This window comes from Tripterygium wilfordii, chromosome 4 (assembly GCF_013401445.1).
Source record: "Tripterygium wilfordii isolate XIE 37 chromosome 4, ASM1340144v1, whole genome shotgun sequence".
In the NCBI taxonomy this organism is placed as follows: Eukaryota; Viridiplantae; Streptophyta; class Magnoliopsida; order Celastrales; family Celastraceae; genus Tripterygium; species Tripterygium wilfordii.
In genome coordinates, this window is record NC_052235.1 from 12753329 (window position 1) to 12814276 (window position 60948).

General features: G+C 36.1%; 3 protein-coding genes across 7 annotated transcripts; all 3 read right to left on the bottom strand.

The window, feature by feature from the left end:
• Positions 1-1972: 1972 nt before the first annotated feature.
• LOC119995928 (oxysterol-binding protein-related protein 4C-like) lies at positions 1973-5366 on the bottom strand. Of its 3 annotated transcripts, none has more exons than XM_038842402.1 (7): positions 5136-5366; positions 3950-4120; positions 3569-3817; positions 3270-3366; positions 2839-3130; positions 2609-2711; positions 1973-2446 (listed from the first exon to the last, which is right to left on the bottom strand). In XM_038842402.1, exons 1-7 carry the CDS (start codon positions 5349-5351, stop codon positions 2192-2194), a joined length of 1383 nt encoding a protein of 460 aa, XP_038698330.1. In that variant the 5' UTR covers positions 5352-5366; the 3' UTR covers positions 1973-2191. The 3 variants fall into 3 exon arrangements, with proteins under 3 accessions (XP_038698330.1, XP_038698331.1, XP_038698332.1); XM_038842403.1 differs by having other exon boundaries at positions 3950-4190; positions 5136-5274; XM_038842404.1 differs by lacking the exon at positions 3569-3817.
• Positions 5367-33122: 27756 nt separating this feature from the next.
• On the bottom strand, positions 33123-44722 carry LOC119997719 (subtilisin-like protease SBT2.5). The gene is made up of 12 exons (XM_038844895.1): positions 44580-44722; positions 44309-44402; positions 43532-43747; positions 42692-42836; positions 42196-42590; positions 40309-40404; positions 40148-40220; positions 39568-39853; positions 35769-36094; positions 34653-34920; positions 33924-34205; positions 33123-33713 (listed from the first exon to the last, which is right to left on the bottom strand). The coding sequence occupies exons 3-12, from the start codon at positions 43705-43707 to the stop codon at positions 33307-33309; spliced, it is 2454 nt and encodes an 817-aa protein (XP_038700823.1). The 5' UTR covers positions 43708-43747; positions 44309-44402; positions 44580-44722; the 3' UTR covers positions 33123-33306.
• Positions 44723-52253: 7531 nt separating this feature from the next.
• Positions 52254-58680, bottom strand: LOC119995952. Of its 3 annotated transcripts, XM_038842436.1 has the most exons (6): positions 58491-58628; positions 57707-57913; positions 55187-55404; positions 54673-54897; positions 54035-54186; positions 52254-52661 (listed from the first exon to the last, which is right to left on the bottom strand). In XM_038842436.1, the coding sequence occupies exons 3-6, from the start codon at positions 55354-55356 to the stop codon at positions 52465-52467; spliced, it is 744 nt and encodes a 247-aa protein (XP_038698364.1). In that variant the 5' UTR covers positions 55357-55404; positions 57707-57913; positions 58491-58628; the 3' UTR covers positions 52254-52464. The 3 variants fall into 3 exon arrangements, with proteins under 3 accessions (XP_038698364.1, XP_038698363.1, XP_038698362.1); XM_038842435.1 differs by lacking the exon at positions 57707-57913 and having other exon boundaries at positions 54673-54894; positions 58491-58680; XM_038842434.1 differs by lacking the exon at positions 57707-57913 and having other exon boundaries at positions 58491-58680.
• Between the last annotated feature and the right edge of the window lie 2268 nt (positions 58681-60948).

The window sequence follows — 60948 nt, forward strand, 5'->3', positions numbered from 1 at the left end:
AACTTTTTTGGTAATAGTCTATGCCCCGTCAACAAGTCAGTGATGGGATATCAATCGGAGACTTGGCTTTCTTGTTTTCTCGAGTCAAAGTTGAAACCCAAATTGCAAGGCAAAAATATAATTGGACACAACAAGCAGTCAAATAATCAATTTAGTGCCTCATACGTTAAAAATATAAGTGGACACAATTCATTTGTCATATTTATATACATCAAATTTGATCACTACATTAAGTTGTAAGCTAAATTGGATTGTTTTTCTTTGCTTACAACAATTGTCTTGAATAAATAATTAATAATTAATATTCAAAAAGGGAAATTTGAAATCTATTTTATTTTATAACATAAAGGTTGAGTAAGTAAAGGTTGTAAATATTTAATATGCATGTATAACCAACTTAATCTTCTAAAATTAACTTAATTTATAATATGTTATATCTAAGGATAGCTATTGAATCACCGAGTAGATGATCTTGGTATTGAGAAGATACCTCAGTTCTCAAACAAGGACATTGGGTCACATCAACCGAGGAGACACCTTAGTGATAAATCGAGGTTGATCTCGGTGGTCCCAGGTGTTTGTGTATCTTAGGGAAACAAGAATCCCGAAGGAGCCCAACTTCTATTAGGAAAAGAATCCTAGTAGAGAGAGCACACTTCGAACACTCCCTATTAACTGCATTATAGAGATCTCCCGAGAACAACTCCGGGGACCCTCATCGCTGACTTTTCTTTCGTGCAGCTAGGCGAACAATCATCTTTTAACAGCTAGCCTCACCACTTGATACATCGTCAAGGTCGATCCCCTTTTTCACTTCATCAATGTAAATTAGACCGAAATTAAAATTATTTACATATTATAAAATTAGGTAGAATTTTTTTATTGTTGACTAGTATACAGTAAGTTATATTACATCAAGCTGCGTGTAACAAACGAAATATACGCCAAAGAAGGCAGAGTTTGGCCAACAATATATCTCTATACGTATAAAAAACGCAACAAAAGTCTTTGGCTTTCATTTTCCAACTTATAAACGTTATCCTTATATAATCCTCTCATTGATTCCTCTGTTATCTTGTAATTATTGTGGTTCTACTTAACATAATTACACAAACATGGGTTGTTGTTTCTCTTGCAGAACTCCTTCTTCTTCTTCTTCTAAATTCAATAACGTCCGAGTAGTCCACTTGAACGGCTATGTAGAAGAGTTTGAGCTTCCAATTTCAGTAGGCCAAGTCATGAATGGCCAACCACCTAATAAGCATTTCCTGTGTACTGCAGCTCAGCTTATCTCCCCGGTGTCAAAGTCACTAAAGCCCGAAACCCAGCTCGAGCCAGGCCGGATTTACTTCTTGATGCCTTACTCAACATTACAAGGCGATGCTTCCCCTGTCGACTTGGCTGCTACGGCTAGGAAACTAGCTAGAATGGCGAAAACTAGTCGGTGTGAGCCTAAATCTCCTACAAGTAGTCCTACGTGGAGTCCATGTGGTTCCGGCTCGATTGGAAACTCAGGGGCTAGAAGCATCAATGGAATAATGAAGCCGGAGATGGCTTGTCGTGGTGGAGGTGGCCGGTCGTGGAAGCCTATTTTGGACACGATTAGAGAGAGGTCGTTTAATCGGAGGTCTGAATCAGAAGTTCTACAAGAGATGTATTTGGAGGCACTAAAGTAATGTAGTTTAGGCTAATTAATTAGAGAGGTTTTATTGGGACAATGATTTGTTTTTGGTGTTTTGAAAACAGGGGAGGGGAATTCGAACCCCGGTCACCAGGGTGATACACACCAACTTTACTACTCCAACTAATGGCTCGGGTATATTTGTTTTTGGTGTTAATTGGAGAGTTTTGCAGCTATGAAAATGGCTTGCTAATGAAGTAATTAAAAGTGAAATGAGACTATTGATTTCTAAGTTTTCTGGGTTTTTACCCTGCACATTTTATGAGAGTTTTTCACCAAGAAAATGTTTACTAATATCAAAAAAACTTTGAAATTCATTAGCATCCAACAGAAGAATAAACTGATACAGAGAAGCAACAATACTGGTTGACTAACTTTTATGGGAAAAATCTGAACCAAACTCCGTCCAGCATTGCTAATCAAGAAGTTACTAGCTTATACCAAGAACCCCAATCACTTATGAATAAGAAATGAAATGCTGTATTCAGTCAGTTGGCAAGGCAACATATATCATAGAGGCACAGAAATGGGCGCCGGTGGGACGGAATTTTGAATTGGCGAACAGTCCCAACCACCTTCCTTAGTATAAGTCACAGTGAAGTGCTTGGGAACCCAAGTTTCTCCCCTTGAGGCTCTTTCTCTTAAGAGCTCCCTCTGTTTCTCCTCGACGGTTTTCTTTGCTTCTCTTGCTTTCTCCCAGTCTTTGCTCAATATACCTTGGCTCACCTCACTCCAAACTACTGCTGATTCACTTGGCCACACCTCCTAATCAAACAAACAAACGAAAACTTTTTTATTTACAGAGTTTTGACAAAATTAAGGTTATAACTATATATATATGTATTCATATTTTAAGAGGAAGAATTTTCTCTGAGATTCTATAGAACAGATGAAGTACAAATCAATCAAGCAGCAGATATTAATTACCTGTGAATCCTTTGTAGTAGGTGTTTTAAGGCCAGAAATGATTTCTTTTGCATTGTATATCACTGTACATTTCCCATTATTAACATCCTTTGCTGTTACAGTTCTGCATAATCAAGTAGAAACTCAACATATTATTACCCTATGACGATTGCTGAATTCTTCTGACAAGGGAAATTGAGAACATTAATGAATCATTTCCTAAGAATTCAATGGAAACTTTTGAAGTATACCTGTCCCATTGTCCCTCAATCTCATAAAGAATCTTAGAAGTTGAGAAATCATAGATCTTCCCTTTAATATATCGCGGCTTTCCTCTGAGGCCTAAAAAGGAATCTGTTTTATAGCATAAATCTGCTTCAAGGCCAGTCTCCTTGCAATGAATTTTAACATTGCCAACCCAATCAACACCAGGTATCGGAAGAAATCTGATGAAGAGATTTGGTGAGTTCATCACATAAGTTTCTCCTTTACTTACGAGCTTCAGTTGTCGTTTGCCATGCACCACAGTTTCCACGGAAGCACCTAACGATTCCACATTTAACCAAGTCAATTCCATCCAAACTTGTTTATATTATTCATAGTTAGCAATCAGTAGATGAATAAAGTAACATGAAATCCACAGTAACAAGCTGTGTCAATTAAGAAGTTCAGTGTCAATTACCTTGAAATTTGGGAACAGGGTTTTGACACCAAATCGTTTCGACATTTTCCTTTTCATCAGTCGCATAAAGAGCAGACACTGGTGGGTGATGAGAAACCTATAACCATGGAAAAGCTGAAATGGTTGAATCACCTTGTTCAAGGACAAGAACATCACGACGCGCAACAGCAATAACATTGCCTCTAATTTATAACAATCAGGTTGGAACATTGTAATATTAATCCAATAAACTGAGGGGCTTCATATCAAGAGCAGTAGAATCATTAAATCCGTATAAGGGTATTTATGCAATTGTATACCTGTTCAAGTAGAACATTGAGACTCCCTCTTGAGACATGGTGAGTCTCTCCAAGAACAGGGTTGTAAGGAGCAAGACCGAAGATAACAGGGCGTGTACTGGTGCATATACTCCATCCCACAACACACAGAAATCTGTTCAAGGGGTTCTTCTCTTGGTTGCACCCACTCAAGAGGTCTTTATTAACACAATACAATGATTCCCCAAAACACTGGAGCTGGGACTTGGGAAAGTTGAAAACTGGTGGCAGCTGCAGATGAACATTGAAAAATATATGCAAATTTTAATCTAATAGTAATTCATTTTACCATTGAATTACATGAAAATAAATTGAATTTCCAGAAAAAGTAAAGAAGAAATTTATATGTTGATGATGACTTGCCTGAAAGTGAGTGAGATCTGATCCTGGGCGTAAGTTTTTAAAGAGACTTAATACGCGTCGAAGAAGATTAGGAGCTTTATAATCACCTTCTGACTCCCCAATATCTAATGATAATGGCTTTGTAAGCACAACTTCCCTCTCTGGCTGCTGCTGCTCCTTGCCTTCTCCCACCTGCACTACGCACATTCTTCACCTTTGTTACAGAGATTCTTTTTTAAAAGAAATGTATAAAGGTTCTCCTCTGTTTATAAAGAAAATAACTTAGTTTAGAAGAAAACTTATTATATAAAAAAAAAAAGCAACAACAATAATAAGGGAATAGATTTAATTAAGCATTCAAATAGAATATGTCTTATTAAGAAGCTAATCAAAGATTAACTTAATATTCAAAACCTATGAGAGAGTGTTAAAATAATAGTTTTACATTGAAAAGTTGAGGGAAAACAATACATCTTAATTGTAGAGGGTCATTTTAATAATAAAATCGCGTGTGCCGATCTTGAATTCTAAAGCCAACAACAACTCTAGAAAGTTGTTGGGTTAGACTTTCTTAAAAAATCAGATTCCAAGGATTGGAAATCAAAAGAAATGAATAGATTAATAACAAAACTCGCCTAAAAAGCCTCAACAAGTTGTGTTGTGAGGATAAAAAACAACACTTTGGCCCCCACCAAATGTCATGAATAGAGAAAGAGTGGTAGAAAAGGAAGTGACTCCGAAGACAGACCACACATTTGTTGTGAGACCGGCTGCATCTATCACTGAAAAACAATTTTACGCATAATTGATATGAATGTGAGACACGGCACTCGCCCAGATCTCTTGTAAAACCCACAACCAGGAACAAACAAAGATGAATATATTATATATATATATCCGACTCCGCCACCTATGCCGGCCAACCACCCAATATACTTCCATAAAACTTTCCATCAAAAGGTACTTTTTCAAGGACATTTACACAATGTTAAATGTCTTTACCCAAAAATAAAAAAAGTTTATTATGACAAGAAGATTTATGAAGCTCCCTTTGATTCTATGCCGGCAAAACAACCACTTTCTGATGAATTAATATATCAGCAAATATAACAACACCAACAATTCATTGCTACAAAAAAACCAAATCTCAAGCACACAGAAGGACAGCAATAAATTATTTCCCAGGGGGTGTTATGTATGCGCGTACCATTTGAGGAGGCGGTGCAGCCGCTCTCCACAACCGGAGATGGAGGTTTCGAAAGATTTGAGCTCCGGCAGAGAGAGAAGGAAGAGATGTACGTTGCAAGAGAGATTCACTTACATATATAAACCTGAGGGAGAGAAAGGGAGAGGGAGACCTGAGGGAGGGAAAGGGAAAGGGAAAGGGAGAGGGAGACGGAGAGAGTCTTATGTGCATTTGCATTTATAGTTGGCGACCTCATTAAGCCACTTTTATAAAGTAATTAAATAGATCCAAATAATTTTTATGACAACTAATTATCGGTTTTCGAACCATTTATGTATATTTTAGGTAATTTGATTAATTCAACTCAATCATCTGAATATTTAAATTAATTACTTATTTTTTTTCTCTGTAATTGCACTAAACTATTCTTTATGGACAAACAAAAATCAAGTTTTCCTTTTTACCTGATTGTTTATCGTTATATAGACAAAAATACAAATATATATTAATTAACTTGTAATAATTACTTGTGTAGTTGTCAACCTTATATATATATTCTCACAAATACTCTCTCAAAACTCTCTCAACTTTGAAAGCTACTTTTTCAAGATAAGGAGAGGAAGACCATGACAAGCCTCATGTCTTTCCTCCTCTGCCTCTCTCATGTCTTTCCTTCTCTTCCTCCCTCCCTTAGCATAGACATATCCTTCGCTTGTACGATTATGTGTTTTTTTTTTTTCTTCCTTCTATTTTTGTGCTGAATAAGTAATGTTTCAGGATTTCTTCACCACATCTTCTCTCATGCAAGTGAAATCTAGATCTTCTCATCTATTTGTTGTGGATTCCTTACCACATGGTTTTTCTGGTGTGTTTCTATAACACATATCTGATGAATAGTGATGGGACTCCTAGATCTGGTGAAGATCGGTATTTTTTTTTTATGAAGGGAAGTCAAGAATCTAAATTCAATCCATGTATATTGTGTTTGTTTTGTTGTTAAGTCCGTCCGGGTTCATCTAGGGATACTATTGTCGCGACACTTGGTATAACTTTATTATCGTGGAATGAATTGTTGGGGCTTATATTCTTTTAAAAAAATCCCTATATACAACTTTAAATTATAAATACTTTATAACCTGGAGTAAAAGCAAAACAAATACATCAAACTTAATTGGTAAACCATCGTAAGAGAATTATTTAACCATTTTCTTGACGATTTCCCAACCAAACCACTTTAGATTATCTCATTGTTTTCTTATGAGTTATATTAATTTTAGTACTACTTATTATTTATTATGTGGAAAGATTCGAATTTTAAACTTATTCGAAATCTTATAAATAGACGGGCGATAACTTATCGCTCGATAATTTAGACACTTTTTGTTTTCATTTTTCTTAAATATAATTGTGAAATATGTTTCTCATTAGAATTGAACTCTGGACACACATATGTCTAATAAAACCGATTATCAACCGAGTCACCTCTCGTTTTTAGGTAGTTTTTGTTGGTAGTGCCCCACTCTAATATTACTATTCTTCACCTAAAACACCAAGTTTGATTTTTGCCCAATTAGAGAAAGAGTGCATATACAGGAGTAGTAGAAAATAAGTGACTCCGGAGAGAGAGGGGTAGAGAGATTAGATTTTCTCAAAACAATTTTTTTAGTATTCAAAATTAGACCATTGGATTTCATTTAGGAGATCCAATGGTTGAAAATGTATACAAAAGACTAGACGTAGTGCACCGGCTCTCCTCCATCTGTCCTCGTGTCTAATTAACATACAAAAATTATTGATGCAAGTACAACAGCATATCATCCGCTGACACCACAGCTGGTCCAATATTTTCGCCAAAGACACGTCCAAAGCAGCTATTACAAGTACAGACGGCACTCGCCAAGATCTCTTGTAAAACCCACAATCTTAGCCACAAACAAAACACTGATGTTGATATGTGAATCAAAAGTGTGAACCAACTTTGAAAACTTCAAATCTAATGGTTGTAATAAAACAAAACAAAAGTGGGGACCATAAATTTTTTGTGGGACCCATCACATCTATGGTTGAAAAGTAGGTTCACACTTTTGTTTCACATAGGATAATTATTTTATATATATATATAAGAATTCTCTTATAAGTATACATATTTTCACTATTGATTTAAAATATGTGGGACCTAAAATAATGGGCCCCACTAGCTATTTCACTTAAATCAATAGTCAAAAAGCTGTATTTATTTTAGGTCATTACTTTGTGTACTTATATATAAATGAATTCTCCTATAAGTACACAAAATAAGGACCTAAACATGTTTCCACCATTGATTTAAAATATGTAGGACCCAAAACAATGGGCTCCACTAGTCATTTTATTTAAATCAATGGTCAAAAAATAATACTTATTTTAGGTCCTTACTTTGTGTACTTATAGGAGAATTCCTGTAAATATATATATATATATATATATATATATATATACAAAAATTCTTTTATGCGGACACCCGCAAGTTATATTAACTTACACACCTCAATCTCACCATTGATTTGAAACATGTGGGATCCAAAGCAGTGGGTCCCACTTGCCATTACACTTTTGAAAATACTTAAAAAGTGGAGTGCGCAAGTTATTAAATTGCGGACGTTCGCATAAGAGAATTTCTCATATATATACATATATATATATAAAGGAATTCTCCTATAAGTACTCAAAGTAAGGACTTAAATTAAGTACAGCTTTTTGACCATTGATTTAAAACATGTGGGATTCAAAACAGTGGGTCCCACTAGTCATTTCACTTAAATCAATGGTCAAAAAATTATACTTATTTTAAATCCTTACTTTGATTACTTATTGGAGAATTCCTATATATATACATATATATATATATATATATATATATATATATATATATATATATAAAGTGTAAGCTAACTTTGCGAATTAGTTTTTTAACCATAAATACGACGGATACTAAAGAAAATGTGTGGCCCCATTTTTTGGTGATTTATTACATCTATTGGATTTCGTATTCAAATATAAGAATTGCTCGTGTGAATCAAAAGTGCGAATCAATTTCGTGGGCTTATTTTTCAATTATAGATGTAGTGGGTCTCACAACAAATGTGTGACTTCACTTTTATTGTGGTCTATTAATATCATTAGATTTTGTATTCACACTTTCGGTTTACATGGAAGAATTCTCTTTTATATATATGTGTGTTTGTGTATAGCCAACTCCGCCACCTATGCCGGCCAACCACCCAATATACTTCCATACAACTTTCCATCAAAAGTTATTTTCATGGAACATGGTCCATCTATATCAACGGCCAAATTAAAAATGACATTAACTCACCAATTATATAAAGCCCATCTTATAGCTTGGTTAAAATCAGTGTCAATATCAACATTTCCCTCCTCCTGGATCCCTCCACCCACTGATTGTATTAACGTCAATTTTGATGCTGACATGTCTCCCTATGGTTCAGCAATGGCCGCAATAGCAAGAGATTCAGAAGGTCGCATAGTGGATGTTAAACACAAGTTACACAATCACCTCCAATCTTGAACGTAGACTTAGTATTTTTTAATTCAATATGTAAATATATATTAATTTTTATTTTTAGTAAAATATTTATATGTCATTCTAAACACAAATATATATGTAAAAGAAAAACATTTAAAAATAATACAAACTTAGTATTTTGACGGTAAAATTTCTCTTAAATTAATTCAGCTCAATCATATGAAGATTTAAATTACTTATTTATTATTTTTATCTTTGCCAGGTAAGCATTGCACTAAACTTTTCTTTATGGACAAACAAAAATCAAATTTGCCTTTTTACCTGATTTTTGTCGTTTTGTCCACAAAATTACAAATATATTTTAATCAACTTGTAAAAATTGATTAATCATTATTTGTGTAGTTGTCAACCTTATGATACAATTCTAAATTATAACTACTTTATACCCCGGAGTAAAAAAAAGAAGCTAATACATAAACTTAATTGATAAACCATCATAAGAGAATTCTTTAAGCATATTCTAGAAGATTTCCCAACCAATCCACTTTAGATTCTCTCTTTGATTTTTAAGAGTTATATTGATTTTATTATTGGTTATCATTTACGGTAATGATAGATATACATAATATTAGAGTTCACAAGTCTACATAATGACATGGCATGCCATCTAAGCATCTGATTGGGCATTTTCGAAATTTAAAAATGGAATCTCTAAAATCACATTTCTCGCATGATTTACCATTTCGAGACATAACCTCTGTCCCAAATTTCGTGATTGTAGATGACGATGGAGAAGCTCTTCTAGCGATTGTTCAATGTCACAGCCATCAGCGACTAACATTGTTTTTAGTAGGTCTAGTAGAAATCAAACTATTGTTGGTCCGATAATCATCTCGTTGGGTTTGAGCTCGAAAACCTGTTAGAGGGACAACGAACAGCGCACGATCAAGGTAAAAAATGGATAATGTTGCCATTTTAAAGGTTTTAAATGTGATTCTAGACCGATTTTAATAGTGTTCTGTGAATGAGTTTTGATTTTAGAATAATCGCAATGTAATTATGTTTTTGGCATAGATTCGTTTTGGTTACACTGAAATTTTCCTTTACAATGTAATATATGTGATTCTGAAGTGATTTTATTAGTTCCTATGTGAATGAGTTTCTGTTTAAAATTTTTCCCAATGTAATTAGGTTTTCGACATAGATTCGTTCTGGTCACACTGACGGTTTGCTCTACGATGTAATAATATGTGCAATGCGAAGTTGTTTGAAGGTATTGATTAGTAGGAAGGTCTTGACTAAATTCATGGGTAAACATAGGGGGTAAAATACAAAGTCTGTTCGCACAATATAATTTGTTGTTTGTTAGAAGTTCATTTTGTTGGACGGTGATTTTGATTTACAACGTAATAAGATATGCAATACAATGTAATTTGTTTTGAGGCCTTGGTTAGGTTTAAGGTCTTGGTTTTATTCGCTGTTAGAGATATAGTTAAACGCATAGTTAGTTCCAGCATGTAATTACCAAACTTAATTACATTGTCTTTGACCGACAATGTAATTTGTTATTTTTCCTTTAATGATGCTCTTAGTTTGTCAATCTTTTTAGTACCAATATATTCGTATGTGTGGGTATATATACACACACATACGAATTCTCCTATGACATTTTAAAATAAGGTTCTAACTTTTACAGTTCAAAATATTTTGTAAGAAGAGAGTTGATAGAATTGCTCATATATATAATATATATATATATCGAAGAATTCTCACATGCGTATTAATTTTTCGTACTTATTTTTCAAGTTGCATTTGATTTTTGTTTTGAATAAAAAAAGTATATCGTTGGGTTCGTAAGACCGATCAAAATACAAATATATTTTTTAAAAATTTTTAAAAAATATTTTGAACCAATCCTAAAAATTAGAATCTGATTTGAAGACTTCATATACATGATTTTCTCATGTTAGGTCTCATTTTAGTTTCTCGACACCAACTTTTTATGAAAAACAATAGAGCCCAGAAAGAGTAGGCCATTGCTTCTCAGCTTTTTCTCTCCCTCATTTAAGCCGGACTAGAGAACTAGGCATATATGAATACATCACTTACTTGGCATATATATATATATGTACATATCACTTATTGCAGTCAGACATCTCTTTAATTGTCATTGCCACTTTAATAAGTTTACTCGCTTTCTCAAAGACCAAGCCAAAGTTACGACCCGAGCCACGTGCAGTTTGTTGTACATGTCAGGTGTCCTCAAAACCCTAATTTATGATTTTTTCAGATCGATCGAATCTATCCGAAATTTCAATGAAAATTTTTCCAACTTTTACCTTTGGAGAGCATAAATATGGAATTAATTTCTTAAAATGACATGCCATCAACCAAGCCTACGATCCATGGTTGCCATTTATTGATACTGAGGACGCAGTACCATCGAAAGATCCACTGCTTGCAAACACGAAGACCAAGTACAGTGCATGACCACCACACAACCACCTTCGTCCCGTAAAATTGACAGCATGATCTGTTCAACGAACAATAAACCATGCATTGAAATCGAACATTGCGAATCTGTTCATCTTTTTTCTTTCCTACACTATTTCTGGTATTTTGTGTGACGTCTGAAAGACTTGTTAGTTACAATGTTATGAATTATAATGTCCTATATCGCTTGGATAACTCAAGTGATGTGGGCTTTAATAAAATCCATGTCCCTCTCACTACTTTGAAGTTTTTCTTGAGCTTAAATATCATTAAGTGAGATGGTTCAAGAAAAAAGAAAGTCGTACGGGCTCAATGTATTAACGAGAATTGGTAAATACAAAGCGGACTATATCGATGTAAAAATCTGCACGACTTTACATGTTGACTCTTGAAGCCAAAGGGCGACGTGGATGGTGGACCTATGTACCTGCAAGAACAAGAACAGGCAGCCATTCGTGGCTTGACGACACTATGCTCAAATTAGTGTCTTTCTCAAGAAGCAATCAAAGTATCTTATTTAACAATTCATAGTGCGTACCTCGTCTCATGTGGATGATGTCTCTGTTGAGATAAGATATTGGTTTGATATCATCGTTGAAATTGTTGCGATATAAAGATTGTAGCTAGGAAATTATTTGTGAAGTTTCCCTCTTTGGATTGAGTCTAAATACTTACTTCCTCAGGTTATGTTGGGATTTTTGCATTCCCTTTTGTTTGGGTTGATTTCTGAGTTTGATTCCTCTTTGCCTTGCTTCTTGAAAGGTTTTCTCTTTGTATGTCACCTGTCATGCTGACGAAGCATGACATTTTTTATTCATCCACAAACAATATCATATCATTCATGTGAGTAGGTTGAGATTTTCGACAGACAACAATAAGGTCTCTAAGTAACTTATTGGCAGGGCTTATTGTTCGTTAAATTAAACAGTCAAAAAATAGTTAAAAAGTTACGTTTTGGTTTTTAAGTAAAGTAGATGAGCCTAACTGTTTTTATTTTTTAAAATAGGATTTTTACACTATTATGTGAAAATATTGAAGAATAATATGCAATAAGATTCCTAATGTTCTTATTTAGTGTTTTATGAACCAAATCAAGGATAACTCGTTTCCACTCAACCACAAAGCTTGCGTAACAAAACATAAGATTTAAAAAATATGACTCGTTTCAAGTCAGTCATCCTAATTTGGTGAGCCCAATATTTGTCGGGATGAAAGTACCGACAACGTGGCTGGATCGGTAGCCTTTGTACAAGATATGCAGACAGGAATATTGACTGTGTATGCTGTAAGAATTGATGAGCGTTGGATTGAATGTGCTTGCAAGTTGGTGTGTTAACCTTCATCGTCATATGCATGCATCTTATTTAGCAGACTCCGCAAACTTCCTCAATGTCTATCCAGAATGTCCTTCTCACCTAATAAATTAAGGCACCCACATATCAACTTGAATGAAAGTAGTCCTGATCAGGGGCAGTTACACCCATGACCCCAACGGGCCCAGCCCTTTTGGTTGGATTAAAAGCTATGACCTAAGAGTGTATTTCGATTGAGGGATTTGAGGGAAGGGAAGAGAACGAAAAATGAGTTCCCTACCAATTCTCTTGCTTGGATAGTTAATGAAAAATGAAGGGAAGGGATATGAGGGGAATTGGGAAGAATATTTCATTAAATTTTTGTTAAAATACTTCCTCATAAAATTGAGTCATTTTGAGAGAATGGATGACTAATTAAGTTATTTATAAGTTAAATATCTATTTTACCCTTATACATAATATTTTAACATAAAAATAAGGATAAATTGGTTAATTAACCCAATTTTATTTTTATTTTTTAAAATCTATCTACACATGGGAGAGGAAAAAGTATCATTCTCTTCCCTCCCCTCAAATCCCTCATTCTAAACACACTTTAAGGTCAAGGATTGGAGGGTAGTATGCTAATTTGAAATATAAAACTTTATTCCGATACTTTAATTTAAATAAATTGTATTTGAATTTAACATTATTTAGAATATTTATATTTTTAATATAGTTAGTAGTAAAGCATACTGACTTTCTACAGTATAATGATAATTCATTATATCTTGGGGCAGACATTAGTATACTTGTCAAATAACCCATAGAGGCATCTTTTGCGAGGTGAAAAATGGAGCATTTGTTCCAGATATGTTCAGGATCTTTGCCAAATATTGGTATTTTTGAAGATCATCAAAGCCAATTGCAGATGAGTACGACTTATTAGGTAAAAATGGTTGCATTCTCGTGTGTATGGGTTGGGTGGGTTTAGGTTAGATATCAACCAAACAAGTTTATTATTAATATCTAAATTGGTCACCGAAAGATATGACTCGTTTCAACTCAGCCAACAACTACGTTTCCAAGGGAGAAATTGAGTCTTCAAGAATTAAGTCTCATCTTCATGGATCCGAATATATTTTCCTCATGTTAATATTCTTAGAGTTTTGCTTATAGAGATGTTGAATTCCATGATCTATGATTATAAGTACGATGTATATGCATAGATTGTTTATGTTCACAATATCATGAAGTCTTACATGTAGTATCGGAGCGAGGTTAAGGAATTCACGATCTCTCAATCAAATTATGAAACTCTAAGATTTTATGATCTAGCATAATTTCGCTGCAATAGTTGTTAGAATCTGCATTTTATGTGAAGGCTAGGATCCATATTCATATAATGAATTTATGGATCAAATCCTATTTGGGATCAGGAAATACTGAAAGTTGTGACAAAATAATTCAAATACCCATTTGAACAGTGGGCTAGTTGTCCGGACATCACTAATCATTGTCTGGACAGCACCATGCCATGATTGGACAACACTATTCATAGGTACTAGACATGTTGATCGTGAAGTAAATATAGTTTAGAATTTAACTTTTGAACATATGTTTCAGTAAAGTAAAAAATAGGTCCCTCGTTCCCGTTAGGGTTTCTGTGGGTTTGTCTAGGTGTTCCTAGGTTGTGAGGCGGCAAAGGCCATCGTCGTGGTAAAGGAAATTGGTGAGCTACAATGGAGGGAGAAATGGCGGACAAGCTCCATGGTCTGAGATTATCAGATCTTGAGAAGAACACAGTGGATATGGCTGTCGACTTACAAACTTTTCCACAAGAGCAGGTGGAACGCTGCTTGGTTGGGAAAATTATGACGACAAAGAAAGTTAACTTGGATGCTTTTCGACAGTCCATTGGGCGAATCTGGAAGGATTCTTCACTGAGTATCAAAGAGCTGGATGAAAAAATTTATTTGCTAGAATTTGCCAACCGGGGGAAGAGAGAAAGGTTTCTATCGTTGGAACCTTGGACTTTTGAGAACAATCTGCTGGCGTTGAAGCCGTTCTGTGCCAAGGAATCAATTTCAGACATTAAATTTGAATGGGTCTCTATGTGGCTTCAGTGCCACAACCTCCCATTGGGGGGGATGTCAAACAGTGTGGGGAGGAAAATAGGGGCCAGAGTGGGTGAAGTGCTGAAGGTAGATACAGATGATGATGGGCACAGTTGGGGTTCGTATCTGAGAGTGCAAGTTCGATTGCGATTCGAACAGAGCCTCCCGCGAGGAGTGATGGTGAACATGGGGGAAGGTGAGCGGTTCATAGATTTCAAATATGAACGTCTCCCTCTCTTGTGCTTTTCCTGTGGGCGTTTGGGGCACTCGGATCGGGAGTGTATCGATGGGGAGGGGCAGAACCTAAAAGATGGGGGAGGACGACGTCCTTTTGGGCCGTGGATGCGAGCTGGAAGTACTGGACTCCGTTCATCTTCTGGTTACACTAAGAGTAGTACGGAGAGCGACTCTGTACCAGCATCTACAGAATCACAGAAAGTAGGATCCAAGAACGAGGTTGGAGCATCTGCTAGGGTCCACGACGGATTCATCATGCCTATGCTCTCTCAGAAACAGGCTATTGTTAAATCTACGGGGAATAATGCAGGGGAGGGGGAGAAGGAGGTAGTGGAGGATAATTCTGATAAGATGGTGCCTCTGGGTGATGAAGAAAGAGGAACCATATGCGATAAAAGTATAACTGAAGGGGATGATTCTGACTATATGGAAACAGTGAAGACAAAGTCCACGGAGGTTTCAACTGGTTCACAAGGGGGTCCGAAGAAGAAGAAATGGAAATGTCAGGCTCGCGCTGCTGGAGTGGTTAAGGAAGTTATTGAAGAAACCACCATGGTAAAAAGAAAGGATTCTTTTGGTGTGGAAACAGAGGCAAAAAGAACCAAGAGGGTGGATGCAAAGGGATCACAGAATGTATTGGCGGAGGTGGTTTCACCACCCCGCTGCACATTATGAAAACCTTATCTTGGAACTGCCGGGGGTTGGGGAATCACCGTGCAGTTCTGGCGCTGAAACACCTACTTCAGCGTGTAAATCCCCAACTAGTGTTTCTAATGGAGACATGTTTAACTGTACGAAGAATGGAAGGGTTAGCTAGGAGGTTGGGTTTTGTAGGATGTGTGGTCTCTGGGTATGATGGGGACCATTGTGGGCTTGCGATGTTATGGAGGGGGGATGTCTCTTTTACGTTGTTGAATTATTCAAGCTTTCATATTGATGGTATGATTACAGTGGCGGATTCTACTTCTTCTTGGAAAATGACTGGGTTCTATGGAAATCCCTTGCAAAGTTTAAGAGCCTCTTCGTGGGATTTGCTGAGGAGTCTTCGTGGATCTTCTACTCTCCCGTGGATTGTGATCGGTGATTTTAATGAGATTCTGAATCAAAGTGAGAAGCTTGGTGGCAGAGCGTGAAATCGGAGCGCTATGGCAGGTTTTCAACAGTGTCTTTTGGACTGTGGGTTGTCTGATTTGGGGTATATAGGGAGCAAATTTACGTGGTGTAATAATAGAACTGTAGGGGTTATCTATGAGCGTTTGGACAGAGCGCTTGCAAATGATTAGTGGTGTGTTTTGGTTCCAAATTACAAAGTTCACCATCATGTTGCTTCAGTGTCTGATCACAGCCCAATCGTGGTGGATTTGAATTCCTTTTCCCCTAATTCCTCAGGTGTTCGTCGGTTCAGATTTGAGGAGATGTGGCTATCTCATGAAGGGTTTGAGGAGGAAATTTATAAGGGATGGGATGATTGTCAGGGTACGACAACTGAAAAAATTCAAAATGTGAGTGATAGATTACTGGTTTAGGATCGTAATGTGTTTGGGAAAGTTAAATATCAGCTGAAGAATAAGCATAAACGGATTGAGTGGCTTCTTCACTTGCCCACACAGTTGAAAGGAAGGCTGAAATTGATCAGTTAAATTCTGATATCAATACTTTGCTGATGCGCGAAGAGGTGATGTGGAAACAACGGTCTCAGGTGGAGTGGCTTCAGCATGGAGATCGCAATACAAAATTTTTCCACCGTAAAGCCAGCCAACGAAGTAGCAAGAACTGGATTTCAGGGCTTGAAGATGATACTGGCTTGTGGATTCAAGAGGAAGAATTTTTTGTGCCGCTTATTGTGGATTACTATGAGAATTTGTTTCATTCAGACTCTCCTCCAGAAGTTGGAAACTCTTTTGCAGGGATTAATATTGCTGTTACACAAGCTATGAATGATGCTCTGATTAAGGATCCATCTGAAGAGGAGATTCGCCTTGCTCTTTTCCATATGCATCCAACCAAAGCTCCAGGACCGGATGGGATGCCTGCTTTATTTTATCAACGATTTTGGGAGACTATGAAGACAGATGTAGTGCAGATGGTGCAGAGGTTTTTCCATAATGAACAGATGCCAGACCTTATTAATAGCACCCACATTTGCTTGATCCCAAAAGTTCCCAAACCTAAGAAAGTCTCTGAGTTCAGACCTATTAGTTTATGTAATGTGAGCTATAAGGTGCTGGCAAAAGTTATGGCTAACCGGATGAAGATTTTGATGCCTAAAATCATATCATCCTCTCAGAGTGCTTTCGTTAAGTGGCGCCTAATTACGGACAATGTTCTCATTGCGTTCGAGGTGATGCATCATTTGAAAACTAAAAGTACCGGGCGAGAGGCGTACATGGCTTCAAAAATGGATATGACAAAGGCATATGATCGGGTGGAGTGGAGCTTCTTGAGGTCTGTTATGATAAAGCTGGGTTTTCACACAAAATGGGTGAATTTGATTATGGAGTGCATCCAAACAGTCTGATATTCAGTCTTAGTTAATGGAAAACCGAAAGGCGATTGGATTCCGCAAAGGGGCTTGAGACAAGGAGATCCTCTGTCTCCTTACTTGTTCATCTTGTGTACAGAGGCACTATCAAAAATGTTAGATGGAGCCCATAATGAGAGTGTGTTCAGTGGGGTTCAAGTGGCAAGAGGGGCCCCGAAAATCCATCATCTATTTTTTGCAGACGATAGCCTTCTGTTTTGCAAGGCAAATGGGGTTGAATGCAGGGGCTTAATGGATGTAATCCATACATATGAAAAATTGTCTGGACAGCTTGTAAACATTCAGAAATCCAATGTGTTTTTTAGTAGAAATGTCTCGCAGGAATCCATCAGCTCAGTGAAAGAAATTTTAGGCGTTTCAGAGGCTAGAATGCATGATCGATATCTGGGGCTTCCAGCTATTATCGGAAAGTCAAAAAGGGAGATCTTTTCCTATATTCGAGATTGAGTAGCTAAGCGTATAAATGGGTGGAATGAAAAGCTTCTATCCTGTGGAGGTAAAGAAGTATTACTAAAATCGGTGATCCAGGCTATACCATCTTATGCTATGTCCTGTTTCAAGCTTCCAAAGTCTATTATTCAGTGGATTATGAAGTGCATGGCTGGGTTCTGGTGGGGCTCTTCGGAAGGAAAACAAAAAATCCATTGGGCTAAATGGGGATTATTAACGCAGTCAAAGAAGAATGGGGGTTTGGGTTTTCGAGATTTGGAATGCTTCAATAATGTCTTGCTTGGCAAAAACATCTGGAGGGTTTTGATGAATCCGAAGTCTTTAGTGGCAAAAGTTTTTAAAGCGAGATACTTTCTGAATTGTAATGTGCTTAATGCAAAATTGGGGGTGAGCCCTTCTTTCACCTGGAGAAGTTTATGGAGTTCTATAGGGCTGGTGGCAAGAGGTGTGATGTGGCAGATAGGAAGTGGTTGGGGGTTACAATTGGGTGTTGATCCATGGCTTCCAACTCCATTCTCTTTCAAACCAGTTTCTCCTCTATCACATGAGGTGCGCATGGCTGCAGTTGGATCATTGATTGATACCCAAGCAAGAAGATGGGATGAGGATTTGGTGCGATCTCTTTTTCTGCCTTTCGAAGCAGATACAATTCTCTCAATACCTCTACCCGGGGCTGCATCAGTAAATATGATGATTTGGCATTGGGAAGCTAATGGAAGATACTCAGTCAAGAGTGCATATCACCAAGCAATGAATTGGAAGAGTCAAAGTCTGTCTTCTTCATCATCTGTGGGGGAAAGGGGTTTCCCGTGGCAAAAATTATGGGAGTTAAAAGTGCCAACAAAGATTAGACATCTCATGTGGGCTGCTGTGAACAATGCTTTACCAACAAATTCAAATCTCCAGATTCGCCATGTGAGTGATCACGCTCTCTGTCTCGGATGTGGAAGGCTAGTAGAAGATGTGGATCATGTGTTTAGAAGGTGCCCTATTGCTCAAAGGCTCTGGAACGACCTTAGTCCTTGTGAAGCTTATAATATGGGAAAGGGTCTAAGTTTCATGGATTGGATGGCGAATGTGATGCAATCTGGTTCACAGCGTGACCAGACCTTATGTGCTACGGCAATTTGGGTCCTTTGGTGCACTAGAAACTCTATTATTCATGATGGCATTACAACTAACTCGGACGCTCTAGTGATAAAGGTTCGTAACTTCTCAACTGAATTTCTTTCATGCCAGTCCAATCGGTGTTTTGGCCCTTTGCCAACTCCCTCTTCTTCGCTGAATAGAAGGTGGGAAGCGCCTACTTTGGGCAGTCTCAAGCTTAATATAGATGGCGCCATTTTTAAAGAGACGGATGAGATTGGCGCGGGAGCAATATTACGAAATGATAGAGGAGAGCCTGTGCTGTGCTTGTCTGAGAGGCTGCCCGGGAGGGTTGACCCGGCTTTTGCTGAGTTACTTGTAGTTATTGCTGCCCTGAGATGTTTGGTGAATGAGGATTGGCGGGATTTCAGTTTAGAACTTGACTCAACTACTATTGTTCAAGCACTGACATCTGAGGAGTATTTAGAGTCTCGAATGGGTGTTTTTGTGAAGGAGGCGAAGTCTCTTATGGTTAGACTGGGTGTTTCACACTGTCATCATATTCCTAGAGCTTGTAATTCTGTAGCTCACTATCTAGCTAGAGGGGCCAAGAATCGATGTAGGAAATCTATTTGGCGGAATGGATGTCCGCTGGAAGTCGAATCCCTGGTTAGCCAGGATTGTCTTCATCTCATGTAATATCTTCTGGTTTTAATCGGTTTTTCTCAAAAAAAAAAAAAAGAATTTAACTTTTGATTTCTTAACCACCAAAGTGGTCGAATATTTAAGGCACAATAATTTGATGTTGTACGTATTATTTTCAATTATCCATAAATTTGGATGCTTATAAACGAATGACATGATGATTTTATATTTATGGATAAATTGAAGTTCATTGTTATAAGACATTTCTGGATCACCTAAAGGTTGATTATTTGTTCTTATAATCGGTGAACATGACTATTGGTAATTAAGATGTGCTATTATTTTTTATTTGCTTATACAAAGATTGTAGGCATTTCTAATTAGTACATACATAGTTGTCAAATTATGTTAAACCTATTAGCATAATTATGATTAATGTTGTATGATGATGTAACGCCCAAAAAGACCATCAAACTACAATTAACGTGTATGTGAGACATTCTAAATCTGTATGATGTGTTTATGTTTATCAATGAAAACATTATTAGATGAGCATTTTATTATGGGGCTTATTGTGAGAAAATTTTATATACCTAACTACCTATCATTATGGATACTAAATTTTATATACCTAACTACCTATCATTTATTGTGAGAAAATTCGACCTTTCAACTTATTCGAAATCCTAAAAATAGACGAGTCGAAACTTGTCTATGGCTAGTTTAGGGGGCTTTGTTTGACCACAAATGTGGTAGTGCCCCACTCTATTACTATTCCCCTATGCTCAATTAGTCAAGTGGTCAACTTTATAAGTTGATAAGCATGCAATATGCGTAGATTTAAAAGTAACACTATAAATAGATTAACTAATTAATATCTTAAAGCATGCTCAACATCCTATGTATATGAGTCAAAAGGTGACGTTATTACTGATGCAGGGGGTTTTGTTTAACCAAAATAATAAACATCCTAGTAATTTGATATCCCAATTATTCCAACTATTGAGTTAGACGCACAAAATTCAAGTAAATTCGTACGCTCCATAAGTCCCATGTGATGCAAACAAAATTATGTGCGTACAACACAGTAATTGGAACAATTGAGATACCAATTGCTGAAATTTCTATCATAATTATTTATTTAACAGCCTAGTTAGGCCCTTTATATTATTATTTACTAATACTTGTACTTCGGTTAAAACAAATTTGAAATCCCTAAAACTAGGGATGACAGAAAAAACCAATCCGAGCATTATCTATAGGATACCCGATCCATTTAAAATCCAAAAACCGATCTTATATGGCTTAAAAACGATTTTCATTTTGATTTTCAAATCAGTTACAGTTTAGGGTTGGGTTTGGTTCTTGATGCCGGGCGTAGGGTACTCGAACTGTTTAATCAAAAAAGTGAATTATAGTAATGACATTATAAATCATCTATATAAAGATATACTATTAGGATGCTAAATTTTAACATGATCAAGCATATTAAATAAAATAATATAATAGAATTATAGATTACATATTCAAACTATGACAATATGATAAGTCAAAATATTTTTTAAGAAATTGAATTATACATTTATAGAAAAATAGAAAAAATTTAAAAGTTAAAAGATAAACGGGTACTCGATGATAAACAGTTATGGAATGGTTCCGATTTTGAAAATTTAAATGATTTCTTAAACAGTTTTAGTATTGGGTACCCGACCCATTGCTATCCCTATATAAAACTCTCAAAAATTTATGTTCATGTTTGACTGGTACAAGTTTTGATGCCTGAAATTAAACGGGCCAAGTGTGTCGGGCTTAAGCTCGGTTCAAGTTGGAAAGTGACATGTAAAAAGAACAGGTGGCGGTACAGATCTTCTTGAAGAGAAGGACACATGTGGCGGCTGATAAGGCCAGACGAGACGAGGTCCGCGAAAAACCCTAAACCGCTTATTCTTGTTTCCCTTAACTTTGAAGATAGTTAACAGAATTACTCATGTGTGTATATATATATATTATTCTTTTATGAGATTCTAAAATGAGATCCTAATTTTTATACTTCAAAATATTTTTAAAAATATATTTGTGTTTTAATTGGTCATACAAACAGAACGTTAAATTTTTTGTTCAAAACAAAAATTAAATTCAACATAAAAATTGTGTGATAATTCTAGATCATTGGATATAAAACAAAAAACATTTCATACACTTTTCATGTTTCAATTGGTTTTTGTTTCAAAAAAAAATATATCATTGAGTTCGTAAGACTGACCAAAATACAAATATATATTTTTTCTAAATTTTTAAAAAATATTTTGAAACCAATCCTAAAAATTAAAACCTCAAATTTAGTTTCTAACACAAACATTTTATGAAAAGCAGTGGCACCCAGAAAAATGGGCCATTGCTTCTCAGCTTTTCTCTCCCTCATTTAAGCCGCAGTAGAGAACTAGGCATATATGTATATATCACTTATTGCAGTCAGACATATATATCACATATCTCTTTCATTGTCATTGCCACAGTAGGTGTAATTTATGATTATTCAGATGGATCGAATCAATCAAAAATGTCAATGAAAAGCTTTCCGACTCACAGTTGCAGAACATAAATATGGAAATTTATTTCTTAAAATGACATGCCATCAACCAAGCCTAGCTATGATTCATGGTTGCCATTTATTGATACTGGAATCCAAAGATATGCAATGCCTGCAAACACACAGGCCAAGTACGGTGCATGACCACCACACAACCACCGTAAACAGTTCGTCCCATAAAATTGACAGCATCTGTTCAACGAACAACAAATCATGCATTGAAATCGAACATTGCGACTCTGTTCATCTTTCTTTTCCAAGACTATTTCTGTTTTTTGTGCAACGTTTGAAAGACTTGTTGCTTGTTAGTGACAATATTATGACATATGATCTCTAATATCGCTTGGATAAGCCAAGTAAACCCAAGTGATGTGGGTTTATACAAAAATTCATGCCTCTCACTACATTGAAGCATTTTCATGAGCTTAACTACCGCTAAGCGAGATGGTTCAGGAAGAAGAAAGTCATGCGGGTTTGATGTATCCACGGAAACCGGATCGATAATCCAATACGAGCTCGAAGTACTCACGGAAACTAGATAACCCAAAGCGAATAATATTATTAACATGTATGGGGGTGTGGATTTATAACACGTTTCTACTCAGTCACCTTAATTTGGTCCCTCAATGTTTGCTGAGATGGAAGTACGTACCGACATCATGGCAGTTGATGTGTTAATGATCATCTTCATATGGTTGACTGCTTCTTACTTAGTAGACTACGTAAACTCTCTCAATGTTCATCCAGAATGTCCGTCTCAGCTTATAAATCAAGGAACCCACATATCCACTTGAAAGCAATCTTAGGATACAAATTCAAAATTGTAATTAAATCAAGGAACCCACATATCCACTTGAAAGCAATCTTAGGATACAAATTCAAAATTGTCATGATCAGGGGCATGCAGTTATACCCATGACCCCAACCCTCTTGGTTGGATTAAAAGCCAGGACCTTTAATGTCATGGACTGGGGTCTGGGTAGTCTGCTAATTTGAAATATAAGACTTTATTCTAATACTTTAATGATAAATAAATTGTATTTGAATTTAACGTTATTTAGCATATTGATATTTTTAATATGGTAGTAAAGCATACTGAATTTCAACAATATAACAACAATTGATTATTATATGTCCCTCAAATCAAACTTTTATTTCAATAGGTTCACTGATCAATTTTTTCAACACATAAGATTTATAAGTGGATAGGATTTATTATATCAAGAACAGATTAATTAAAATATATTTTTTATTGAACATACTACCTTAAACACTTGTTTTACTTTTAAATTTCAATAATTCAATATCTTTTGATGACGTTAGTGTGATTGGACAGTTATAACTAACTCTTTTGAGTTTCGAATGAGATGATTTTTGTGATGTTAGAAAGAAGACTTTAAGACCCGTATAATTGTGTCTATTACATAATTGAAGATTCGAACATTTTAGAGGTCAAATCAAAACTCAAAATTTACACATCGGAGCTGTTACGCCAATGTGTTCGATGTCAATGTGTTCAGACAACCATAACTCACTTTTTTGAGTTTCGATAGAGATTATTTTTGTGACGTTAGAAAGAAGACTTTAAGACCCATATAATTGTGTCTATTACATAATTGGAGATTCTAATATTTTAGAGGTCTAATCAAGCCTCAAATTTTGTGCATCAAAGCTGTGTTTTTGTCGTTAGTGTGTTCGACATCAATGTGTTCGAATAGCCATAACTCACTGGTGTGAGCTTCGATTAAGATGATTTTTATGGTGCTCGAAAGAAAAATGCAAGACCCAAAGAATTTTGTCTAATATATTTTTGAAGATTTGAATGTTTTAGATGTCAAATCAAGGCTCAAAGTTTGCACATCGGACTATGAATCATATAGATACAAATTTATCTACGCTAAATATATTTATATTATCTGTTGTGGTTTTGTTATTGTTAATATATTAAAATTTATCTATACTAAATTTATCTACATCATTTGGTATTTTTGTTACGGTTAATATATATTGAAATTTATCTGCAAAAAATTTACTCTGGATAAATTATATGCTCTACAAATAAATAGTTTTTATACATCGTAAATAAATTATGTAAACTACAAATAAATTATATGCTTTGCAGATAAATAATTTTTATGCATTATAGAAAAATCATATACAGTGCAGATAAATTATATGCACTATAGATAAATTTATTTGCACTAAATTCATACGCGAGATTTTTGCATCTTATAATATATCGCTAAGTGATTTTGTTTGAAAGAATTTTTCCCGCTAATTTAGAATATATAATTTTTTTTTCAAAATTCATCATGTATTTTGATAGATAAATTGTTTGAAGTTTTTTTTTTAAAAAAAAAAAGTCAAAACTAATAATGACATGCATGGATAAACGTGGATAGGAAAAGAGCTGAATGATTAGTTTGTAATTTTTTTAAACGAAGAGGGATACATAGGTAATTCCAAGAGATTTGTTCTTATTAATAAAAAAATTTTTGGTTATCCTTATTAATTAGAATATGTCTTTCTAATTGTGCCTACCCGGTTCAAATTGATACATACTCAACACATTTTGACTCTACAAGGACCGTAAATGTACAGGGTTTACAATTTCGATAGCTTGTTGGTAATTTGATTTATTTAATTATCACAAGACATGAAATTGACTACTTATTTCTCATTTCTCATTTCATAAAAAAATTCACAAATTCCTCATTTGGATACAGTTAAAAGGGTTTTATGTTATGTAAAGGGATCTCTTGGTTATGGTCTTACATACAAGAAAAGTGGAGATTTCTAGTTTTCTCGGTCGCACAAAACACATTGAAGTTCATCACCACTTTGTTCGAGAGAAAGTAGTTGTTGATTCAAGAGATTGAGCTACAAAGAGTTTGCACAAGTAATCAAGTTGCAGACATATTTAGAAAGGCTCTAGCAAAGCCAAAGTTTGAAAGTTTCTGATATGATCTTCGAGTCATCGATCTTCAGTATGCACTAAAGAGCAGTATGACAAATTATTAGGAGTTTATATGAGCCGTTGGAGAATTTTTAGGTGGATTTGGTAGCTTTCATTCTACAAAACTTTACAAAATTGAACTTATAACCTCTCATGCATAAGACAAATTTTTTAATCTACTAAGTTATGACACTTTCTTTGTTTAAAACAATATTATATAACTATAAGCATCATAAAATAATTGATGTATTTTCTATATTATTGTGAATATTATAAAATATGAAATATTTTAATATATAAAATAATTTATTATGTTGGATCCGGTTGAATCATTGAATCTTGAATCGAAGAATCGAAGAATTTTCGGGTTCGATGACCGGTTCGGTTTCAAAACCTTGTTGTTTACAAAGAAATGCTCGTGAAAGAGTATAAAGAGAGAATTCAAATTGATTCAATCAAATCTCATGATTGAATATTTAATGGATTTAAAAAATATTATTGATTTACGAAAATCAATCTTCGATTAAAATATAATTAATATTTGAAAGTCACATATGGTTTAATTCGGGCGAGGGAGGCCTGACTGAATTGCCGCTAACCTCAAGTGAGCATCTAATGGCTCACATTGAATACATTCTACGATGACCGTATTCATACAACAAAATAAATTCATACGTAAATTTGTTGTTAAAGTTTACATCTGAACCACTTCTCTCTTGGTTCAAAACTCAACATCACTCTCTCTCAAGAGCTCCATTTGCTTCTCCCACATTGTTTGATGTAAGGATATAACACCTTTATATAAGGACAAGTTCACCCTTAGCTTGTCAACTAGGTTTTGTCCTAAGCCCAAGTGAGTTGGGCTTTGATCCATGGGCTTCGGCCCTTAGTAGCTGGACATGGGAGAGACAAAGTTGTGTGGACCCAATATATCCATCGGAACCGGACAACTCAAAACAGATCTTTGAAAATAGAGTCAGGCCCAGCCGGAGAACATGCAAGTGTTCCCCTTGAGACATAGCCCATGCCACAACGCACACACATAAACTTGTTCAACGGGTTCTGCTCATGGTTACACTTACTCAACATGTCTTCACTCATACAATATACCGTTTCACCAAGACATTGCTGCTATAACTATGCCATGTTGAAAATTTGTGGCAATTGAATCCATGAATAATACAATTACAAGTAATTACTAATCTTGCATAGACAGTTAATAAATATCGATAATATCAAAATAACCTCCACGTATATCCTGACACGAGTCACATAAAGTCGAGGTATGATGCTCCTCTGATACGTGCTCGGTAAAATGCCTAAGTACGTGCTCGGTAGCCAGCACTGACCTAAGCACACAAGAGGAAACTAAGAGCCCACAAGAAGGTCGACTCTACTTAGGAAATGAATAAGAAAGGATCAACCTTCTTACGATTCTGCCTGAGATCAAGGAGAGGAGATTTACTCCTACAAAAACTAGAACTCATCTCACTCATATAAAATGGGTAAAGATCTTGAATTTGCAATCCTACATTATATTAGTTGTTTAAGAGAGAACTCTGAGCGTCGAGCACTCCCCTTTGATAAATACTGATTTGAACGTTAGAGAGGTCCCCCGAGCACATCCTCATGCCCTTCGTAGATTACGTGTTCTCTTGTGCAAGCCATCCTCAATATTAGTATCGAGGATAATCACTGACAATTAAGCTCAAGTAACCCAAGACATCACCCCAGTCCAGAGGCTCCACCAAAAGCGTTCGGGAAACACCCTAGGTAGATGATCACTTGAGTCGTCGAAAAAGCTTGTTGAAATCGCGGACCACTATTTCGAAAAAGAGTTCGATTTGACCAATGCCGATGACCATTAACGCTACCAATCAACTCCCTGGATGAAGACGGATCACCTTTCTTCTTTTTTATATTTTTTCCTTCTGGTTCTTGTTATGATTGATCTTTTGAGATATTACATGTTTTGGATCTACTGATATTATATCCGTTTAATAGCTTATCTGTTTGTTCGATTTATCAATCTTCAATATGGACCCCCACTAAATGAAATTTTGATGTTTCAATCTTCTTCGTGACGACATCACTAAATGAAATTCTTGTGTTTCATCTTAAAACATATATAATAAAATAGATGACATATCAACATGTCAAGACATATAATATATCAGCAGACCCCACGGGCATAAGGGACTACCGTCATCCGATCATCGATCAAGGCCGTCGGCCCACCAAAGAAGTGTCGGAGCACCACGACCAACCCTCGTCCATCATTTGCCAAGGTCAACTACTTATTCCACCAAAATTTGACCTTGAAGTCGCACCCACCCATGAAGAAAATATCCCAATCTAGCCGCCAAAGATATCGCCACAAGCCACCAACACGAGAGTGCTCCCCAGACTTAGACGCACCATTCTCACCCATTGGCTAGCCGAAATAACCACCGAAGGAGGAGAATTCGATTTTGGGTATTCAATGAGGAAGATGAGGGTATTTCAGTCAATAAAATAAATGTTTATAATTTTGCGAAAATGATTTGTGTCCCTAAATTTCTCATCCATAAACTTACATAATCTATGTGGCTGTCCAACTCAACATGCCACATAGAAATTCAATTAAAAAAAATATAATACTAACACATGATTTTCTTTCTTCTCTATCATCAGGGTTTTGTTTTTGTCTTATTCTTATTTTTCTCAACTCTGTCGCAACGTTTACCACATCATATGCGAACTAGGTTTAGCTCATATGTAGATCCAAGTTCAAAGTACTCATTCGCAGCAGATCACATGGCCTCACCCTTTTCCCATTCAAAGTACTCATTCGCACGACTCAGCTTTACGCAAGTGGGCTTCTTCCATGGCTTTCTATCTAATTTCAAAAGTCAAGCTTCTAAAGTTTCCTTATGCTCCAATTGGTTGATTCCCTTATTTTTCAGCCTCTTCAGCCCGAGACTCAAGCCCCTAAGCCATTTTTTTCCCTCTTTGCGGCATCCTCAGCAGCATGAGGATAATTGTCAGCATCATCATAAGGCTCAACAGAGACTTAGAGAGGCTTAAAACATGGTTGATTGGAGATCAATGAGTCCTCCCAAATCTTTGTATTTTATATTGTTATGATTTGTGCCCCACACTATAAAATATGCCTGGAATGTACTAGATTTCCCCAAAACCAAGTGTCTGATGCTATAATTGAATCCAAAAAAATACATATCATCCCAAACTTAACCATATAAAGTCCATGACTACCAGTCAATGGCTAATTACATTGTGAAAATAGCACAATCTAATAAATTATGTGAACAATGCAATTATTTACACTGTACAAACTCACAATGTAATTAACCCCTGGCTCATATCTATATAGACAACCACAATGGAATGTTCCTATTAAAATGTTCAATTATCCACAGGATAAACAAATGTTCCTATTAAGCGGTTCAATTATCCACAAGTGGCTTATTACATTAATAGGGTAACTAATTACATTCAAAGTGTAATAAGCCCATGTCAAGCTTACTAAGACACCAATGCCAAGTTTAATCACAATACCAAGTTGACTAAGACACCAAGGTGTATAAAATGCAGAGTTTCATTGAATATTCAAGGTGAGCCTTGTCATGTTGGACAATCATGTCAACGTAACTTATTACATTGACAGCATAACTAATTACATTCAAAGTGTAATAAGTCCCTGTCATCGCCTTCGCCTTCTACTTGGGTCTGGTTCGAGACTACAAAGATGATGGAGAGCTATGTCGTTGTTAAAACTTCTTCATTCGGTGGGTGTTTGTCATTGATTGATGTACCAAACAGAAACTTGTTTCACTATCATTCAAGATTACTATTCAACGCAAGAAAGAGGCACATATTTCTAATAAAAAAAATGCATATTCCCTAGTTGGGAGCAACTGCTTGGACTGGATGTACGCCTTTAAAGAAAGAAAGTAGATAAAAGCTACCACTTCAGAGTGTAAGGCTATCTCTCAGTAAACAAAGTTCGTCGAAAGTCGAGTACCAAAATCCTCCATCTAGATTTTAATTCATCTAGATCCATTTTATTAATTAAGAGTGTAGGATAAAGTTTGTTGATGCCATAGATCTTGAGTAGAAGATCGTCGATGCCATGGATCTTGAGGAGGAGGGGGAGAGGTGGAGAGAGAAGAGACATAATAAGGGGATTGGTGGAGGATAGGGAGAGAGGCAAGAGAGAGACACGAAGAGAGAGAAATTATTTTAAATTTTTTCTTTTGCTTTTATTCTATTTTTCTTTTACAGGTAAGCTATTCAAATTTTTTTAAAATTGTTTTGTCATCATGTCTAGATGGCATGCCACCTAGTTATGTAAGTTTAGGGATGTATATTTTAAGGATGTGTAGTACTACCGATAATTTTTTGTCCTTTATAAAATATTGTTGTAAACTTTATGGATTTTATGCAACAAAACTTAATTGGACTGTTCTTATTGGAACACAATTTTTAGTTGAGGCTTATCTCTAATTTTCCATTTTTTTTTTTTGAAACGCTAATTTTCCCTTTTAAGAACTATACAACTTAAAGATATTTTATGATCTCTCCTCTCTCTCTATACTTCCTCTATAAGTTTCTCCATGTAAATTAGGGAAACTAGTCCATCGAGGTCCGCTTGAGCATAACTGGCCTCTCGAGCAGTGGAAAAATCAGCTTCTGGTCCCGTAGCTCTGTTATGCTCCGCTCGATCTCTCTGGGGCACTTGAGTGGAAAACTAGGCCGCTTGAGCGATCATTTGTCCTCGAGCGATCCTATACGAAATTCAATTCCAATTCACTCCTTATAACGCGATTTTCACTTCATAATTTCTCGCAGGCTCTCCTACAATAAAAACACAAAAACTTCATGTACTATCAATCCAATTCCATCAAAAATACTAAGAACGAATATAGAAATATGCACAAAAATTGGATCAAATATGTGTATATCACTGCTCATGGTTACACGTACTCAACATGTCTTTCACTCATAAAATATACCCTCTCACCAAGACATTGCCGCTGTGACTTTGGCATGTTGAAAATTGTCGCAATTGCGTCCATGAATAATACAATTACAATTAATTACTAATCTTGCATAGACGTTAATAAATATTGATAATATCAAAATAACCTCCACTTATATCCTGACACGTGTCACATAAAGTCATGGTTGGATGCTCCTCTGATTCGTGCTCGGTTAAATGCCTAAGATACGTGCTTGGTAGCCAGAAGTGACCTAATCACACAAGGAAACTAGGAGCCCACAAGAAGGTCAACTCTACTTAGGAAAGGAATAAGATAGGATCAACCTCCTTATGAAAGGAATAAGATAGGAAACAAGGAGAGGAGATTTACTCTTACAAAAATTAGAACTCATCTCACTCATATAAAACGGGACCCTTGCTACAGGTAAAGGATCTTGAATTTGCACTCCTATATTATATTAGTTGTTTAAGAGAGAACTCTGAGCATCGAGCATTCCCCTTTGATAAATACTGATTTGAACATCAGAGGTCCCCCGAGCACATCCTCATGCCCTTCGTAGATTACGTGTTCTCTTGTGCAAGCCATCCTCAATATTAGCATCGAGGATAATCACTGATGATTAAGCTCGAGTAACCCAAGACATCACCCCAGTCCAGAAGCTCCACTAGAAGCGTTCGAGAAACGCCCTAGGTCAATGGTCACTTGAGTCGCCGAAAAAACTTGCTGAAATCGCGAATCACTAGTTGGAAAAAAAGAGTTCGATCTTACCAATGCCGACAACCATTAACGCTACCAATCAACTCCTCAGATGAAGACACATCACCTTGCTTTTTTATATGTTTTTCTTCTGGTTCTCGTTATGATTGATCTTTTGATATATATATTACATGTTTTGGATCTGCTGCTATTATATCTGTTTAATATCTTATTTGTTTGTTCAATTTATCAATCTTCAATATGGTACCCTCACTAAATGAAATTCTTATGTTTCAACCTTCATCGTGGCGACATCACTAAATGAAATTCTCGTGTTTTAGTCTTCAAACATATATAATAAAATAAATGACATATCAACATGTCAAGACATATAATATATCAACAGATCCCAGGGGCAGAAGGGACTACAGTCATCCGGCCATCGATCAAGGTCGTCGGCCTACCAAAGAGAAGCGTCGGAGCACCATGACCAATCCCCATCCATCATTTGCCACGGTCAGCTACTTATTCCACCAAAATTTGACCTTGAAGTCGCACCCACCCATGAAGAAAATATCCCAATCTAGCCGCCAAAGATATCGCCACAAGCCACCACCACGAGAGTGTTCCCTAGACTTAGGTGCACCATTCCCATCCATTGGCCGACCAAAATAACCACAGAAGGAGTAGAATTCGATTTTGGGTATTAAATGAGGAAGCTGAGGGTATTTCAATCAATAAAATAAATGTTTATAATTTTTTGTCCTTTATAAAATATTGTCGTAAACTTTATGGATTTTGTGGAACAAAACTTAATTGAACTATTCTTATTGGAACAAAATTTTTAGGTGAGGGTTATCTCTAATTTTCCCTTTTATTTTTTTTGAAACGCTAATTTTCCCTTTTAAGAACTATACAACTTAAAGAAATTTTATGATCTTTCCTCTCTCTCTATACTTCCTCTATAAGTTTCTCTCTGTATATTTCTCTCTCTACATTTTCTCTCTCCCTCCGTTTTTTTATCTAGAAAAAAATTATAGAAAGTCTCTCAATTAAACGTTTTGTTCCAATAAGGACACTCAAATAAATTTTGTTCGTCAAAATATCAGATTCGTAAGGATTAAAACAATATTCCATGAAAAAAAGTTATAAACATTTTTTTATTTACAATGATACCCTCATCTTCCTCATTTGACACTCAAATTGGATATTCTCCTTCGATGGCTATTCCGGCTGGCAAATGGGTGGAGATGGTGCACCTAAGTCTGCGTTACACTCCCGTGGTGATTGCTTGCAGCGGGAACGTCTTTGAGGGTTAGATCGAGCAATTTTCTTCATAGGTGGCCACGACTTCAAGGTCAAAATTCGGTGGAATCAGCAACTAATGGCGGCGAATGATGACTAGGGGTTAGTCGTGATGCTCCGGTGCTTCTCTTTGGTGGATCGACGGTCTTGATCAAAGACGGGACGACGATAGTCCACTATGCTCGTCAGATCTTTTTACCTGAAATACAACTTAAAACTGTTCAAATAGCTGAAATAAACTGATTTTCCGAGAAACCTCCGAGTGAGAATTAAGAACTTTGTCAAAGCTTGCCATCCATTATCCAAACTACAAAACATATTTACTTAGTTAAGTTATTTTGGATTAAACAACATGGTCAAAGGACCTATTAGGTTAATATAACACTTGCACGAGGGATTAATTATTAATTAACCTTTACCTACTACTTATTTTATGAGGAACTAACCGTGTCTTTAACCTTATAAAAATCCACAGAAAGTTCCTGGAGAAGATTAGGAGCTCCATAACCGTAATCATAATCTGATAGGATTGTCCCACATTGGAAGATGTGAGAGCTAAGGTGTTGTTTACAGAGGGGCCGGCCATGGTGCTCGACCAATGTGGCCGTTGTTCTTGAAGTGGAGGGTATTGATAGGATTGTCCCACATTGGAAGATGTGGGAGCTAAGGTGTTGTTTATAGAGGGGAGGTATGAGCCTCCCTTAGTACCCAAGGTTTTCTAGTATAGACTGCGAGGCTTTTGGTACAGCCGACCCATATGGGTGAGTGTCAATTAGGCCTTGGGTGCTGAGCGTGTATGAGCGTAACTCTATCAATGGTATCGAAGCGTACAATCTTGTTGTGCCTTCAACTTGGGACCGCACCTACGGAGGAGCCGACCATGGTGCTCGACCAACGTGGGCCTTGGTCTTGAAGGGGAGGGTATTGATAGGATTGTCCCACATTGGAAGATGTGGGAACTAAGGTGTTGTTTATAGAGGGGAGATATGGGCCTCCCTTAGTTCCCAGATACTGGCTTGGTGAACAAATCCAGGTCACATCCATGGACATGGACACAGAGCACTCTCCAATTCTTTCTTATCTCAGCAAAACTTCAATGGAAGAAACGAGGAGTCTCCCCCTACATCAGTTTATCTTTGCACCTAATTTCACATACATATTTGGAACATAATATACATCTAAAATATATCTTATTGGCACATATTACAAAGAATATTACAACCATAAACCTTAATATGTTATGCACTGACCAAACTATCGCCAGTAGCCCATAGCAACAACTGGGATTCTTACTTTATGGCCTCGACTGCCCTTCAAACAAATCTCGCCAAAACTGTAGGTTCCTGTCACAGTTCGAACTGTAAGTGTCACCATGAACTTCCTTGATGCACCGGGTTTCAGAGTCATTGCTGGAGGACTTGTTTCTATTGCAATGGCAGGATGCATTCTAGCTGTTATCACGTATGTTTCTTCTTCGGCAACGTTTGTGACTGTACGACTAACAGATTGAGTACCTACCAGATGGGAAACTGTGATTGATGGTGTGTTGAGATTAGATGGGTGACCAATGCTGTTGTTGCACTGAGAGTTTGTGATGTTCCTTATCTCATGAACATCAATCCCAGGAGTTGTGCATAAAAATCCCAGGTAATCCTCGTAACCTATGAAAAGGGGAATAAACAGATGTCAGGAGGTAATTTGGCATATTGTTGAATGATCTTCTCAAACAATACGAATGAAAGCGAAGAAAATACGAACCAACAAATGAGGTTCAGCTTAAAGATGGTATAATTTAGATGAGGTGATAAATATATAACTTTGGTGCAAATAGCATGTAGAAGACTTATGAGAGTGAGAAGAAAAAAACACACCCGCATCAAATATGAGTCCAGGATCCAGAGCAGCTCTTGGACTAACATGACCACTCCCATAATCAAAAGGTGTTGCTGAGACCAGCTTCATTTCTTCAGTCTCAGAATATTGTTGTGCTTGAAGAGGCCGTCCAGCTCTGTCCAACTTTGTTGAAGTAGTCATCAAAGCCGACTTAATGGCAGCGGGGCTCCAGTGAGGGTGCTGCTGCTTTACAAGAGCTGCTATCCCTGCTATATGTGGTGCAGCCATGCTTGTACCAGAAACCATGGCAAACCCCTCCCCTGCTTGAAGAAATTTTTTGTTAAAATGCAATAATTATTCTCCTAGACATTTGAATATATTTTCTTTTATTGCGTCCTGAAATTTTCATGCTTGATGCCAAAAAAATAGAAAAAAAAGAATCTATAATTGGACAAATGTTCTTTTCCTCATCTATATAACAGATAAAACTATGAAGCTTTGTCATACCAAAAGTCGGACCTTCGTTTACAAAATCCCAAATGAAAACCTTTTGCCCCAAAATGTTTCATTATGCGAATGGGGCAAAGGATGGGAGCATGGAGTTGAGACTAAGGATTTTCATCTATAAAATCTCTCGCCCCATAATCCCTTGACCCACCCTGACCCTCCATGAGACACACAAAATTCCATATGGCCAAGAATGAAAACATTTGTCTCAAGGTTGGCCACAACAATAACAAATGAGATAACATGTATGGATTCCTTACCAACATAATTAGGCTCATCAGTTCCCTTGGGTGACCAAGCGGCCCAAATGAGAGAACCAGGAGCTAGAATATCCGGTTTGAGAAGATCAGCATCTTGAAAGCTGAAATCTTTTATGTTGGGTCCTCGAGCGGAGAATAATGCCACCTGTGGTGCAGATTTATGGAGTATAGGCATCAAGCCGTCTCCAATGCTGCCAACAGCTTTGAAACTCCTCACTCGTCCAGTCCAATCTCTTGGTGTAGAAACATTGTAGTAGTCTATGAGTTCCTATGAAAAATGTCAAAAGGCCAGAAATACATAATTATAAGAATCGGCAACAAAAAAGAACGAATTTGATAATGATTGAGAGAAAAAGAAAACACAACTAAAATTGCCTTTTATGCATTGGGACAGAACCTGCATCTACCCCAGATTTATTCAGGAGGAAAGATGGTGCTGATGAAGTACTGAACTAAGTAACAACCTAAGAGCTGGAGGTTCACTTACAAGCTGTTAAACTTATTGGGCCCTTAACCCAACCCCCTAAAAGGCCTATTAAGGAGTTGAAGGAACCCTCAATTTAAACCACAATACAGAACCCAATTCAAACGATGTGGTATTTCTCCAACATCCCCCCTCACGTGTGGGTTGGTCCAACTCCGAGAAGCCCAACACGTGAAAACCCAAACCTTGCTCCGATTCCATGTTAAACTTATTGGGCCCTTAACCCAACCCCTTAAAAGGCCTATTAAGGAGTTGAAGGAACCCTCAATTTAAACCACAATACAGAACCCAATTCAAACGATGTGGTATTTCTCCAACACAAGCTAAAGATTAGGCAACTAAAGACGTTCCAAACTGATTTTGCTTCTCTCAACAAAGCGCATAAGGAATCATTCCCGAAGTCCCTTTATTTTCATTTCCTCTTATCCTCTGCCCTTGACAAAATCCATCTTTTACATACGACAAGCATCATTTGGTATCTTTAGTCTATATGGTAGTACCGTAGTAGGCACATTATGATTTAGAGAACTAGAGAAATAAATGACACAGAAGAGTTGAGGCTGCAAAGAGCACAAGTAGCATAGCAAGTATCATGAGTTACTGCTCTATACCAGCAAGGAGACAAATTTTACCATTGATTTTGGGACATCTGTGATAAGAATCCCTGGAATGCTGACAGGTACAGGATCAAATTTTGTTCCAGGTGAAACAGTTTCCACAGCAAGGACAAAGCCAACAGCACCAAGGCTCTTGGCTGTTTCTGATACTTTCTTGACCGATGCAGTACCAGTAACAAAATTGAAGGAATAGCCGCAAAGAAGAATGTTTCCCTCAACCAAGTTTCTATTTAGCACTTCTGGTCTTTGGCAGTCAGACGGGCTGTACTTCATTACCGAAGAATCCAGCAGGACATCATTTGCAGCAACCAAAGTAAATGTTCGGTTGGGATGCGTAGCAGCTGCAGCAAATCAGTAGACGTTTGTAACCCTTAGAAAGGTATGTATGTACTTTTAGAAATTAGCATACTATAGAGCAGGAATGAAGTTACTAACATCTTAGCAATCAAGCACATGAAAACGAGAAGGAAAAAAGCATTGAGAAAAAGTAACTGCATAGATACTGAGGTAATAAAAAAATTATGTGAACAGAGATAATCAGTGGCAAGTGCTACTTGTTCCAATACAAGGTATTAAACATCTCAATACAAATGAAGAAAGCCTCAATCACGCACTAGTTGATTGGCAACTCCACAGAAAGTTACTAACAACTGAGATATTTTTTAACATTGAGAGGTCTTTTACTTGCATTCTGGTCATAATTTAACTACTTCTACTTCAAGTATATCACTGCGTCTTTTGTGTTATGCTTTGCCAAATTGTGGAACTTTTTATTTACCAATTTATTGGTAATTTAACTAATCTATCACCAAAAACGTAAAAAAAAGCACATCAATTACAAAATTTCAAAAGAACTTACAAGGGCCGTTTCTCATTTCAGTATCTTACATCATGTCACGAAAAGGCATCATGTCAAGACCATTTCTCATCGAAAATGACTTTTCTCATTTCAGTATTTATTAAGATCTTCGTTTGTTTCATTGCTTGTTAGAAGGAAAACAGATAGTTTTCCTATATTTGCTTAAGGCTTACTTGCTCTCCTAGTCTCCTTAAATAAAAAATCATGACTTTTCTTAAAGCATGATTTTCAGCGATACAAACAGCCCTTTCATCTCAAATATTTGTGTTGGATACAACAGTTCTTAAAAATACTTTACGGAGATTAACACATGGATAATCTTTTGTCACTCAATTCAATCCAAAGCTCTAGTTCTGCTCATCCTCCCATATGAACATCCTTCCCATTTCTTTCATTCCTATCCTTTTTTTGACCTCCCTCCACCCTTCCTGATATCTCCCACTTGGATTTTCTGACTTGCTACAAGAAAAGTAAGTCATCTCTATGTTGCAAGTATCCTTATTATCATGGACAATGTTTTCTCATCTTACTTCCAGCCAAAAATTTCTGTCCATTCATTAGATATATTAGTTTCTCATATTACCTTCTCCCCATAGTTAATCCAATTTATAATACAACTCAATATATGCTTTATCAACACTCTTGTGTAGTCTTAATATATTTCTTTTATGCAAGTTTGCATATCTAATGACATATTTCATCTCAATCTTTACGCAGCTTTCAATAACATTCCCACTTTATTCTAATTTCTAACCAGTACTTGAGTATTCTCAAATCTCAACCTACCACAACATTTCATTGTCTATACACCAAGGTTCTCACAGAATAACTGTAGCATCCTTTTTCAAACAAGTAGCCATTGCCTCCATATGAATTTGGATCCTCAAATAATCCAACAAAACTTCCTTAAAAAACTCTCTAATGTTTCTCTCATTTCTAGTTTCACCATTTAATTGAATATCCAGTTAATACTCTTTTTCCATTTTTCATGGAAACATTTACAACCACAAAACAAGATTATGCGATCAGACTCTCACTCGCAATAACTTTGAAGTATTATCAATATTCTTGATTCATTTGTTGCAAGGATCAAACCTATTTAAGTAATGGAAAGCCTGTGCAATCGTGATCAGTTGTGATTCCTTCTTAAGCCAAGTATTAATCAATATGTACCACGACATCAAATCCCCAACATAGTTTCTCTCAGTTTAGTTCCATCGCCAAAATATACCCTAATTTACTATCAAAGCCTCCATTGCATTTTTCTCATGTTCATTTAGGTCACCTTTACCTTCACTAACTATATCTCTTCTCTACCCGCCCTTGCACTATTGGCCTTAGTGGTCCCAAAATTGCCTCTTAGTAACTTAAGATATTTTAACAAGTAGAATCCTATCTCGTTTTCTCATAACAACAGCAACCTCTTCTTATGACCAAATAAACAAAACAAAAAAAATCTACCTCATGTTCATCCATGAAATATTAATATCGCCTCAACAGTTAAGAAAGAAACATTATTATTTATCAGGCAATTTTACTCATGCGCAAATAATGATCTTGGTCAAATGCTCATCTAACAACTCTGGAAAGATCAAAACTGCCACCCATTAATCTAGTTAGGAACATCTCAGAAGTATAGCAAAATTTACATTAGGAATTTCTGGCATATATTTCTAACTTAAAGAACAACAATAAAGTTCTAGGAGACACAAAGACTGATGTTTATAAATCAATATGATGTATGTATTTTGTTGAATAATGTCATGGAGAAGATGTGAAAAAGAAGTCAAGGCTCTTTGAACTATTGTATCGGCCAAGAATAGAGATTGATGCTTTAGAATGTGTTTGGATTGAGGAATTTGGGGGGAAGGGAAGAGAAGGGGAGAGAAGAGAAGAGAAGAGAGGGAATAATACTTTTCCCTCTCTCATGTTTGGAAAGATAAAAAAAATAAAGGAAAGAAAATTAGTTTAATTTACTAATTTATCCTTATTTTTATGTTAAAGTATTATGTACAAGGGTAAAATAGGTTTTTAACTTATAAATAACTTAATTAGTCATCCCTTCTACCCAAATGGCTCCATTTTGGGAGGAAGAATTTTGACAAAAATTTAATGAAGTCTTCCATCCAATTCCCTCTAAATCCCTCCCTTTAATTTTTTCTAAACCATCCAAACAATGGAATTGGAAGGAAACTCTATTTCCCTTCTTCCCAAATCCCCCAATCCAAACACACTCTTAATGTCATCCTGCTGAAACATTATCAATAGAAATTCATTTTCTACCTTTCCGTTACTACTTGTGAGTTCTTACACCTACAAAGTTTCCTAGGATTGAAGGAAATGCAAAAGCTTTTTCAGCAATCAAATGCACCATTAATGAAAATTCACAAGATAAGGTCTCATATAATTTTCAGAATTACTATTAGAAATTAGAAAATAGAATAGTTGCACAAGAGATTCTTAAAAAATGGTGCAGACAATTAAAAGATCACTAAACCTTATTCATTGAATCACATAATACAATAATTGTTATACCACATCAAATGAGGAATTTCATTAGAAAACTTCTGATAAAATCATAAAAATAGGCATATTGCTTAGTAAAATATAAATCTTACACAACTCCGAAGATGACTAACCATAGCTACCAAAATACCTGACAAATTTGAACTTGAACTTATCTAAAGAGCAGTACTATCTCATTAACTGAGAAAACAACACAATAAGTTGATTGCACTGTGGAGGGAATCAGAGAAATCAATGAGGCTGTCAACAAACAAGGACCCGTCTAGAGGAATGAAACAGAAAAATGACATCATTACTTAATCAATAGTAGCAGATAGCAACTGTAGAAAGATCTATTACTGGCTTGCCCATCAATCAAAATGAAAAAATAAGACTCTTCCCTAAGGGTGTCAGGTTAGATGAACGAATATTCAAGGCAATATAACTTACGTGATAAACAGATTCCACGTAATATTTTCCCATTTCCCAGAGTGAGATGATTTTTATATCTGCGATCATCAATTGCAGCTGCTACAGATGCAATCCAAGGGCTATATGATACCAATGTTTTCGGGAAAGGACCTCCATTCCCTGCTGCCTGTGCAACAAATACTCCTGCTTTCACAGCCGCAAGAAGTGTGGCATCGAAAGGGTTTAAGAATGTAGTCTTTGTAGTGGCTGGAGGACTGTTTGGACCGACTGAAAGACTAAGTATATCCACTCCATCATGAACAGCCTGTCCAACAAAGGTTCGCCAATTAAAAACCGGTTAAGAGAGATTTAAAAAGGATGTCAAATTATTCAAGACATTTATACAAATGTCATGTGGGGTGCTAGAAAATTGACCACTTTAACTAAAAAAATTATATCTTCACAGCATAAAACGATTAAAGTCAAACTATGGTACCTCAAATGCAAGGTAGTATATTCCAGTGAGTGTTTTATTTATCGTGACTGAATTTCAAAGGTAAAAATATGGACCAGTTGTAGTAAGTTATTATTACTTATATGTCGGCGAACGAAAACATACCTGATCAATGGCAGCTACCACATCAGCAACAAAGCCTCCGAAGAGCCTGTATAATGCCTTATACACAGCAATCCTGCAAACAAAAAAATCCAGTTAGTTCATTATAGGGAAGCGGTACTGGACCTTTGAACTAAACATCAAAAGTGAATAATAATCATTACCTAGCACGGGGCGCCATCCCACTTGCTTTCCCAAATTCATAGCCATGCATTTTCACAGGAATACCATTATTACCGGCTGCAATAGCTGCTGTGTGACTGATATCACAAAATTTAAGGAGAAAAAGATATCACTTACTAAACATACAATAATACATAGAAGACAATGTGCAAAGATCTGTCTAGGCTATGATACCAAAAATTACTCAAGCCCCGGAAACAGAAACTGAATAACACCATGTAAACCGGTAAAATTATATTTCACACATGACTCACAAGTATTATTAAAAGCTAAAAGCAAACACTCAATTGCGTGCCTATATGTAGAGCTTATAGCCTTGTCTAATAGAATGTTAATAATTAGTATAGTGCAGTTATGATACCACTTTGAACTCCCAATTAAAAAGAGACACGTGGCCGAGATGAGCAACACCTCATCTCTTACAATCATATCCTGGGATAGTCCCCTCCATCTAATTAGGTAACAAGGCCCATCTGATCTCATGTTTATCTCGGCCCAAGAAGCCTATCTCGGTGCCGAGGAGTGCACCTCATATTAACACAGCAGAGTTATCCAGAATGATATAGAACTTCCATAAAAAGACTCCTACTTCAACTCAAAGAAGAAGGATCAACATCTCCCAAATCAAATAGAAGACAATAGTCCAACTCCACTACGTATTAGAAATTTAGAATTAGTCCATGTACTCCAGTCAGCTACAACTTTCTACACTTTCTTGCTATGAGCTTTGTGCCTTTGTTTCCTCAAGTTCTTAGTTTACCTTTTTTCTGTTTTATCGGAGTGTCTTTCCCAAGGGAAAACACCTTGGGTTAGGCTTCGTAGCTTACATTTTCTCATCCTTACAGTTTCGGAAACATCTCCAGCAGTACTATAACCCACCTAGTTTGGATCAACCTGAGGCACTCGCAAGGCAAGACAGATTCGCACGTCATCATGCAGAATATTGACTTAGGCTTTGGAGTGCAACACATAAGCTGACAAGATTCACAAGCACAATACTCATTTCTGGCATTGACCCTGTGACTGTCTCATGGAGTTGGACATCAATCCCCGTGATGAACAAATGTTTTCAGCAGTGTTCCCATATTTACAGGGGAGAAGCTGTCCTATTCTTTTTGATATGAGACTTCTATACAATGTTACAGAATAAATACTCTCCAACTTTTAGTGAAATCCTGAGCATCTTGTTACTCCAAACCACCAAACCCTTGCAAACTCAGAATTTAAGTGTATCTCAACTCCCTGAATAAGATCTGGAGCAGCAGCTTGTTTCCACAGTATAAATGAAATCGGCCACCCCCCTCTCACATGTCAGCTTCACTCATATGGGTTGAGGCATGGACGAATTTTTAGGATATTTCGTAGCTCACAGAAAAGACAGATTGCTTTAGTTCCTGGAAGCTTTTGCACAAACAAAGTTTATTTTTGTATCCCTTTCATTAAATATTTAACAACCATAATCTTAAGCACAGGATAAAAGAAAATTCAGGAAATGAAACACGAAGCCAACGCCAACTGGTTTGGGACCATGGCCCTTCTTGAGTTGACATGTCTCCATTATAAGGACAACAGTACTCACACATGCATAACTTTGTTTTCATGCTTATGGCATTTATAATGACATGAACAGTATTGAGTTACTGAAATAAAAATTTATAGGCAGCTTAAGCAATCATTCGCCTATGATTGGTCCACTCTCAGAAAGAAAACAAAATGTTGTGTCACGGATAAAAATGACTTCTTTGATTTCCATATAATAGTATACAAGCCAACCTTCTGGTCAGAATAAGGTGAAAAAGGACCTATAAACTAGTGCAGTATTGGCAGTAAATATAAAATAGTTGAAGTTGAATTTTGAGATGTCTAACCTTCCATGTCCATCACCGTCCAAGGGAGAATCAAAATCAATTGTAGGATTAAATGCTCCAGCTGCTATTGCAGCTTTGGCAAAATGTCGTGCCCCAATAATCTTCCCATTGCAGAAATCCCTCTTTGTATCAGGATCAAATTCACATTTTCCTCTGTACTTAGGAACAGGCCTATACGGTTCAGTATGATGGGCTGCAAAGCTGGGATGATGAGGATAAATTCCAGAGTCCACAAATCCTATCACAATGTCCTCTCCAGCCTTGTCAAAGCCACCATCTAATGGCCATACTCCTGTTGGGAGCCCCAAAAATTGTGGGGTGTGCGTGGTAAGTCTCCTCACTTTCCAATCTCTCTCAACAGATTTCACACCAGGGGCACGTCTTAGGATTTCTGCCTACTTGTAGAATCAGATACGTAAAGGAATGAGAATGCAAGAGCAGATATTTAAGGATAGTTACAAATAAAGTATTGGAAAACAAAAACGAAAGTTGTCACCTGATCAGGAGAGATGTGGACAGCAAAACCATTTAGAAGATGCTTATAGCTGTAGAGTTTCTCGTAGCTCCCATGGTTGAACAGCATACCAAGAAGCATATCATGTTTCTTTTCAAGATGTTGGGCGTAAGATGTGACAAATAGACTGTAGAAGCACCACATAGTTTAAAAACGCTAAAATGATTCCCCGATTCAGGGAAAATATAGATTGGATATGTCGACATTTGACAGCTTGACAGTATAAAACAATAATCTTTGTAGCTGTATAATTTACAATACACCACACCAATTCACTATGGAAACAGATTTGTTTTATTTGAAAGCGTCATCATACAGACTGAAAGGGACGCGTTATAAGACCCACTTACCTGACATGTACTCACTCCGAATATTTGGTTTCAAAGTCATCACACACAACGTAAATTACCATATGCTCATTTGCATACATAAATGCAATACTTATGTATGTACTTATTTGACTAATTTAGAGTGTGAAAACTATGGTTCCCAGTCTTAAGTATTCATTGAAGGCATAGAAATCAAAAGACTGAGTGAAGTCAAGTAAGGATACTAAATATTGTAACTAACTAATAGTCAACAAAGGTCATAGTCTAACTATGCGTATCTCAGATATTGAGACTCACCACCTAATATGCTCGAATCAAAATTCCATAGTACTATTACGAACTCCTGCAGGAATCTCAGGCAGTCTAACATAAGCTGACAGTGACATGGTAACTAATGACTCAAAACTACAAATATAAATGACTATACACATCCTTATGACAGGGTCTCAAATATGCATTTTTCCAAAAACCCATGCGGAGAAGTAGAAAATACCTGGTGGGATCAAAATTCTCATCGGTTTCCACAGCAGTGGCTTCAAAACCAGGAACACCACCTCTATAACTTATGACAGGGTCTCCCTCAACTGTCACCACATAAATCTCTGCTTGCACACCCATCCAAAGGGCCAAGAACACTATAATTCGACACCCAAACCCCAGCACCCTCATCTTCACTGATCAACTCACTACTCCAGTAGTCCTCCACGATCTGTTCCAATACAATAATCAGCCTACTATACAAATTATAATGACTAAGAGGTCTAGCAAGAAAGATAGACAGAGAAAAAATTAATAATAATTAAGGAAAAAGAAAAACAGATAATATTAGCAATAACTTTTTTTTTTGAATGGAAAAATTTTATTAAGATCAAAAATATTCCCTGAGAAAGAAAGACTCCAAGATTTAATGCAATCGAACCATCTATCTATGAAACTGTCTAATCTAGTTTCGATGTTGTTGAAAATTCTATTATTTCTTTCAATCCAGATCAGCCACATCACAGAATATACTATTAGCAATAACAAAATCCACTCAATATAATTGTCTGAGAACAACCGGAATTGAAATCCAAATGAAGTATTTAACCCCAATAGATATTTTAATTATCAATGAAATTTACAATGCTCAAGTGGTTTAATATTCAATCATTTGAAAAAATAGCACAACTGGTGAATGGTATCAAAATTTTCTTCAATCTCGAAATATACAGAAAAACAAACAATGAGTTGTACAATAGATCGAAGTGTTAGGTTGAGAAAAGGCACTCACCAGAGATAGAGATAGACCGGTGAGATCAATAGAGAGAGAGAGAGAGAGCTTAGTTACTTGTTTACATTCAGAGATACAAAAAGCACCTGAATATCTGCATAAAATCCAGAAATCATTCACTTCAACCAAACGATCCAAGCAAAGAATAATCACAAAATTCACCAATGAAGTGCATTTCGGTGACAAATAAAGCAGATTCGCATTACACATCAAAGAAATTAATTAAAAAATAAAGAAATAGAGAGTGAGATTCTTCAATGGAGTCACTTACACGCTACTCTTGTTTGATTATTGAACAATGTTATGTGCAGATCTCCAGGAAGGAAAGCACTCAAGCGGAGCTTCTTATTAGCGTGTAGTGACTAGTGAGAGTACTTGGCTACTAGCAGTAGTAAAATTTTTTTTTTTGTGATTTAATTTTTTTTTTTTTTTTTTTTTTAGATGGGGACTTGCAGACGGAGAAGCGAAAATGATGCAGGACTCATTATGAAATTATTAAATCGATCGTTTAAATTATTTTTTAATTAACTAAAAATCGATTATACTTTTTTTTTTTTTTTTTTCCATTTTTGGGGGAGAGACGAGAGAGCATTCGCGCGTATGTGTTCTGACAGTTTTGCTGAAAAGACGAAAATGACCTTGGACTTGAGAGACTGACGGAGGTGCACCTTGACTTTGTGATTCGGGGATTGATTTGTGCACCAACGTCTAGTCAACACGTGTGTCCTAAAAACCAATTACGTGAGACATCTTTTGACCTTGACGAGTAATTGTGTCGTTTTACACTAAACAATTCCATGACAAATTAATAGAGGAAATCTCACTCAAGATTTTTTACTCAAGAAACTTAGGTCTAGTTTGGCAAAGCTTTTTCAAAATAACAGATATGCTAATAGAAATAGTGATAGCAGAAATGTTGAATAATTTTAGCAATAGATATACTTCATGAATGTTTTATGGTGTTTGGTTCAACTTTTACGGGTAACATTTATGCTGTGTAATATTTTATGACAAATTACATGCAGGGGTATTATGCATTTTAGTTGTAATAGAGGCATATAAATGTATATATAAATAAAAATTAATTTATAAAATAATGATAATTAATTAAAATATTTATAAATAGTTACAAAATTGATACAGAAAATTGAATTGAATAAATACTAAATAAACACCCAATAGGGACAAAAGTTAATTCACCAAGTTGATAAACATTGACCAAATTACTTGTCTCCAATCTCTATCCATCATCCCGATGAAAACAAAAATGAGGTCGAACACAATTATCACAAATTCATTCACTATGCAAGGCATGGATTCACGGTGCAAGCCAAGACAGAAAGTGCAAGGCAAGACAGATTAATTCAATGTCTTGAGTCGTTGGTGGGGATGAGAAGCCGATGTCATGTTGGAGCCGAAAACACAACAAGGTATGTGGCGACACCGACGATGGGGAGATTGCTAGTGATGTTCTTACGTCGACTATTATGAGGAAGAGGGTGAAGAGAGAGAAGGAGGAGGAGGATGAGATGTCGGAGACGAGAGGTTAGAGAGAATGACTTTTTAGGGTTAAAATGGGGATGATATTGAAATATTGAGGACATAATAGGAATGTACACAAAAATACTGGTAAAATGCTTTGATTTGGGAGCATTTGCAAAATGGACAAAAATGCTTTGAAAAGTGCATCGGATTACGTGCACCATGATGCTTGTTTGGTTAGCTCATAGCATTTACACTAAAAACTAGTAGAAATGTTTGTAAAAAAGTTGTACCAAACCGGGCCTTAAATCTTTTGTCGGAATGACTATTAATTCAATTAAGAGTTTTGTTAAGAGAGTCTCATGTCAGTTAGATGTGGGATTCTCATCTAATTTACAAGATGGAACCCAATCTCAAAACACTTGAGACCTTTTTATGTACAAAATCCACATGGACCTTTGGCCCAATATGAAACAATTCTTTCAATTATTGTTGAGCTCAACCATTTTTTTCTATCCATTTTTCAAATTATCACAAGTTTTGGATTAATTTAATGTCAAGAAGACGTATATAGTTTGAGAATCTCCTCCCAAAATCATGAATAACTTGCATTTGCATATATTTAAAAAGTTTGGGTGATGGATTTGTGAGAACAAAAAATTTTTGTGTGATTGAGTTGTAATAGCTCTTTATGTTACCGCATTTAATAATATCATAAAGAATCAAAATAAAAATAAACAATTATCGTACACAATGTTTTCACAATTAATATAGAATAGAAAATGGTAAGATGTATGTAGTTTCACTTTCATAATGGAGGGATATTGTGTGTCTAGTTCTGCATTTAAACCCCTAACAAACATATTACTCTATTTAGAGGAGACCGTAACATAGTGGTAGCCTATTGCCCTATTCTATTGAATCAAGGTAAAATCTTGGGTTCGAGCCCCTTCTAAGTTTTAATGCTATAATAATAACAAAAACAATAAAATAACGTGATTTATCAAAAATATATATGTTCTTTTCCCTTCATTAGTTATTGAAAAATTGAGGATGCATTTCGGAATATAAATTGGCATTGCATTTATTTAGGAATTTAAAAGGAAAACGGGGGGGGGGGGGGGGAACTATATGAATATAACCTATTTATCAACCCACTTTATTTAGGCAAAAATTTCTTGAGCAGCATAAATTTTTAATTAATAAAAAAATATGAAAATGTCGTTATTTGTATTGTAGGGTTGAAGATTGGAGGTTTGTAGGCCGTTAGTTTTTCCAAGGGCATGTGAGGGGGTTGCCCCACCAAAATTGTCGTCATGTTTCAACAGCCCACATGTGACTTTTAGTGATGTGAAGACCATTTCATTGTCCAAAAATAGAACTAAAGATTCCAATATTTAGCATTAAATTAGTAAAATCCTCCATTTTTTCTAAGAAGTTTAAACCAACATTTCATTCCATAATAGCAAACATTACATCTAGCATCACATTAACATCTTAGAACTTTACATACCCTAGTAGAGGACTTACAAAGTCAGAGAACAAACTCCGGACTAACACAGAACAACACAGAGATATACCCGAATAATCCTGTCCTGGGATAAACCCCGATAGAGTACTAAACAAAAAATAAATAAAAACAACACATATGGATTGGATCAAGATTATTGACTTCCCCTTCATCAAGAAAGACCTATCTCCACCATATTTAGGACCTCCATCAATGTGCATCAAATATGTGTCACTGGAACACACCAACAGAACCGGTGTTGTGAAGAATCCACTATAGGTGGATGAGAAGAACCATATTTCATCTTCATGGAAAACGGTGTGGTGAAAAAACTTTACGTATTCCTTATTCAACAGAACAGAGATTGTAAACTAGATTTACAAACCAACAAAAAACTAAAAGGACATATTATAAAAGATGTATGGAGGAGGAGGAGACTCCTCAGATCTGTACTACGAGAGAAATTTTGGTTGAGAGTAACTTCAAAAAAGAGAGGAGGCGGCTAGGGTTTTTTAAAATCCTCCCATCTATGTCGACATATAAAACATGTTTACAACCAATTTCACCAAAAATAAAAAAGAAAAACAATCATTATTAACAATCAGGCATTCAACATGTCCTTATTAGGTCAAATAGTGGCATATAATATACCCAGACTTAGACCTGGTAAGAAAATAGGTTATCCAAACCTGGGCCACAAAGATGCCTGGTATATTTGCTATGGTTCTGAATCCAAATTATCAAAACTCAGACCCGATAAGAAACTTAGATATATCCGGCTAAAGTGGTTCGGATCAACAATATTGTCAAAAGGTGACTTTTTTACTTCATCTTGAGGTCGCTGGATTCTATAACATGGAAAGGCACATGGTTTTTGATACATTATCATGCATGCATGCATGCTTTATATATAGATCGAGCTTTCTCTTTCTGTGTACAACTATATGCATGTGAATGCAATAGAGACATGAAAAATATGTGGATGGAGTGACTCCAACATGGTTTTCGGTTGAATGGAGACAAAGTTGGTTGACAATGGAGACAAAAGTTCCTACAACCTTTTCAACATTCTCAGCTTTTTGGGACGGTCAATAGCGAAAACTCTATATATCTCTAACAATTTCTTCCATAACTACAATAACAGTATTACGTTATCTAATTATATTAAATTTTGTTATTACGTTGTTTAATTGCATTGACTTTAGTTATTACGTTATCTAATTACATTAAGCTGTTGTCTAATTACGTTGACTTTCATTATTACGTTGTGTAATTATATGTTATGACTCATTATGGCTGAATTTGTTAGGGATACGTAGCGTTGTCGCGGTAACTAGTGCCTTTTAGTATCCTATGAATCACGACTATTAATTAATCAGGTGTGCAACACCCAAACCCAGCTGAAGTTCTAAATAGTTGCTTTATCATTGTTCTGCTCCGTTTGGTATAGCTTATTTTATACAGTTAAATGTTATTTTATAAAAAATCCAAAATACATTAATTTATAAGTTGTGAAATAAGCTATCAGATGTTTGGTGAACCTTATAAGCTGATGTTAGTTTATGCTTAATAATTGATTTACTAGTAATGACATCAAATGTATCTATGATTAAAAAACAAGTGCGTAAAATTGGTGCGCATGAGAGAATTCGTTATACACACACCACACCCCAGGGATAATAAAACTTTGTTTGGTCTGAATGACCAAATTTGTCAAACTCAGATTAAACCAAGTTTAAACATAAGTTATATGTCTGAAATTCGGATCCAAACACAAAGTTTTTGTTCGATTTAAAACTGGATTCGAGTCCAAATACATAAATCTTGTCGAATTTAAATATTTCGTAAGCACAACCGTAACCGATTTTTGCCACCTTGTAAATAGACAGATTATTTACTATTGCTAGAGAAGAAAAAATTTATGTTCTGTGCGGTAGAAAGGGAAAGCCTACCACTTCCTTTTTCTTCATTCGAAAGCTTCAACAACTATGTTCGCTTTGGCTGGGAAAATGACACACTTGTTATGCTTTGCACCAGATACCAAACTCATTCCCAGGGTAGCTGCAGCCTTATCAGCAACAAACCTATTCTTCATTCTCTGTGCAAGGCTTCACATCATATGAAAATATAAGCTTCCTTGTTGCTTGGATGTTGCATTAAATGAAAGAAACAAAATTGCAAAGTATTTGTTATGAACACGTTTCCTAATATAAAATCACCCGGGAGTAACTCCGGTATCATCCAGTATCACTATCGATCGCGACTTGTATGGCACCAAAAAAAGCTGTTTGCTCTCCCTTTCAGCTGTCATGTCCCTTCCCACTAGTGCTACTCTGCCTTCCTTTCCCCCGGAGACCCTTCTTTACCTGAAGGAAGATTAGCCCCTGCCTTCTCTAAAAGCTTATCTGATTCCATTGACATGATTGAACCGTAGTAGGGCAAGAAGAGGTTGCAACTAATGGCCTAGAATGAAAATGAATAGTTTTAACAAAAAAGCAAATTGACAAAGAAGAAAGAACATATAATTTATATTTGACCTATTAGCATAAATCACATGCAAGAAAAATCAAGATCAAATTATTGCGAGACTTGCAATGGCTTCTCACTTAAATGGTCTCATAATGAATATTTTCCTTTGCAGCTATTGGTTTCATTGATAGGTAAGAGTTTTTGTTCAAGCTCTGGTGTCAAGGTAATCGCATTCCCTGCTATTTTTTTGTGCACAACTATGCAAGGAAAAAAATAATAATATCTCATTGAAAAAAAAAACTAGTTGCTTTATCATTGAGTGCCCCCGTTTGGTATAGTTTATTTTATACAGTTAAATGTTATTTTATGAAAAATCCAAAATACATTAATTTATAAGCCGTGAAATAAACTATCAGATTATTTGGTGAACCTTATAAGCTGATGTTAGCTTATACTTAATAATTGATTTATCAATAATGACATCAAATGTATCTATGATTGAAAAATAAGTGCGTAAAATTGGTGCGCATGAGAGAATTCCTTATACACACACCACACTCTAGGGATAATAAAACTTTGTTCGGTCTGGATGACCAAATTTGTCCGACTCAGATTAAACAAAGCTTGAACATAAGTTACATATCTGAAATTCGGGTCCAAACACAAAGTTTTTGTCCGATTTAAAACTGGATTCGTGTCCAAATACATAAATCTTGTCGAATTTAAATATTTCGTAAGCATAACCCGTAACCCTTTTTTGCCACCCCTACACACACCCTGCCCGGTATATTCATTTGTTAATTATCATTTTTAGTGACTTCTCTGTTTAATAAAACCAAATTTTGGGAACTTCGGAGGGGCAAACATGTAAATACCATACCAATTTAATAAGATGGAAATCTGATGCTACCTTCTTTACCCTGATTGAAAAAAAAAATTTAATTATTAGGCTTTGCCCCTATTTAATTGGTTGGCCTTCAAGATTAAGGATGTTGTTGAGGCATCATGGCTAGTAAACTAGGAGTTGATTGATTAAGTTTTTGTTGTCAACTAATAACTTCATGTTTGATAACGATTTGAATGATATCCAATTGGGCATTAGAATTGAAACTATAGTTTTAAGATGTTTGATATACATCTTGAACAACTAGTTTGAGGCACAATAAACATTAATATACCCAATTAAACAGACAAAAATAATGACCTTTTGATGATAAGAATGTATGCGAAATCAAGGAAAAATGTTATATTGTTGTAAACAAATAAATAACATTGGTAATCTATTGTATAAAACTACCAATATTTGCCTATAAAGTGTTTAATATATACTCTATTAGTGGGATAAATTAATTATGATCCTAAACAAATTATGATTAGTTAATGCCCTTCATTATCCGTGCAAATTTCCAAACCAATTAGGTATAGAAAATTAACCTGACTACCACTGGGATTATAACAAGTCCACCCAAGTTTTTCTCACTATAAATACCTATCGCATAGGCTTAATTAATTCTTATTCTCTCATACAAACTTCTTCCGTTGTTTCAATCACCAATTCATTGCATACACACGCGTCGCTTTTCTGATTCCATGGCCAACGACAAGAAAAAGTTTCTTCTCCTTTTCTTCTTCTTCTTCTTCTTTCTTTCGACACTACTCCGCACTGCCAAAGCAACCCAAGAAGACTCCACCATGACCACACCACATTGCAGTAGTAGTGAAGTAGATTTCTCTGGAATTGTGAATGCCCTGGCTGTCGCTGATAAGCGTTACGAGTTGGCGTCACAGACTTTGGAGGCCACTCTACGTAGTCTGATAGGAAAGAAAAACTCAAGTTTTACCAATCGACAGTGCCTACGCAAGTTTGAGGTACGCGCAACCTCCGCCGACGCTTGTTGCATACCATATTACCCCCAATAATCTTCAAAGAGAGGATTTGGAGTTAAGAAGCGACACTTTTCGAATGTATTCAAGGATCGATACCCTCCTTCCAGGGCATCCTCTTGTGGTGACTACTCAAATGCCGAATGCTCATTCGAATTCCGACTCCCAGGCTCAACTCAACCATGTCAACATTATTGCTTGGAACATCTACGATGATGGACGCGTCAATGTTCATGGAATTGAGGATTTTCTCGATCCCTCTGTTCAAACAATCCTATTTCCATGGCTAGAACATCATGAAACCATCAAAACTACCACCACCACCAAACGTGAAGAGGAGGGTTCTTTCAATATTGCACACCATCCATTGGGTTTTCTAGCCATGTTTGTTCTTTGTGTCTTTGCCGTCTCTGAACTCCTTTTTTGGGCATATATCTATGTGGTTATGATCGTCATAAAATCACCACAAAATAGATGTATCAGTCAGTCTTAACCTCTAGGATTGAAGCATTCTCGTTTATTAGATGCTGTAGATTTTTGGTTTTGATGGAAAAGTTGTAATATCTTTATTGGAAGGCTTGAAGGAATTTGACTCCAAAATTGCATATCACAAGGATAAATATTTCCCATAACCATGACCAGCCTAACTTTATAAATGATGCTGCGATTGCCACATAAAGGCAATACACAGTTATATTTTTGGAAAGAGACATTTTTACATTATGGTAAGTTTGTAACACTGTATATATATAAAAGAAACTACCACCTTCTGGTCAAATGAAACTTCCATCTTCTGGTCAGCTTGTATGAGCTAATCTATGTTATGAAAGCCAGGGAGAAGGGAAGTGATGAAACCGAAGACAATCATCTGGATCTCTTTCACAATTCCCCACCAGCGGTGGCCTCCGTTGACAACACCGGGTTCTGCCACATTCTCATTCCCATTCTCAACTGCCTGATTACCATCCCCAATAGGTCGATTATCGTTCTCGGCGCCAGCTTGCCCCTCTGCAACAAGTCATCAACATAACATCATTAGAACGTACTAAAAGTAAATATGAAAAGTATTGCCAACACTGCCATACTAAACTTTTCAAATAATTTTCAACTCAAATTAAAAGGCTTGGGCAATATGAGATCCGTGTAGTAACATATTACGAGCTTAAGGGTCCGGCAAAACATATTTTCAAGCTAGAAACTCCACTTTGGCATAAGAAATTTCCATATGAAATTCTAATCAAAATTCGCATTATATATTTTCAAAATCTGGCATCAGAGACTTTCCCATTTGAAATCTTAATCAAAATTCAGCATCACGTGGATCTGTAACATGTCAAGAATATACTCAACAACCCAAAAAGTTCCCGCATATAGGTCAAAGAAACTTCTGTCAGCATTACAATGCTTGTAATCTTAGCATGAAAGAATGCATAACATTACCCAGATAGAGAGAGAAAGGCTTCCGAGGTGTCTCTCATGTATCCTCTCATTTCACAATCTTTTCTCAACAACAGTACAGGACATTGTCCGTTCTTTAACCTTGGGTATAGCACACTTCTTCTCAATAAACAAATATCCAAACAGAATTTATAGCTAAAAGTTGCTTTCTTCCAACTAAAGCACCAATTTTGCCAACGCCATAAGGCCAATTTCATGTCCCAAGAATCAACTTAGCTTTTAAACTCGGCATATTGAGGGCGATGGTATTGCCTACTTCACTATAAACCAATGCCCAAACATACCCTGTAGCTTGAAGGTGCCTTCTAGCTAAAGCATCAATTGCAACAACCCGTATAGACATATAGATAGAATTCCATTGTTTATTCAAAACACTGTATCATTTCTAATTCATACTCGCAGCATATTTCAAGCATGGGAAATATACAACTTTCAATAAAACAATACGCTGGATCCCTCAGAATTATACGCAACACTGGAGTTGCATTGTTGGCACCAATTTGTCCCACCTTCATAGGGCTTCACATCAGACAAATCAATGGGACTTATCCACCACAATCAAAAGAGAAAGACAATCACAAGCACTCTCTAAATGATAAAGTGAATCATGTCTCAGAAGGCTTCAATCACTTCAGCATACATCGAAGGCTGAAATTAACCAATCCAAGCTTAATCAAAGCACTCTCACCAAACATGATGAAAGTAACTGGGTTCTGGTCTTATAGTGAAAATACCAAACAACATTATTATTATTATCTCTAACCAAAAAAGAACTCCAGTAAAAGTTTGATAAAATCAGGAAATTAATCTAAGACATTTCCAACTTTGTTAAGTATTTGAGTCAAGAGTCCCACATCATTCATATATTCTAAACATGAGAAGGGGACATGCTTAAATTACGATTGAACTCAACAACATATTACCTGCCAAAGGAGCATTTTCATTCACCTGCCCTCCAGCAGCAGGAGCATTCTCAGCCCTAACAGCAGGCCTAGGATGAGGGGGAGGAGCAGCTGCCCTTTGCATGCCTTGTGAAAGCCATCGTATTAATGGTGTCAGAGCTCCAGTTTGGTATCTGTAAATATCTATAAAAGTCAGCAACCTATTCACGAAAATGTACATATAAACCAAAATTTTGAGCATAAATTTCTATATACGCAAAACAAAAAACATGCATTAAGACATGATCTTTCTTTTTTTTTAGGATAAGCTTTGTTCTTTTACAATTATTATTAGTATGAGAGAAGATTCAAACTTGGGAGTTGGGACCTTACCCAGGTTCAAGTCATAAGGAGTAGGCTATTAAAACACAACTTGATAATTAAAAAAATGAACAAAACTTTTTAATGGAATTTTTTTTATTAAAGCACCAACATGATGCAAAGATGACTTAGAAGCTGGGCTGATAACCTCAATAAGATTGTTACAAATGCCAGAGCACAAAAGCTTCAAAGATAAAAGAGCTAAAATAACTATCTCAACGTTTACTTATGTAACAGAAGAAAGTCCGAATAATCAGTTAAGCAGAAGTTGCACACATAAAAGTAACGTAGGTACTCACAAATACACAAGTGAAGCAAAAAGCACAAGGACAAAAAGCCTTTGTCTCGATCCATCTTGGTTAAATAAAAAGATCACAGCTGCCAGCTTGAGTATAAGTAACAAATCGAGCTGGAATGCAATTTGAAATCTCCTTACGACAACCTGTCTCTGAGGTGCAGCTTGTTGCTGTTGTTGCTGTTGTCCTTGGCCAGACTCACCTGACCCAGCTTCAGGACTAGATCTGCTGTTGACAGCACACATGTGAAACAACGAGACAAAAGATAATATATTATTTCACAATAAGAAGAAAGTCCACGCACATAACATTTCACTGAAGAAAAATTTCTAACCCAACGACAAATATGCCATGTTCCAGGAGGCATGAGTAGGAAATATCAAAGACCGCAAACAATCAGACACAACATCAAGCACACAGACATCAATCTATATTATGAACAAAGTCGCTTCAACCATATTGAGTGGCAACAAATCACAGATTTCCAACATTTAACACAAACTGCAGATGTACTCACGTAGGTATGTTGTATGTAAGCGGAATAAGCGTATTTGAGTAAAGTCCAGTTGTGGGTGCCATATATGGCAGAACAGGTACTGCATAGATTCCAGCCCCATGGTTCATCTGCTCCTGATTCTGCAGAGGATTTAACCCAGGAACCAGTCCAGGGTACATAATTGGAAGCATTTGAAAATCACCATGCGGAAATGCTGGGAAACCAGAAAGTGTAGGAACCTGAAATTATAAAGCCACAAGTGACTCAGCCAGAAGACAAACAAAAACAGCCAACATGGAGTGCATAAGTTATAACTATGGACCTATAGAAGCCTTACAATGAGTTCAAATCAATACTCTATAAACATTTCACTTCTTTCACAATATTCAAAATGGAAACCGGTGTCTGTATATCATTGTTCCTTTTTTGTCCTTCATTTCATCGTTAGTTCGGTATTGAAGCACAAATCATTAACAAAATTTTACCACTTTTAATTTTTCTTGGAAGAATGGTCCATCAGATGAAAAAAAAAACCATAACAAAATGTATTAGTGCATGACAGATTTCGTAAAATAGAAAAGAGACAGAAAAGGAAAAAGAAACACACAACTAAAAGGGAAAAACAGCAATTTACAGGTTGATAGAGAATAGGTTGTTTGCGACTTTCCATACGCATATACAAGCAAACTGTGATCACAATATGTACTCAAGACTCGAGAGAATAGCACCACATGCTAGACGTTCTAAAATTGTGCTACTAAGTGCACCAAATGCATATTCTGAACTCTGAAGAACATAACCTCTAGCATGAGAAATTGCTAATTGCATCCATAGAGCAATCTCCGTAACCCCTCAAATGACAAAACCAAGGCCCTGGATGTGATCACAAGAAGACAAGTCATGGGCAAGAAAGGAAGGGAAGAGAAGATGCCATTCCATCTGGCTTATTCATCTTGAACTGGCCATCCATCTGCCCTTTGTCACGTAAAGACCCACTCAAACTAAATTCGTGCATTAACCATGTGCTGCACACCACATTGAGTCCACACTATTTTCCTTTATACCAGACATGACAGATTGACTGCATGTAGGTACAACTAAGGAATCAGATAATTTTGCTGACGTAAACAGATAATTTCACCAAGCAACAGCATTGAGTACGAACTAAGCACACCAATCTCAACATCACCCAACATAAAGGATAAAGGAAAAAAGTGAAGCAAGATTATGGGTCCCGAAATTACAGGAGATACCCATTTTATGCACAGAAGTATTTAAGACACACATCATGTAGCTGATACTTCAATATGCGTGGAATCTGCAGTCTTATGAGCATTAATTAGAGCTCTACCTACACAGCTAGCCTGCAAGAGAGCTAAAACAGCTACTTTAGCTTCTGTGAAGGGAGCTTTAAGAACTTGTTCATGAACAACTAAGAGTTTCATACTTGTCATATTAGAAAATGCTTATCAGTAAATTGAATTTTTTTTTCCTAAAATCGAGTTTGTTTCTTCTCTTATATGGCGTTTGCAGTATTATTTGTTCTTCCATGTTTCGTAGCTACTTGAAGTCTTGAACCAGCAAATCAGATGATGAATTGATAGCAAATAATATAATAAATGAAAGATAAACAATAATACCCACGCATTCCAAGTCAATCGTCAAAAAGTACCAAATATCACAGTGACTGGATTCTGGTGTGATCTTTAAACCCAAAAAAGGCCCAACTTTAAATAGCGATTCCTACAGAATAGTCCAACAATCCAAACCACACTTCAAAAGTACCAAATATTGTAGTGACTAGATCATTCTCATATTTATGCCCAAAAAACCTCTGACTTTAAATACCAGTTTCCACATCTTCTAAGAAAAAGCATCGAATGGCTTCCTTTCTCCCTTTCCCTTATATAGTGCTTGAGCCTCTTGAGAAGCCCAACTAATCTACTGCAAGTATAGTTTCCCCATCCAACATGCACCAAGCATCTATTGGGAGGAATTCATAAAAAAAAATCTGTCTTGGCTAGAGCAACACCAATGAGCCATTCCACCCAAACCTTTTCTTGCATCTACAAAAAAAAGTGAATTTGATTGATGACCTTCAGGTTCCAATCAATTAATGCTCCGATATTTATAAAGCTGGATGCCACTTTTGTAGAAGTGCGCGCAATATATGAGATCCAAAGGCTAGAAAAGGACCCTTCGACTAATTGAAAACCGAAGATTGAAACAACCAAAAAGGATTGCATTCCAACATTGCATGATCACATCCCATGTATCCAATGTCAAACATGCATCTACGGAGTAATAGCACAACCCCCTCCACTGCTCCACCCCCTAAACCGAGAAATTAGTGAGAATCCACAACATAAAGTCTCCTTTGCCATTCGTTCTTCGGCTCTACCAAAAACTACACTCTCATTCACATAATTCTATTTTTCATTTTTTTGAATGGAAAGAAAAACTCAATAATAAGGGCACCATGGGGGTGACAATGACATTGAAATAAAAGAATAAATATCATGGAAAAATCAGGTGTAGTACATTAACATTAAATCCTCTTTGACATTGGCCATTCCACCAGAGCAAAGGCCAAAAAGAGCCCCACAATTTCTGCTTCAGAATTTCACATGAAGTTACTCCCGCTTAAACTCTTCCGTGCGTTCTCTCTGTGTCAATATCCAAACTTATAGTTGCTCCCCATAGTGTGGATAAACTGGTCAGTAGCAAACACTTCCAGTTCAGGAGACCCTGGTTCAAGTCTCCATAGTGAGAACAACTTATAAATTTGCTGATGCTAGGGGTGAAGTACGCTTTAAATGTCTGTGGTTTACCTATGTAAAGCACTAGTTTCCCTCGTGTAAAAAAATAAAATACCATACCGATAGCCTTTTACCAATCAAGTCTCAAAATTCTGTGAGAAACTCCCGTGATAGTATCATTATATTGCAATTAGTATGAAAGCAAAACCATAACTGTGACTAAGTTCAAGGTTAAATAAACTAATTTGCCACCCCATACATACACAGAACCCATTTTCAAACAAAGCTGAAACAAAAGAAAAAATAATTGAAAAAAATAGGAGACTCGACAGCCAATAATCATTAATCATTATCATAAACATTGCGAAACTTATCAAACAAGAACAAACGCGACACGCCTGAGTAACCCTAAAACGTACATATATTCAAAACCCGGCAAACCACAACCCAATCAATTAAATTGCAAACAGGAATGGATAAAACTACAGTCAAAAAATCCCAACGTAGAACATAACAGCTCAATCTTAACCAAAAAAAAATCAAAAATATAAACTTCAGAGGAATACCTGGGATTCGTTAAGAAAATCGTGGGGGCTTTTTTGAGTAGAAGCAGATTGTGGTGATGAGGCTTCCTGCTGTTCAGCCATCGAACTAGTAATCAGATTGAATACGGAGCTCGCCGCTCGGTCGTATCAGAGGATTCAGGAGAGATACAAAAGATAGTTTGATTTTGATCTGTGAAATTGTAAATTGCTTCGGTCTGCCTATAAACGTACTTGTTTATTCAACATTTATCGAATGATTTAAAGCCACGTATACATGACTTGGCAATGTAAATCGTAAGAATAATTCAATAAACATGTGCATGGCTATGTGAATTCTTTAATAAAATTTATTTTTTTTTAATCTATATAACATATCTATCTGACTTGACTTGTTACTAGATTATGTAAGTTTATTGATGAAAAAATTATGAATATATATCATTTTGGTTTTTTAAAATAGTGAGACTCAAGTAATTATTAAGTCATTGGTTGAGTGGCAATGACTTTGCATGTCCCTGACTTCAGGTTATGGGTTCTAGTCTCACCTCCTCCTAAATATTTATAAGAAGGTGTGTGGGCTTAGTCTGAAGTCATGGGTTCTAGTTTCACCTCCTCCTAAATATTTATAAGAAGGTGTGTGGGCTTAATTTGTACGTCTTATGTGGGATCTGTTGACACCGGTACTTGTACTCAAAAAAATTTTTTTATCATTTTTTAAAAGCGGTTAGGCAGGCTCCATTATTTATACTTAAATAAATTTTTTTTTAAATCGGACGCCCCTTAAAATACTTTCTTTACTAATATCTTGCTTTAAAAAAATTCTTTATTAATTTCTTTATACATTTATTACATATATTAATTTCTTTATTGATTTTACTAAAAGAATTTATATTATTATTTTACTTAACAATTTTTTATTAACATTTCCTTATCAATTTTACTTAAAAAATATTTATATTATTTTTTTACTTAACAATTTTTAATCTCATATTACATAAAAAATCATATTTTTAATTTTAAAATATTTATTAGATTAAACTTAATAATAAAATGATTAAATTTATTATTAAATTCAAGATAATACTTTCACTCAATGACTTTTCCGCTAGCGTCTATTTTTAATTCACCAAACACCTTACAGCATATTTAACACCTTTAAACTCAGCTTTTTTTCTACAGCATTTCCGCTAGCATTGAAAATCAAACTTTCCACTCTACCAAATGAAGTCTAAGTGAGGCTCCCTCCAGCACGACGCCGCAGGACCCTGCTACTTTTCCACCTCTGCCTGGTGACGCCAAGCCGAAGACACTTTCCCGACGAACGCGAGTTCCTCAGGTGAGAATTTTTCATGGGTTTGCTAGGTTGCATTTGGTTTCTAATGCGATAGAATTTAGAGGAGGTGTCAAGTTCCACTTGTCCTTTTTGCTAGCGCGGTTTTTTAACTGTGGGTTTTCATGGCAACGAAACAGATCGTCTAATTTGGGGGTAAATTTACATTCTTAAACAGAGAAAAAGCATTAGGAAGAAGGAAATAGAAAGGAGATTTCATCGAATTTCAATCCACTGTTTGATTGTAGTGATTGAGTAGATTTTTTGTGCTATGAAGAGGGTTTCGGTCTTATTATGGAGTTTGAAAACTGTTAGGATGGATCAATTTGTTGCTATGTTGAGGGTGTGGTTCTCCATAGGCTTGATTGATTTCTACCCTTACTATTATTCGGGTGTGATTTATCAATGACTCAAAAGGGTTTTTTGCAGCTAAAACAGTAAAACAAACCTATCCACACCTACTTGCGGAAATTTTTCTATGAAGATGTATGTTTTGTTTCTTATTATTTTATGGCAACCCCTAATTTACATGAATGTTGTGTTTAATTCCTTGTATTTATTCTAAGAACAATTAACAATGTAGCTTAAATAGCAATGCTGGTGCACTCACTAATTTCGAAGTACTGGACTTTCTAAGATCAAGGGGTGCCGTTGGGAATTCTACGAGTCTTGTACCCAACACGGTGCCATCTGAGTTGAATGTTTGATTTTTTTGTTCTATTTTTAACATAATTTTAATTAGTTTTTTTGGATTAATTTTTGTGCCTGCTATAGGTTTTTAATTATTTGGTTGAAAGCCCTGCTTCAAATTAGAATAGAGAAATCATTAATGAGTTATTGGAAAAATGTAAACAATTTAATCTCGCCAAGCTAAAGTGCTTAATATCATCAACACAAGGCCCTCCGATTTAGTATACATCTATCCGGTAATTCTTTTATGAGTTATCATTTCTTTTTCTGCTGCACTTTATAATATTATGTTGTCATGTTATATCATTGGTTCATTTGTGCAGTTAGGTTCACTTTCTATGTTTCTATAACTATTTATATTAATTTTCAGGATCATGGATACATCATAATTGCCTGCATGGCTTCCATGTGTATTTTATAGTTCTAGTTTTGTAGGCTCAACTCAACTATGACTAATTG

Bases quoted from the DNA above. Each gene is read 5' to 3' on its own strand.
- LOC119995928 (XM_038842402.1), bottom strand. From the start codon at position 5,351: ATGCAAATGCACATAAGACTCTCTCCGTCTCCCTCTCCCTTTCCCTTT. The intron at 3,131-3,269 runs GTAATTGACACT...TGGAATCGTTAG, and splicing joins CCCTGTTCCCAAATTTCAAG to GTGCTTCCGTGGAAACTGTG. The intron at 2,712-2,838 runs GTATACTTCAAA...TTGATTATGCAG, and splicing joins ATTGAGGGACAATGGGACAG to AACTGTAACAGCAAAGGATG.
- LOC119995952 (XM_038842434.1), bottom strand. From the start codon at position 58,571: ATGGCTGAACAGCAGGAAGCCTCATCACCACAATCTGCTTCTACTCAA. The intron at 55,405-58,490 runs GTATTCCTCTGA...TTATAATTTCAG, and splicing joins ATTTTCTTAACGAATCCCAG to GTTCCTACACTTTCTGGTTT. The intron at 54,187-54,672 runs GTGAGTACCTAC...AGATATTTACAG, and splicing joins TTTGCTTCACTTGTGTATTT to ATACCAAACTGGAGCTCTGA.
- LOC119997719 (XM_038844895.1), bottom strand. From the start codon at position 43,707: ATGAGGGTGCTGGGGTTTGGGTGTCGAATTATAGTGTTCTTGGCCCTT. The intron at 42,837-43,531 runs GTATTTTCTACT...GTGCTTCTACAG, and splicing joins GAGAATTTTGATCCCACCAG to TCTATTTGTCACATCTTACG. The intron at 36,095-39,567 runs GTAAGTTATATT...GATTTGCTGCAG, and splicing joins ACGTGGAATCTGTTTATCAC to CTGCTACGCATCCCAACCGA.